At 39.3% G+C, this 72,089-nt stretch overlaps 1 protein-coding gene across 5 annotated transcripts; it reads right to left on the bottom strand.

The window, feature by feature from the left end:
• Positions 1 to 16,408: 16,408 nt before the first annotated feature.
• Positions 16,409 to 49,951, bottom strand: LOC138349563 (uncharacterized). Of its 5 annotated transcripts, none has more exons than XM_069321825.1 (3): positions 49,702 to 49,951; positions 48,666 to 48,820; positions 16,409 to 19,669 (listed from the first exon to the last, which is right to left on the bottom strand). In XM_069321825.1, the coding sequence occupies exon 3, from the start codon at positions 19,667 to 19,669 to the stop codon at positions 19,244 to 19,246; it is 426 nt and encodes a 141-aa protein (XP_069177926.1). In that variant the 5' UTR covers positions 48,666 to 48,820; positions 49,702 to 49,951; the 3' UTR covers positions 16,409 to 19,243. The 5 variants fall into 5 exon arrangements, with proteins under 5 accessions (XP_069177926.1, XP_069177927.1, XP_069177928.1 ...); XM_069321826.1 differs by lacking the exon at positions 49,702 to 49,951 and adding an exon at positions 48,963 to 49,182; XM_069321827.1 differs by lacking the exons at positions 48,666 to 48,820; positions 49,702 to 49,951 and adding an exon at positions 48,315 to 48,580.
• Between the last annotated feature and the right edge of the window lie 22,138 nt (positions 49,952 to 72,089).

Below are 72,089 nucleotides of genomic sequence, written 5' to 3'. Positions count from 1 at the left end.
GACCTGGGCCCCACCGGTTACCCCTTCTAGTTTCCTATCAGTTATTTTTCTGTTTTAACATTTTCAAATTGACCTTCCCCCTCCCCCCCCCCCCTGGTCGATCGAGACGGATGGCCTATGATAGTTCAAGCCTGTTGCCATGGTAGCTTAGGATAGGTGCCAGGGTAGCTCAAGTCTAGTGCCATGGTACCGCAAGACACGTGTCATGGTAGTCCGAGGCAGGTGCCATGGTAGCTCAAGTCTAGTGCCATGGTAGTCCCAGACAAATGTCATGGTAGCTCAAGTCTAGTACCATGGTAGTCCAAAACCGGTGCCGCAGAGGCTCAAGATTCGATACGTGATGGATATGAATGTAAACATACGGACACGAGTGGATACGTGTTGACACAGGGAACACAAGTGAACATGGTGGGGGACACCGACGAATATGGATGAAAGGTAAGGATTCATGGGGGGGGGGGTTGGTGGGAAGAGGATGGGGAGGATTAGGTGAGTGGTGTGCGATGATGGGTGGTGTGGTGTGGGGATGATGGGGGAAGATAGTGTGGGGGGATGAATACATGAGGCAAATAACCGGTTGTAAGGGCTAGAGGTTGGAGAGAGAGAATGGGGTAGGGGGTCCAGGAAAGACCACATTGATCCCATATAAAGGCAAATATGAGCAGATGTCTCCAGGAGTCAGTGTGACAATATCAGTTAAAGCTTTCAATCACATCGGGTTCAGACTACAAGAACAACACTACAGTATAAGACAAGGAAACACGCGGAGAGTACAGTTGCTACCTGTACACTTCCTGATTACTGGTGGTCTGACGCTCTGGACGAGGAATTCCTATTATATTTGTGACACGTTAGATTCTAGTACAGTTATACTTGTCTAGGCAGGTTTTGAGTTTATTATGTTATTTTTACGTTAGAGCAAATGAGTTATTGTGGTGTAAATCCAGAACCAGATTTACAAACGTTAAGTTTCTTCAAGTTAGATTCCACATTTGTTGAAAGGTTAAGGCTAGGTTAGGCCCGGTTAGATCAAGGCAATTTTAAGCTCTTCATAAACTATTGAACACAGAATTTACACGGCCAGGACCAGAACGAGCCAGACTTCTCCACAATACCGATTAACATACATACCTACAAACTACTTTGATTTTGCTATAAAAAGGGATCCACATACACAAAATATCACAATATTTACAACACTCGTATGTCACCATCGGACAAACAACTTTGCGAGCACTATTCAACACCTTGAGAAATGTGGCTTGGGAGGAAGCCTTCCTTGTGGTATGGTGTTACTTCCAGTGAAATTAAGAAATATATCTGGAAAATAATAATAATTCCTGAGGAAAACCATTAAATAAAAGCATGGCATATCGTCCTTGAAAGTTCAGTTCTCTTGAAGTGATATTTCTGAGCGCTTATCACAGCTGAGGGTGACGTGGCCTTTCTGACATCAACATCACAGCTCAGGGTGGCATGACCTTTACAACATCACATCACAGCTCAGGGTGACGACCTTTCTAACACTACATCACAGCTCAGGGTGACATGACTTTTCTAACACCACATCACAGATGAAGGTTTCCTCAGTGTATCATAGCGTGGTCTCTAACAAGACCAGGATTATCACGCCAAAGTGTCATAACATAGCAGTTGTGTCATAATGTAGCAGCTGTGTTATAACGTAGCAGCTGTGTCATAACATATGTGTCATAAGATAGCAGCTATATCATACCATAATATCTGAATCATATCCTAGCAGCTGTATCATAACCAAGCAGCTGTGTCATACCCTACCATCTGCATCATAACCTAGCAGCTGTGTCATACCCGTGGAGCTGTATCATACCTTACCATCTGTATCATAACCCCAAGCAATTGTATCATAACCCCAAGCAGTTGTATCATAACCTAACAGCTGTCCCATTGCCTTGCAAATGTGTAATAACCTAGCAACTGAGTCATAACTGAGTCATAACTGAGTCCTGGCAACGGTAAAGCAACGGCAAACAGCAATGTTTGATGCATATCAGCGAAGAAGGGCCAGAGAGCGTGGCACACGCACTGTGATGATAACTGTATTAAAGACAGTGAGTTAACTGTTGTCGAATTACTTCCCCCTTCTGTACTGATCAGAGGACCAAAAGGGCAGCTGTCACGAGAAAGCAATTAGCCTAGCACAGCATTGATAAGATCTTTGTAAGTGCGTGGTAGAGAGTGAGAGTAGCACTGTGTCCGCCGGGATCAGTGTCACGTACTCGTGGCCCTATGTGGGAGCGGCACTTTGGCCGCTGGTGTGGTTCGTGTCTTAATGTAGTATGGCATGAGAAGTGGAGAGGTAAACAGTGTGTGTGTGTGTGTGTGTGTATGTGTGTGTGTGTGTGTGTGTGTGTGTGTGTGTGTGTGTGTTTATTTCTTCACTGTTAGCAACTGAAAAGTTAGTAACCAAAATCCAAAGTTAGTTTGTAACCAAAAGCAAACTAAGAAATTAGTTTGCTTAGGTTGCTAACCAAAGTAAACTAATATATAAGATCATTTGCAATGAATTCAAATTTGATAGCGATAATTACATTACTCATCCTAGACTTGAAAATTAATTCATATTGCTTACGATTGAAATCAAAAGAATGCAAAGACAATTATATAAAATCATAAATCAAATCTCAGATATAAACTATAATAAAAATAAGGATTCTCACTGAAGATTTGATCACATTAAAGGAGCTTGAATTCCACGAGTCACCACACTGAATTAAGCTTGATTGAAATCTGAGCTGAATGCTGGAGTCTCCGTATTGAAGGGAAAGACGGAGGTCCGCGTGACGTCCGAGGGCGAGGCCTGAGGGTCCCCAGCTCTCCCCGGCAACACCTCCGGCTCGACGGTGAAGGGCGGGGAGATGATCAGCAGCCAGACGATGATGCCCACCATCACCGTGAAGGTGAAGACCGTAGCGTAGCAGGTGATGAAACGCATGGGTCCGGTGAGCTTCCCTTCTCCTAATCTAAGTACCACAGTTTCCTTCTTCGACGTCGCGGCCCCTTCGCCTTCCTCATCCTCTTCTTCTCCTCTTCTCGTCCTGTCTTCTCCGTCAGCGTCGTCGCCGCAGGAGGAGCGCCCGGCCTCTACGTCCAGGTCCACGGAGCCCACCAACACCGCTGTTTTTATCTCAGCATCCATCTGCGAAGGAGAGAGCGAATCACAGAAACAGTTTTGGGGTTGATTGTTGCACATATTTATATTTGAGCGAGATGTAATTAAAACAGGAATATACATTCAACAAACTTGGAAAATTTGCAGCAAAAAAGGACGTTTTTGGAACGGGACGCAGTGCCTCTGATGGAATGGAAACCATCATAAGGGATGGAGTTAACTAATTATAAAACTTAACATTAATTTTAAAGGACAAAGTTAAATAGCAAAACAACCCTAAACCAATTATGAAAGAGAGTTAACATAATTAAATCAAAAGCCAATTAAAAAGGTAGAGATAAATTATGATAATACCTAGAACCAATTACAGATATTAAAAATTTCCGATACAACATTAAACCAATTATATTGAAAAGAGTTCAATGATAAAGCCTCCAACCAATCATAAGAGATACAGTTAACTGTTCATGAACGAGGAGAGTTAACAATTAGAAACGTCTGTAGGTGATAAGTTACTACAACTTATCCTTTATACAAAGAGTTGTTACTTCAACAACTCTTCTCACATTTCAAAGAATCTTTGACAATACGAATTGACACATCTCAAACACAAAAGTTATCTTTAAGAGATTCATAAACACGAGCCAGTATCAACGACACAAAATGAAACTTTGAGGACAATTGTCATTTACTGGGTATGAAAAGAAATGTAAATTTATTAAAAAGTTAATAAAACACTATTAACAGCTTCACTGGAGGCACAAACATAGGGAATATTCCGGTATTTACATTAAGATAATTTGAATTATAACGACTAAATGCAGTAAAAATTATTGTTATTAAGCATGAGTAAAAAAACATAAATAAACCTATAATCTATTGACCTTCGCTAATTATTAAAAAAAAATCAAACATCTGCAGATATTTTACGTTTTTATAAGAGTTAAAACACGTGTTAAATCTTTAAAATATAAAGAATATAGATGAAACAAAAGATGAGTTTTGAATAGAAAATTTGTTCAAATATCAGGTACTAAAGTTAGTCAAATATCAAATATCTAAAGTTAAACATATATCAAATACTAAAGTTAAACAAATATCAGATACTAAAGTTAATCAAATATCAGATACTAAAGTTAAACAAATATCAGATACTAAACTTAAACAAATATCAGATACTAAAGTTAATCAAATATCAGATACTAAAGTTAAACAAATATCAGATACTAAACTTAAACAAATATCAGATACTAAAGTTAAACAAATATCAGATACTAAAGTTAAACAAATATCAGATACTAAAGTTAAACAAATATCAGATACTAAAGTTAAACAAATATCAGATACTAAAGTTAATCAAATATCAGATATTAAAGTTGATCAAATATAAGATACTAAAGTTAATGAAATATAAGATACTAAAGTTAAACAAATAACAGATACTAAAGTTAATGAAATGTAAGATACTAAAGTTAAACAAATATCAGATACTAAAGTTAAACAAATATCAGATACTAAAGTTAAACAATTATCAGATACTAAAGTTAAACAAATATCAGATACTAAAGTTAATCAAATAATATAAAAGCACTAGCTCCTGAGGTTGACAAAATGTGTGACGTTCTCAAACCAATCCTATATAGATAATTAAATCTGGAATGTTATTCTACCTTAAAAAACTAGAATGTAGTCTGAAAACCCAACATGTTTGGACTACAGCAAGCATATATATTCCCTAAACAGCAAAGAAATAAATTTAAACCAGGTAACCAATCCTCTTTTGAGAATTAGTTTAGATTTGTAGCGGATGAAAAAATAGTCTTTAATAGAAAAAACAAGACGACCAAGGCAGTTAAACAAGATTCTTTATGATAATTTGCTAAATCAAATTAGAACGAGTAGAAAAATTAGCTAAATGATGCTTCAAAAGAACGATATATAAATTCATTATCTTGTTTGTTAGTGGACTGTCCACTGTTAGTGGACAGTGTGTAATAGGACATGTAGAGCGCCATGTCACTAAATAGCCATAGTCCACAAACAAAAATTTGAGCAGGTGTACTTTTCAGAGGGGACCCCGCCTATTGCTAGCACCTTATTCCACCACGTCTACTATTACGTCTTCCACCATGTCTACCTCCACGTCAACCACTACGTTTACCAGCACGTCTACCACTACGTCTACCACCACGTCTACCACTACGTCAACCACCACGTCTACCATTACGTCTACCACCACGTCAACCACAACGTCTACCAGCACGTCTACCACTACCTCAATCACAACGTCTACCAGCACGTCAACCACAACGTCTACCAGCACGTCGGCCACTACGTCAACCACAACGTCTACCACCATGTCTACCACTACGTCAACCACAACGTCTACCAGCACTTCTACCACTACGTCAACCACAACGTCTACCACTACGTCAACCACAACGTCTACCACTACGTCAACCACAACGTCTACCAGAACGTCAACCCCAACGTCTACCACACGTCTACCACTACGTCAACCACAACGTCTAACAGCACATCTACCACAACGTCTACCAGCACGTCTACCACAACGTCTACCAGCACGTCTACCACTACATCAACCACAACGTCAACCACAACGTCTACCAGCACGTCTACCACAACGTCTACCACAACATCTACCAGCACCAGGCATATAAATCCTCTCACTCCACTTTCCTCATCACATTTTTAATACTCACATGCATATATATATATATATATATATATATATATATATATATATATATATATATATATATATATATATATATATATATATATATATATATATATATATATATATATACATCTCAAATGGATATGAAAACCAGCATTACCTCTTTGTTATGATTGAGGGCGTGGGTAAGCGGTCTTCTGTGGCGTCACACCATAACGATCACCACTGACTTCTCTTATTTATCACTGGCTGGCATCGCGAGCCTATTATATGAGTCCACCGCACAATACCCGGTTGTTGTGGCCTTCTCCAGGTCCTTGTCAGCCTCCTGAGGGGGAGATCACTGGAGAGGAGTGTCTGGAGGAGCCTGTGTGAGCTCGACGAGAGAGAGAGAGAGAGAAAGAGATGGTGGCGGGGAGGCTGGGAGCCGCAGTGTTGCCACTCGGGAGGGCTGGTATAGTCTGATCTGTTGGCGGAGGTGGCGCCGCTGGTGTGTGTGTGTGTGTGTGTGTGTGTGTGTGTGTGTGTGTGTGTGTGTGTGTGTGTGTGTGTGTGTGTGTGTCGCTCTTTGAGTATGTGTTTGTTTGAGAGTGTTTAAGTTTATGTGTGTGTGTATGTCTTTCTGTGAGTGTTTGTATGTAATTACCAAAAGAAGTGGCCAGGCTGGAAATATTAGGTAGCGTCTTTGTGTTTGTATGTTTTGTGTGTGTGTGTGTGTGTGTGTGTGTGTGTGTGTGTGTGTGTGTGTGTGTGTGTGTGTGTGTGTGTGTGTGTGTGTGTGTGTGTGACCCAACCAAGTCCATCTTGGTTTGGTAAACCTTTTCGCCGTGACCCATAGACGTTACAATTTACTGAGAAGTCCAATCGCAAGTGCGTTTTTTAAACGAATATCTCTTCACGCAAGATAGCACATACGTATATATGCACAGCGGAAAGCAACGCAATTTCACTTCAAACTTATTGCTCAATGCAACGACGCTATTTATTATTTATTAATGCCTTCAAGGTGGTATGAGCACTTCAAATACATCCCAAATGTATACGTACGGTATGTTTTAAATATTTTGTAATGGGAAATTGTGAAATTGGAAGATAAGTATTCAGGAATTCTTTCTAAACTTTTGTTTATAAACTTGTATTATCATACATAACTTGAATAAGAGAGGAAGATGGAAACGTCGATAATCAGCACCTGAGCACTCATGGGACGCCATCACAGAAAACGTTATCGATCTCACTTGAGAAAATGGGAAACTTCTTTATATTTCCTCCCTCGCCCCAACAACGCTTCCTCTGTCATAAGGACGGGCGTCGATATCTTCTTCTAAAAGTTCTTCTAGGTTTGTATGGTTATGGATAGATAAAATCACTTGAAATTAAAAGTCTGTCATGTCGTTATAATGTATTGAGTTATTTATTCCTGCACTTCTTTGTTCAGTTTGCACAAATAGTGAATTTAAATTATAAAAAATTTAATTTCACGCATACGTTATCCGTCTGTTTTTAAAAAGTTTGTTGTTGCTCTTTTGACTTCAAGTATATTGACGTTTATTTCGTTAATCTAATAAAATCAAACTTAAATATTTTATTCCTAAATTGATGTATATTTATAGTTGAATTAATTTATACTCATATATAGTAAATTACTTACACATAAGAAAGCCAAAATAACTTAATTTGTATTAATTATAATATTCTACTAAATAATAAGTGCATGAAGCCTTACTACTAACTCCCTGGCTTGACTACACTAAACAGTAAGGTAATGCAGCCAAAAAGAGACCTTCACCTTCCACAATTCTGGTTTATGTTGGATTAAAGGCCTATCTGAAGGATTATTAAACTCACCGCAATACCTTATTGACCATCCACCAAATATGGTGATGGCCTTGAGGTATATGTCAACTTCCGAATGGTTATTAAGCACATCACATTGGTTGACTAACAAAACAGTAAGTTTACATTGCTTTTGAACATAATACAAAACTAAAAAAGCTTTCGGTGTATATTCACACCGGCTGCACCTCTCGATGTAAATATACCTGTTTATCTGTTCACTTTAAAGCATATATAGTGCAGATTCGGATACTAGTCATAGAGTTCTTACGTTAGTATTAGCATGCAACCCATCCTCGATTCAAGTCCATTACATCCAGCGGTCGACCCCACAGACGCATTCATAAATTTTAATATGCTGTTCATTCAAAACGGGAATTTTCTCAAGTATAAATTAATATTATAATATATTAGCATATTGTGCATATATAGGCATAGGTTAGGTGTTTAGGTTCTGTTGGCGATTATTTGTATTTGTAGTACGTGGGTGAAGCATTTATAGCTTTGTGATTCGAACAAAATTCGTCAGTGAAACACTTGTTCCGGATACGTTCGAACGTCAGCAGTTGTGAGTCGTGTGTAAACCGCTTTTCATTCATAAACAGGGGGTTTGGCGGGTGCATGGAATCACTTTTGGATCTTTGTTTGGAGGACGGGCTGTAGCATGTGGACTATTGAAGCTTCGTGTTCAACCCGTCCTCGACTCAAGTCAATTCAGCCCGTCCTCCAAACAAAGACCCAAAAGTGATTCCAGGCACCCGCCTAACCCACTCTTTATGAATGAAAAGCGATTTACACACGACTCACAACTGTTTCGTTCGAACATTTCCCGAACAAGTGCTTCACGGACGAATTTAGTTCGAACCACAACGCTGTAAATGCTTCACTCCGGATTATTTCTTTCATTATTCTTTCTTCTTTTTTTATGTTAACTGTGCATAGTTGATTTGCAATACAATTTTATTGAAGGTGATGTAGTTTCTGTTCTAGGTTCAGGATTGTAAAATCGGTTCAGGTGTCTTCTTATAACAGTGTTTATTTCCGTGTTGCTATATCCATTGTTCACCAATACCTGAGTTATTCTTTCAAACTCTCTACTCACGTTGCTCCATTTTGAGCAGTGTGTAAGCGCTCGACGAATATAAGCATTGAGAACACTGGCTTTGTATCTTTGGGGGCACTCACTTCTACCGTTCAGGCATAATCCTATGCTCGTAGGTTTAGGATATACACTGGTGCTTAAAGAGGTTCCTGTTTTTATTATTAGTACGTCTAAGAATGGCCGACTGTTATTTTCACTATTTTCATGTGTAAATCGAAGTACTGACTCTCTCTCTCTAGATGGCTTTTTAGATTATTTAGTTCATCTGGGTCTTTTACTATGACGAATATGTCATCTACATAACGGCAGTATACAGTTGGCTTTTGTCTACTACTACTGAATACTCTATCTGCGATGGTTCCCATGTAAAAACTAGCGAATAACACTCCTAAGGGGGAGCCCATTGCTACTCCGTCTATTTGTAAATACATGTCCCCGTGCGGACTGATGAAAGGAGCTTCCTTTGTACATGCCTCGAGAAGACTCTTCAAGTGTGTGACTCGGGTATGTCTAATATGAGGGTATTCTCGTCTCTGTATACTCTGTCTAGTATCATTTCTATGGTTGTGTCAACTGGGACGTTGGTAAACAGGGATTCGACGTCCAGGGAAGCAATGATTCCATCGGGCTTTGTAGTTTTGACAGAATATGCGGTCCTATTCAATGAGACATGTATAAAAGGAAACCTGCTGCCAGTATTCACACACACACACACACACACACACACACACACATATATATATATATATATATATATATATATATATATATATATATATATATATATATATATATATATATATATATATATATATATATATATATATATATTATTAAATATGACCGAAAAAGTAAGATTAATAATTCTAACACGAATTTTCTCAATCTTTCGTACATTTCGTTTCACTGTTGGAGGTAAATAAAAAATCAATTCTCCAAAATTCATTTTTATTTTGGAGAATTGATTTTTGATTTACCTCCAACAGTGAAACGAAATGTACGAAAGATTGAGAAAATCGTGTTAGAATTATTAATCTTACTTTTTCGGTCATATTTAATAATATATGTCTACAGGAAAGACTGCTACCAAAATAAATATATATATATATATATATATATATATATATATATATATATTTATTTTGGTAGCAGTCTTTCCTGTAGACATATATTATTAAATATGACCGAAAAAGTAAGATTAATAATTCTAACACGATTTTCTCAATCTTTCGTACATTTCGTTTCACTGTTGGAGGTAAATCAAAAATCAATTCTCCAAAATAAAAATGAATTTTGGAGAATTGATTTTTTATTTACCTCCAACAGTGAAACGAAATGTACGAAAGATTGAGAAAATTCGTGTTAGAATTATTAATCTTACTTTTTCGGTCATATTTAATAATATATATATATATATATATATATATATATATATATATATATATATATTATATATATATATATATAACTGAAAACCCACACCCCCAGAAGTGACTCGAACCCATACTGCCAGCATCACTCTGCTGGCGTACAGGACACCTTAACCACTCGACCAACACGACCGGACATCAAGGAGGTGATAGCCGAAAGTATTTGAACCACCCCTCCCCCACCGGCACTCGGTTGGTAATCTTGGGCAAGGCATTTTATTAAATCACCTCATTCTTTGGGGCACACGTGAGGAACACAAATGTGAACAAGCCTGAATGGTCCCCAGGACAGGACGTGAGGGTTTTGAGATTTGAGTAGGATCACTGATACGCATTTATCTCATAAATGATATATATATATATATATATATATATATATATATATATATATATATATATATATATATATATATATATATATATATATATATATATATATATATATATATATATATATATATATATATATATATTACTCTTCTGCTTGGTCTTGAAGGAAGTCGGCCTCGTGTGCAAGGGGGCTGCGACAATCTCTGTCTGGAACCCGTAGGTGCGGGGCTTGGAAGTCTACCTCCTGGTGCTCGTGCTGCCCAAGCTCTCCTTCAGGAGGCTTGGGTCATTCTTGCCCTTGATGAACTGGTTCTTCTTCAGCAATACCAGATACCACGGAGACCGCCCATACCACGGCGGTCTCCGAGTTTGGAGTCCCTGTGCCTTCTTTTATCATCTACAAGGTTAACTCCTGAGCTGGAGCCCCTGGGGCAGTTCGATGTTACTTTCAACTTCGTTCTGACAGTTCCTGCGACGGCGCTGGAACCAATCGTATTGATGTTTGCCTTTCCATTGGTGACTTTCGGCGCTGTAGAGAGCGGGGACCTGCTGCATGGGTGATAGTTTCTCCCCCGTATCAACCTATCCTGGCTTTGCGGCCTGGAGAGGCCCCTCTAGTTCGACAACCAGATCGCAACCCCATAGTCTCCTGAGACTGATCGATGCCTACTACTATCTCCTGGAATGTCAAGCAACCAAGGACCCCAGAAAAGCTTTAAGATCCCCGAATCTTGCAGTAACCACCCTGATGTCATCAACACTGCCAATCTTCTGGTAATGAAAAGTGACCAGCAGCCGGACACCCTCATGAATACTGTCACGCAGTATCTTTCCCCGCGATACCAGCTACATAGTAAGGACTGACGATTTAAATGCGAGAACCGCACGCAGTATACCCTTTCACGACCAGAGATCACATTCACTCCAAAAAATTAACCACCTATGAGCTATTCATGCCCGTGCCACCTCTTGGGAGTTTAATCTTCATCAATCACTCACACACACATAAATAATCCTCATGACGTAACATTCAACACATCTGCTTTATTATTGAATAAATAAATAAATAATATAATTATTAGACACACACACACACACACACACACACACACACACACACACACACACACACACACACACACACACACACACACACACACACACACACACACACACACGCACACATATACACACACACACACACACATACACACACACACACACACACACACACACACACACACACACACACACACACACACACACACACACACACACACACACACACACACACACACACACACATATATATATATATATATATATATATATATATATATATATATATATATATATATATATATATATATATATATATATATATATATATATGTATATATATATATACCACAAACTTACAGAAACACGTAAGCAATAGATAACACAAGCAACTCTTCTCCTGTGGGGGATTAGGAGGTTGGGATTGGCGTCGTTGGGAGGTTGATCTGTTGGGTAAATATTCCCCAATGTTCAACCTATTTTAACAATATGCGCGGTGCAGTGGTCTAGAGTACTGGTTATGTCAATGGTGTGTGATGCTCCTGGCTCTCCATGGTTCGAATCCCTCGCAGGAGAAAAGTGTCTTGTATTATCTAATAGAAGGTATATCAAATATACCTAATAGAGGGTATATACCATCTAAGAGAAGGACTAGATAAACATTGTTTCAATCCAATTTTAATTTTTATTAATAATAATGAAAGATGCACTTCAATTACATATATTTTTACGTCTCAATGAATTAAATAAATCCTTCAAAACGCGACCCGAAGTCATATATGTGCGTGATTACAAGAGTTTGAAACTCTCAAATACAAAATTTGTATTGAAATATTTTTATTCAAAACTTAAAGAAAATATAAGAAAGTATATATATATATATATATATATAAATATATATATATATATATATATATATATATATATATATATATATATATATAAATATATATATATATATATATATATATATATATATATATATATATATATATATATATATATATATATATATATATATATATATATATATATATATATATATGTCGTACTTAGTAGCCAGAACGCACTTCTCAGCATACTATGCAAGGCCCGATTTGCCTAATAAGCCAAGTTTTCATGAATTAATGTTTTTTCGACTACCTAACCTACCTAACCTAACCTAACCTAACTTTTTCTGCTACCTAACCTAACCTAACCTATAAAGATAGGTTAGGTTAGGTTAGGTAAGGTTGGTTAGATTCGGTCATATATCTACGTTAATTTCAACTCCAATAAAAAAATTGACCTAATACATAATGAAATGAGAAGCTTTATCATTTCATAAGAAAAAAATTAGAGAAAATATATTAATTCAGGAAAACTTGGCTTATTAGGCAAATCTGGCCTTGCATAGTAGGCTGAGAAGTGCGTTCTGGCTAATAGGTACGACATATATATATATATATATATATATATATATATATATATATATATATATATATATATATATATATATATATATGTCGTACCTAGTAGCCAGAACTCACTTTTTGGCCTACTATTCAAGGCCCGATTTGCCTAATAAGCCAAGTTTTCCTGAATTAATATATTTTTTCAAATTTTTTTCTTATGAAATGATAAAGCTACCCATTTCATTATGTATGAGGTCAATTTTTTTTTTTGGAGTTAAAATTAACGTAGATATATGACCGAACCTAACCAACCCTACCTAACCTAACCTAACCTATCTTTATAGGTTAGGTTTGGTTAGGTAGCCGAAAAAGTTAGGTTAGGTTAGGTTAGGTAGGTTAGGTAGTCGAAAAACAATTAATTCATGAAAACTTGGCTTATTAGGCAAATCGGGCCTTGAATAGTAGGCCAAAAAGTGAGTTCTGGCTACTAGGTACGACATATATATATATATATATATATATATATATATATATATATATATATATATATATATATATATATATGTCGTACCTAGTAGCCAGAACGCACTTCTCAGCCTACTATGCAAGGCCCGATTTGCCTAATAAGCCAAGTTTTCATGAATTAATTGTTTTTCGACTACCTAACCTACCTAACCTAACCTAACCTAACTTTTTCGGCTACCTAACCAAACCTAACCTATGAAGATAGGTTAGGTTAGGTTAGGTAGGGTTGGTTAGGTTCGGTCATATATCTACGTTAATTTTAACTCCAATAAAAAAAAATTGACCTCATACATAATGAAATGGGTAGCTTTATCATTTCATAAGAAAAAAATTAGAAAAAATATATTAATTCAGGAAAACTTGGCTTATTAGGCAAATCGGGCCTTGAATAGTAGGCCAAAAAGTGAGTTCTGGCTACTAGGTACGACATATATATATATATATATATATATATATATATATATATATATATATATATATATATATATATATATATGTCGTACCTAGTAGCCAGAATGCACTTCTGGGCCTACTATGCAAGGCCCGATTTGCCTAATAAGCCAAGTTTTCCTGAATTAATATATTTTCTCTAATTTTTTTCTTATGAAATGATAAAGCTACCCATTTCATTATGTATGAGGTAATTTTTTTTTATTGGAGTTAAAATTAATGTAGATATATGACCGAACCTAACCAACCCTACCTAACCTAACCTATCTTTATAGGTTAGGTTGGGTTAGGTAGCCGAAAAAGTTTAGTTAGGTTAGGTTAGGTAGGTTAGGTAGTCGAATAACAACTAATTCATGAAAACTTGGCTTATTAGGCAAATTGGGCCTTGCATAGTAGGCTGAGAAGTGCGTTCTGGCTACTAGGTACGACATATATATATATATATATATATATATATATATATATATATATATATATATATATATATATATATATATATATATATATATATATATATATATATATATATATATGTCGTAACTAGTAGCCAGAACGCACTTTTCAGCCTACTATGCAAAGCCCGATTTGCCTAATAAGCCAAGTTTTCATGAATTAATGTTTTTTCGACTACCTAACCTACCAAACCTAACCTAACCTAACTTTTTCAGCTACCTAACCTAACCTAACCTATAAAGATAGGTTAGGTTAGGTAGGGTTGGTTAGGTTCGGTCATATATCTACGTTAATTTTAACTCCAATAAAAATAAATTGACCTCATACATAATGAAATGGGTAGCTTTATCATTTCATAAGAAAAAAAATAGAGAAAATATATTAATTCAGTAAAACTTGGCTTATTAGGCAAATCGGGTCTTGCATAGTAGGCTGAAAAGTGCGTTCTGGCTACTAGGTACGACATATATATATATATATATATATATATATATATATATATATATATATATATATATATATATATATATATATATATATATATATATATATATATATATAAAATTCAGTCTACTGCCTAATAAACGTTATATAATAGAAAAGGCTCTACCAGACCGCAGTTTTAATAAGTCTGGAATATTTAAACAACTGCTTTCTCCAGCATATGTACATAGGTTTAGTAAACAAAGTGCTTTAAAAACGGGTTCCCACTCGAAGCACTCTTTTGATCAGTCATATTTATTTCTCCGCATGCATTCGCTTTTAAATATGTTTCAGTACTCTGTCACCCAGGCTGGCACTGTGTCATCCAGGCTGTCACTGTGTCATCCAGGCTGTCACTGTGTCATCCAAGCTGGTACTGTGTCGTGCAGGCTAGCACTGTGTTATCAAGGCTGCCACTGGCTTATCCATGGTAGAACTGTATCATTCAGCCTGGTACAGAGTTATACAAGCTGGTACATTGTTATCCAGACTGGTACAGTGTCACCTAGGTTGGTACAGAGCTGCCGAGGCTGGTACACTGTCATCCAGGCTGGAACAATATCTCCCAGGCTTGTACAGTCTCACCCAGGTTGTTACTCTGTCACCTAAGGTGGCCCTGCCTTGTTCTAAATTATCCTGGCCACTTAAAATGGACCTACATCACTCAAACTTGTCCAGTGTTTTTTTTACAGAGGTAATTATATGTCAGTTGTTGAATCAAATTATCACTGTGTCAATGGCAATGTCAATGGCACTGAGTCTGTGAGGCTATCGGTGTCCGTGACATTGTGTCACTGAGACTATCACTGTATCAGTGGCTTTGTGACAATGAGATTATCAATGTGACAATGGCACTGTGTTAGTGAGACTGTGTCAGTGGCTTTGTTTTATTTAGACTGTCACCATGTCAGTCTGTCACTGTGTCATCCTGGCTGGCACAGTGTCACCCAGGCTGGCACTTTAATAATTAGGCTGCACGTTTGCCACATGGGAATTACACTGTTCAGATTATGTATTCCTCAATGAGTCGTTAAATAATGACGACTTGGTCTGTCACCTTGTTGCCTATTTGCCTTCAAACTATAGAACTTTGTCATCCAAGGTGGCACTCTGTTTCCAGGCTTTGCATTGTGTCATTGTGATGTTGAGCTGTGCTTAAATATGAGATCTCACCGATAAGTGCGAGCGTTTTCACTGGATTCTATGACCACACTAAAGAGTTTCTGAATCTGAAGAAACCTTGTCTTTATTTCAAGGTGAATATTTATTTCTAGAAGAATAATTATTTACACCTCTTTAATTATTTGCACCTCTTTGAAAACAGCAATGAAAGAGAAGGCCGAATATATGCTATATACTTGCCAATATATACTAAACTTGGTTAAGGAGCTCCAAGTTATTTATATGTATCGCAAGAGGAACTAAAATAATGCTAAGGATGGACTTGAAACACCATTACATATAAAAAAGGACGTATCTGGTACTTAGATAATATATACGTTTGTCGCAAATAGAAGAGAAGACGTCGTTTGCTTTCAGGGGAACCATTTAGGCTTTGACTGCTGGAGGAAAAGAATTTAATTGATTTCGTTGATGAAGGTAAATGGAAAATAACTCTCACCATTAAATTGCTAAGATAGCCCTAGAGGTGCTACACACCCAAGTGTGGTTAAAGAATGCAGTGGCAAGTATTAGAGGCAGGTGTGTGGAGCAACTGGTGTTACTGACGACGTCAACACAATAGTGCAAGATGATGCACGAATATTCTGAATAGCTTTCAGGATAAGCTTTATATCAAGGTGAAATTTAAAACACCCACATTTGAGCTGTTTAATAGGTGATATTTAATTCTTATCCTAGTTACTTCCAAGTAACCTTTCACCTTAGTTTTACTCTGACTTTATTCTCACCAATAAAAGAGAAACTTTGATCTTATATATAACATAGCAGTGATCTTTCATATTTCCCTTTAGTCACGTAAGGAAGAACTGTGCCAATCTTTTATATCCATCTTGAGGCTGTCCTGATCAAACCTAATAATAATTCACTCTCTTTTGTGGTTCTAAGGAACAACTATGGACTGGATGTATGCTGTATCACGTGACGAGTGACGTCAACACCACGAATGAACGAAGCCAATGACCATGGCCAGGGGCCCACAGATGTAAACATCATTCACAGGTTCAGCATGGCTACGCTCACATTACTTGCACGTCGTTGGCTGTGTTTTATCTGACGTGTTAAGGCTACTGTATTTTGACTGTCATTTTGGTTCGAGTGTAACATATTTGGACGAAATTTTTGTCTCTTTGCACGACTTTGAGTAAACATTTCAACATGATTTTATCAACTTAAAAAAGACATTTAACATTTTTGTAACAAACTAGTAACAACAATTTCCAAACAGATAAAATATAACAATAAACAATTTTGTACAGGAATATATTTTTAATTTACAAGTGATCAACCTTGTTTATTTGATTTGATATAACACTCATACATATATATTTGCTAAATGCACATAGATTTAGGATTTGCTGGTTTATTCGATGTAATGCGGCGCTAAGGCGTCTGATTGGCTCTTTCCCAGTGAGAGAAAGTTCGTGATTGGTACATTCGTTTGTTTACATGGTAGCCTCCACATTCTTTTCGAGGGATCTGAACCAGGCATAAAGTATCAATATAGAGCTACTAACCAACACTTTTGTTAAAAACTCTCACGTAAACAATGGACAAAACGTGATCTAGTCTCATTGAAACTGAGATTTAAGCCTTTGAGGCTGAGATGGATCGGGCGGTGGATGAGACAGGGATGCACTAAGCAGCAACGGCGGATGTGAATTAAAAATATATATACATATATATATCCTAAAGTAAGCATGGACATAAATAAATATATATATATATATATATATATATATATATATATATATATATATATATATATATATATATTTGAGTTATTTTTTGCTGTCATTCTTATAAATATGTAATAGGTTGTATATATGTTATTTTTGTTACATTTTGTTGCTTAACTGATAATAATTGTAAGAAAACTTCACATGAAGTGATCATTATTATTGGTTAGAGTTGCAGATAAGCGGATTAACTCACCAGTGAGCGATTGCATAGATTATTGAAAAAACATTGTACACGGCACAATATCACACATAACAATATTATAAAATCAACAGAAATGTAAGCATGATGGCATTGTAGTTAGAGAGACTATTACTGTATAATATTTTAGTGGCTGACAAACGAGTTTTTTGTTATGAAACTAGTTATGGGAGGACCTACAAACTACCTTGTTTCAATATCGGTATAAATATTTAGATTTCTATATGAAATGATAACTATTTTCCACACACACACACATACATATATATATATATATATATATATATATATATATATATATATATATATATATATATATATATATATATTATTTATATTTATATGTAATTACGTAATGTGTGTGTATGTGTGTGTGTGTGTGTATGTGTGTGTGTGTGTGTGTGTGTGTGTGTGTGTGTGTGTGTGTGTGTGTGTGTGTGTGTGTGTGTGTGTGTGTGTGTGTGTGTGTGTGTGTGTGAGTGTAGATGGACAATTCCCTTGAATCATAACAGAATGAGCAGCAATACAAATACTTTCATTAAGTGGGAAGTCTGTTCCCCCCCCCCCCCACACACACCTCAAGAACAAAGATATTCAACAAGCACTCACGAGGACAGTTAAGTGCCCCATTAAGTATTGGGGCACTTAACTGTCCGTATTGCAATGGGAGGAAAGAGAGATAACGTGAAGGGTGGAGCCCCCAAAGGCCATGAAAACATACCACCATAGTAACACCATACCAACACCATTCCATAAAACATAGAAAGATGAATGAATATAAAAAATAAAAAGACATAATTGCTGGAGATTTCTACATCAACAGACAAAATGCAACAAAAATATATTATTTTCAAGTGAAGGGCAGTAAACAACACACCAAACAACAGTGTATTGTTATAAACAGTAATTTCAGAAAAAAAAAATAATTACCGGAAATAATTGGGATAGCGAGCGATTTCTAAACAGAATGAATGAAAATACACCTCTAAGCCTTCAGAGTTTTAACCCACGATGAATATAGATCATAACATTATTTCTAGCAAACAAACTGGATGATAGGTGATAGAGGTGAATCAAGAGGGAAAACGATGATGCGAAATATTTTGAATAGATACACGTTCTCTAACAGGCAAGGGAAGAGCTGCTGGATAGCCATCACCGAGGAGGAGCCAACGATGGCAGAAGCAAGCGAAGAGGATACACAGGGGGTTATTGCGGGCTCGAGTCCGGCTGTGTGGTGAAGGCGGGCAAGGTGGTCATCTGATCACCGTCGAAAACCAGGTTTTCGGCTGTAACATTAGGCGGAGAGGAGTACATGAGCAGCGCTACGATGCCGATAGTCATGACGATGAAGGTGGCGATGGCGGAGTAGCAGCCGAGGGCCGTACACCCGGGCTCCACGTTATACAGGGGAGGGATGATGGTCTTGGGTTTGCTGTCCGGGGTGCCCCCTTCCTCCACTCCTTCACCCTCTTCCCCCTCTCCGCCCTCGTCGGTGTTCTCCTCCTCTTCGTCATCCTCGTCAGCGCAGGACCCCGCCTCCAGGTCGCGCTCTAGCTCCTGTTGGTGGTTCAGGAGCTGCTGCCGGTGGTTTTGGGCGTTGTTGCACAGCGCCTCTTCCTTCGTTTCACTCATCTGCAGCATGCAAGTTAATTATTAGTTGTGAGAGTGATGTGTGTCTTTTATCAAAGTTATTCTTTTTAAAATTTTTAAGATAAATACACACAATCACCCATTAAAGTTAATCCCAGGAATTGCATTAATATGAAGAATTATATTAATCCCAAGAATAAGAATAATCCAAAGAATTAGATGTATCTTAAGGAAATAGAAACATCTTGTCGAAAGGGACTTAATAAGCTTAATTTACATCTATAAAAGTTAAAAAATAAAGTGTTACAAGATTGACGAATAAAAATAGATGAAAGATATAGAAAGGAGAGAATTTACAAAATAAATATATCGATACAAAATTGAACACGAAAAAATGGATGTAAATTGATTAATTTTAGATTCAGAAAATACATGGGTAAATACAGGTTTGAATATAAGGTTGATGAGCATCGTTATTTGGTTCGCACTAGAATAATTACTACGCCTGCTACACGTACTACGCCTTCTTCTGTTTGTTCTTCTATAACTACTGCTACTAACTACCTCTTCTACGATGACCACATCAGAAGATGGAGAAAGGACGACGTTTCGGTCTGTCTTGAACCATTATCCAAGACGAACCAAGACGAAAGAACCTGATCGTTTCTTCATCTTCTGGTGGGTGGTCTGCTCATCATATCTTCAGCCGCGTTATTGTGACTCATTGTCTTTCTCTTCTATATTTACCTATTCTACTACAAGCGTTGATAACAATTCTACGCCCACATATGCTGCTCATGTAAGGTGCACAGTACATGAGCAAGATACGTGGCGGTACAATTGTTACCAACGCCGCGTTATGACAACATCTGTCAAAACTACTAAAAAAATGTCAACACTATTTATTCCACCACTGTTGCTACTATTGCTACAATTACTACTACTACTACTACCACTACTACTACTATTCTTACTACTACCACTACTACTACTATTCTTACTACTACCACTACTACTACTATTCTTACTACTACTACTACTACTGCTACAATTACTACTACTACTACTACTACTACCACTACTATTACTACTGTTACTACTACTACTACTACTAATAATAATAATAAAATTTCTGCTGCCACTATTTCCGACGACACTACTACATCTGGTACTACTATTTCTACCTATCTGCTACTACTACTACTACTACCATTACAAAAAAACTACTAACACAACTACAGTTACCACTATTGTTACTACAACTATTGCTACTATCGCAAGGAAGAGGCACACAGAATTAGAAAAGAGGCATACATTAAGGAGTCAATGAAGGTTAGATCCATTTTCTGTGATGACAGTTGGTTGAGAGAAAACGGAGATGGCGTGCTGTTGGGATGGGAGGAGAGTTGGGGGGGGGGAAGTTGGGGGGTTGCATATTGTATTGGTTGTGGAGGGGGATGGGAGGGGTGGGGGGATGGGGGAGACGGAGGAAGGGTCGCAGGTGAGTAATATCGAAGGGAAGGATATACTTGAACACTACACCTTAACTGTACTTCATTCCATCACCACAGTGGTATGTCTCAGTTCCTCACCACAATGTTCAACCCGTCCTCTTAAAAATAACGTCACTTTTCGCTCGTATGCGCGCTATGGCCAAATTTGGACGTAATTTGAAATGAAATCGACTCACAAAAGTGACGTACTGTTCCGTTTTCTGTTTGAGTCTTCCGGCTCACTCGGCAAGCTTAGAAAAGGATTCTTTCCATTAACGTTTTTCATACCGTTTTGAAACTTTATGAGATTTTCCTGCCCACCTAACCTATCAGAGGACCTTTAACATGCTGTTGTTGAAAAAACAAAATCCAAAATTTATATTCATTTTTTTTCATTTTCAAATTACGTCCATATTCGGCCATACGGGCAAACGGCCAAAAGCGACGTTCTATTCAAGAGAACAGGTTGATTGTGTTTTACACCTCAGTGCTACATCTCAGTGCACCTCAGTGCTACATCTCAGTGCACCTCAGTGCTACATCTCAGTACACCTCAGTGCTACATCTCAGTGCACCTCAGTGCGACATCTCAGTGCACCTCAGTGCTACATCTCAGTGTTATACCTTAGTGTTACACCTCAGTGTTATACCTCAGTGTTACACCTCAGTGCTACACGTCAGTGTTACACCTCAGTGCTACACCTCAGTGCTCCACCTCAGTGTTACACCTCAGTGCTACACGTCAGTGCTACACGTCAGTGCTCCACCTCAGTGTTACACCTCAGTGCTACACCTCAGTGCTACACCTCAGTGTTTCACCTCAGTGCTACACCTCAGTGTTACACCTCAGTGTTACACCTCAGTGCTACACCTCAGTGCTACACCTCAGTACTACACCTCAGTGCTACACCTCAGTGCTACACCTCAGTGTTACACCTCAGTGCTACACCTCAGTGCTACTCCTCAGTGCTACACCTCAGTGCTACACCTCAGTACTACACCTCAGTGCTACATCTCAGTGCTACACCTCAGAGCTACACCTCAGTGTTACACCTCAGTGATACTCCTCAGTGTTATGCCTCAGTGCTACACCTCAGTGTTCCACCTCAGTACTACACCTCAGTGCTATATCTCAGTACTATTCCTCAGTGCTACATCTTAGTGCTACACCTCAATACTACACCTCAGTGCTATGCCTCAGCGCTGCACCTTAGTGTTATGCCTCAGCGCTGTATCACATATCATGGGCACACTACAATACTAAAATGAATGTATATCTTATCACTACAATGATTATACACCTTTATACTACAGTTAGAGTACATCTTAATATCACACCTCAGTAACACAGCATGTTATATAGTGTATCACAGTGTATCAGTACACACCGGGACTCTTCAGAAAACACGTCAGCTTAGCCAACAATGCTGAAACACAATTCACAATATTGTAACATAACTCAAAATGTCGTAACGGAACCTACAATGTCGTAACAGAACCTACAATGTCGTAACAGAAACCACAATGTTGTAACAGAACCCACAATGTTGTAACACAGAGAAAAATATTTGTACACAAACCCTGTTATAATTGCAATAGTAGAGACTAAAATAACTGGAACGATCACTAATGCAGCATTTCCCCGGGAAAGTCAGATACTTCAAACATGAAGGAAACAAATGGGAGGATTGTCAAGGGAACGTGTGTTTTGTAGGGATAATTAATATTAAAGAGGCAAATAGCGTCTTGGAAACAGGAGCCAAACATTGAGGAATATTAAGGAGGCAAACAGCTACGAGCGAATCATTTCCATAGAAGGAGAATGTGTATGGTTTTGACTGTGTCCTACAATCACACAGAGGGATACACATAACCCGGAGAAGATACAAAAACATTAATAGAGAATGCATTTACAATTAATCAGGGTTGTAGAGAGACAACAGACTCATGTCAAATGTCTTAGTTTCGAAATATTTCAACCATGGCTAAATTTAGTTAGCAAGTAAGGAGCCCCTAAAGAAGTTCATTGTTTTCAAATTAGAGAACGGATCTTTTTTTTCCTAAAAGAGAAGAGATATGAAGAACTAAACTGAAAGTAGTTAATAAGGAGTTTCAGTAACAACATGTCAAGGAGGAAACAAGAAGCAGAGAGGGTGGTCAACCAGCAAGCATAGTTTTGGATTTTACGCATAATGACACTGAAGTTGAGACCATTGAGCACAAAATGTCAATTGAAGAACGTTAACCCCCGAGTTGTATTTGTTGTAATGTGTACTAACATTGAACAATAAACAAAGAGGGAGGGATAAAATATAGGAGCAGCATGTCAAGAATTCAAAGAATAAGGAGATATAATTTCTGGAGAGACATCAAGGAGAGCCTTTGCTAATGGTTTAATAAGCAAAATCTGTGGAATACGAGGAAAAGGAAGAGGTTGTAAAAGAATGAAAAAAGAAGCGTACAGAAAGAAATCACAATATGTATACATGATCAAGACATAATACTTAGGAACTAAGAGAGTAATGAAGACGCAGTATGAGACTCACAGCATCCAGGGCAATTGCTCAACCAAAGCTGCTTCAAAGCCACATATGGAGGAAATAACTGTGAGGTTGATCATAGATCTACCCAAATAAAATAGAATAGGTAAGGGATGGGGGTGGGGGGATGGGGGAGGGCACATGGCTTCAAGAAGTTTTAAATCTTGATCCTGACATGGTGCTAGGGTTGAGATTCTTTAAATGAGAGATACCCGAATATGAGGGACTTTCCGAAAGATAATTGAATATTATCAATCAACAATCCATGATATATCTTGTTACAAAAGAGACAGCCGAAACACTGTGTAGACACTTTGCTATAATATTAAACCACTTGAAAGGAGAGAACTGCCAGAATTTTAGAAAAATACATCATGAAATATACAAGAAATGTGAAAGACAACAACCTCTTAACTATTACCCAAAGATAATATTGGTCATTATTACCAACAAGAGCCACTTGCAAGTTGTTAGAGTAAAGGCACCGAAGGAGGCTTATAAGTGCACCTAGTACAAGCTAAACCTGTTCTTCACGTGAGGAAAAATCTATATGGGATACTTATTTGAATTTTATTAAAGATGATCGAAATCGAAAATTTGACAGAGAGAGAGAGAGAGAGAGAGAGAGAGAGAGAGAGAGAGAGAGAGAGAGAGAGAGAGAGAGAGAGAGAGAGAGAGAGAGAGAGAGAGAGAGAGAGAGAGAGAGAGAGAGAGAGAGAGAGTGTGAGAGAGAGAGAGAACTGTGCAGACTGCATCGATTGTTGTGAATTTCATCGATTGTCGTGAATAATTGACTACTGTCTCTACTCAGGCTGGAAAAGCAGGCTAGTGCAACTAGAACAGTACTTAGGGAATTCACTTCATGACAGAAACAAATGTAAAAGTTAGAGAGGAAATATTACTGTGAAGTAACGAGTAAATTACTGCAAGGGTTGGAGCAAGTGCTCTTTCCTTACATATGTGAAGGACCTGGCATTCATTCATATCCATATTTGCAGTTGCTTCTAAACTATTACGAATAATCACATCAGAATTTTTCTCTAACACTGATAAACAACAACTGGGCTTTAATCCATATATGTGTAAAGTTATGAAAATAAGGAAACATGCAAGAAGAACTGTGCAGAAGTATAGAATGAAAGGGTAGCATATTCTTGAATCAGAAAGGGAGAAAGGCCATAGAACATAAAATAATCTCAAATATAATATTGGCAAACATTTATAGAATAGCATTAGCAGTCTGCATCAAATTTGCTATTATCCAGACAGACTTCCTGATATTGACAAAACAGCTTTCTGAAAGCTACATACAACTCAAATGAGATCCACGTTTGAGTATAAAGCCACGGCATAGAAAGAAAATTACAACTTAAAAAAACACCTCCAATGCAATCCTACGCAGATCGTCACAGCTGAAGGAACTAAGCTTCGAATAAAGGCAGAGCGAGGTGGAGCTTACTACCAGAGGAGGAATAGGAGAGAAATTCGAAGGACGTACAAGATTCCAAGCAGAATTGAATAAGCAGAAAAAATAAACAATAGTTACAGATAGGATAAAACGAGGGGGGAGGGGGGCAAAGATAAGTAAGAGAGAGAAACCAAAATTTATTTTGTGCATTCATGATTAGATTTATAAATAAGTAAAAATAGATGGATGAAGAAGTATATGTAGATAATACAATACATGATTGTATGTATAAATTTTATGAGAACCCAAAGAACAATGCCACTGTATTAAAGTACAAAATGATGGGTCTGAGGGAAAGGGTGGGTCTCAGGAGATGACGCCCGACCCCTCATGTACATGTAGATTACAGCAGTAAATGAGCAAGGTACAGTAAAATCCCATAGCAAACACCATATTACATCCCGCTGCACCACACCACACCTCACCAAGCCATACCATTTGACACCCCACACTACACCACAATACACCACACCACAACAGACCACACCACTCCTCACCATGCGATATCATTTCACACACCACGCTACACCACGCCACACCACACCACAACACACCACACCGTACAATACCATACCACATCACTCCAGACCACATCACACCAGACCACATCACACGATCACGCGATATAATTTCACACACCACGCCACACCTCACTACACCACGCTACACCACATCACACCACGTCTCACCACACCACACTACGCATTGCCATATACAACAAGTGCTACTAAAAGGCCAAACAACTTCCCGTAAGTAACACACCACACTAACAGCACTAACACACACTCTTCCCTTATACATTCCAAATACCAAATTACCAAATCACCATTCACTAAACACTACAACCCTCTACAACACACACAAACAACACGCACTGACACACAGTCATAATGGCTAGGTGCTTTCTCCTGAAAATTACATTATATACAGAGCACGCAATTACAGAATACAAATAGAAATAGCCCTACCAACAACATTGTAACCAGACTACACACAGCGAAATAATGTGGCTACACAATATAGCAGAATCCCTACCAGAAAGCGCCACGATACATCATAAATTGTTAAATACTTACCTGCAGACATCAACACACTTCAGGGCCAGAAACACCACAACAGGCCACACCCCACTTCAGGGCCAGAAACACCACAATGGACCACAACCCACTTCAGGGCCAGAAACACCACAACAGGCCACACCCCACTTCAGGGCCAGAAACACCACAACAGGCCACACCCCACTTCAGGGCCAGAAACACCACAACAGGCCACACCCCACTTCAGGGCCAGAAACACCACAATGGACCACACCCCACTTCAGGGCCAGAAACACCACAACAGGCCACACCCCACTTCAGGGCCAGAAACACCACAACAGGCCACACCCCACTTCAGGGCCAGAAACACCACAATGGACCACAACACAGGTCATGGTAAATAGCCTCATCACAGCACAAAACAAAGGAACAACTAAAGCATGAAATAATTAATTTAATAAACAAAATACACAACAAAACCTAATAACACTGTACAGTGCAAACCAAACAACACACTTCAGCTTGCCAGGTACACCAGAAAACATTAAAACACATCGTAACATTACCATTCAACACATCACGAAACAACACCACAACATATAACACTCAATCGTAACACATTACGATGAACGCAACACAATACAATACAGTACAAGACTTCCATACACACTGTAACACACATAAAACATCCCAAACACTCATCGCAAAACAATTTTGCACACCAAACAATTGCTCCAAATACCACCGTGCACCACACCCTGCAACCCACAATATTGACCTCAGCGACTGCACAGAGCCAGGGCGACGCCTTGCTCAAGAGCACCTCCCTCCCTCACTGTGGCACTCACGTGACAAGTTCCGTCACTGGGTTGTATGAAGATTAGGACTTGGGTAATGTGTAACGCATGCAAGAAATAGTAGAAGAGCTTAATTACTGATAATACAAGCAATATAGATGGATAATTGTTGCCATATTAGCGCTGTCGGGAGAAGTACTAAGTTTTCCTAGAACAATATTTATCATAGTTCATACAATTTGGGCAATATTAGTGGATAACTCTGCGGACATGGCATTCCAGTTTTCATTTAGTCTCCTGAGGGCTATTGCACAGCATTATTTTTAAGGTATAAAGGAACTTTTTCATAAAACATGTTACTTTGATAACGCCACCAACATCCCTTACTTATGTGAACATTAGTTTTCGTTATTGGAGTTATCATTTGGTGGATAAAGTTGTTGGTGATAGTAAAGCTATTGATGAGAGTTGTTGATGATGGTTAACGATGGTAAAGGTGGTGGTGAGGGCGGAGGATAAGGTGTTGGAGATGTTTGGGGTAGTGGAAGTGGTAGATGAGTCGGTGGTAATGGTGGTTGTAGTGGTGGTGATTGTTTGATGCTGGAACTGGTAGTGATGGTCTGGGTGGTGGTTTCAGTGGTGATATTAGAACTGGTAGTAAAACTTGTGGTGTTGATAGTGACAACAGTGGAGGTTTCGGCGGCTTTGGTGATGGAATTGGTGGTGTTGGTTATGATGGTGGGAGTACTAGTGACAGGGGTAAAGGTGGTGATAGTGGTGACAATAGTGTGGCGGTCGCTGAGTTGGATGGATAGCGGAAGACGCGGTGATAGTGGTGTTGGTACAGACGGTGATATTAATCGCGGGTGATGATAATGATGGCACAGAAAACCTCAGTGATGATAGTGATGGCCATGCATATGGTGGTGGTTAATTTAGCGTCATTACTGTGGTTGTAATTTGAGATGATATTGACAATATTCTTAGTAGTAATTTGTAATAAAAGTTATAATACCAGTCAAAGACTATCATTGACGAAGTTACTGGTGGCGAATGTAATATTCGTGACAAGGTGACGAAATTATTTTTCGCACGTGAAAATGTGGCACGTGAATAGTGTGACAATAGGGGGCCAGAGAGAAAGTAGTAATAGAAACAATGAATTGAGGTGTGATGGTGGTAGTCGAGATAATCCCGAGAAGAACACCAGCAGTTAATACAACGTTATTAGCCGTTTAGGTGTAAGGCTCGTCCTCACCACACACTCAGACCTTGACAGAGCACTCAAGAGAGTGTGACAGACTTGGTGTAAATCTTTAATTGAAGTACACAGATACGTAAGTGTGGGTTTTTATCTTACAATAAATTCAGTACCATCAACAATGACAGCATCATCTTCAACAATTTTATTACCATCAGTTGCATCAATTATAACAGCAGTGGCACCATAATCATCAACAACAGCAGTGAGAGCATCATCAACTACAAAAAACATCAGCATAAATAGCATCAGTAACAACACCCGTGACAGCATCAACTTCAACAGCACCAGAAGCATCAATAGTATCATAACAACAACAGTGAGAGTATTATCAAGAACAGAATCAACAGTAACAACAGCTGATGCATGATCATAAACAACAACAACAGCGACATCAACAACAGCGGTATCAATCCCAATAGCAACAGCAGCAACATCAATCGCAACAGAAGCGCAGGGAATAACAACAGTACCACCAACGGGAAAAACAGTATAAAGTGGCAAAAAAGGTAACCCATTCGGAATAATTTGTCGCTGTTGATGCTGCTGCTGCAAGAGTAACCGCAGTAATAAGAGAGGCAGTAAGAACAGCAGCAGCAATACAGCAGCAACAACATTAATATTAGCAACATCAAGTCATAGATCTACAACTATATCATCAATATTAGCAACATCAAGACATGCATCTACAACTATATCATCAATATTAGCAACATCAAGACATGCATCTACAACGATATCATCAATACTAGCAACATCAAGACATGCATCTACAACTATATCATCAATATTAGCAACATCAAGACATGCATCTACAACAATGTTATCAATACTAGCAACATCAAGACATGCATCTACAACGATATCATCAATACTAGTAACATCACGAAATGCATCCGCAACGATATCATAAATATTAGCTACAGGAAGACACGTATCTGCAACAATATCATCAACCCTAACAACTACAGGATCAACAACTACATCAACAGTAACATCAACAGCTTTAGGACCAACATTACTAACACCAGTTACAGCAAACATCAACAAAGACAACAAGAACAAGAACAAAAATAACAAGTCTTTCAGACTTCTGGGGCTTTCCTAGAGCCACGTTTAACGAGACACTTGTGTCGTACACGTGTCTTAGAACATCTTGTAAAAGACTTAGTTCTTCTGCCATAAAATTTCAGACGATATGTAATAACCCATAAAAATACTGTAAAAAGTGTAACCCTATTTAGTCTTTCAGAGTGGGTGACTTGATGTGATAATTAAAGGTTATCTAAAACTTGGAGTCTTCAGAGGCATGTTCGCGCCATAGTCCATAAGAGAAGTTTCTGCTAAAAATTGAAAATGTTAAATTTATCTAGACAAAAGAATATCATGACACATTGCTGATGCACTTGAAAATATGTTATAATGGTGATGCCCTTGAAAATAAATTACGTGTTTGATGCACTTGAAAATATGTTACATTGTTGTTGCACTTGAAAATATGTTACATTGCTGTAACACTAGCAAATATGTTACATTACAATAAAATTCCACTTGAGTTAGGTTTAGACTTAACTAATTTAAAGGTTCTTGAAATAATGGTAAATAGCCTTTGGTGACGGAGTGTGTTTGGGTTTTATATTGACTGTGAAGCTTACAAGCTTCACTTACCTCGGTGCATACACTTATACTCCTCAAGTATATACAACTTTAAAGATATATTCCGTCTCATAACTACAACCTCACCATTTTCACACCCTCACACACACACACACACTCACACACACCCTAGCATTCTTACATTCTCAAACACACTATCACAGTGTTATTTACTCATATTCGTATATCCCCTCACATTCTTATACCCTCACATTCTTTCACCCTCACATTTTTGCACTTTCATATTCCTACACCCCTCACATTCCTACAACCTTATATTCTTAAGCCCCTGTATTCTTACACCCTCGCAACCATTTTATATTACACTCTTTGGCCGTCACACCGCAATGCCCTCATATATTTGCACTTTCACACACGCAACCTTGCTCTCTCACACTATTTCACTCTTACAAGGCACAATAACAACTTTTTAACCTCATCACTCTATGTATTTCTACATCATCGCACGCACATCTTCACAATTTTATAACCTCACATTCTATCCATTAACCCTCTGCATTCTGAGACACCACACTTTAACGTAACCTCACGCCCACGCACCCTATACCCTTTACACCCTACATCCCTACATCCAGTACCCTTTACACCACATTCTATTCGATTCTAGAATAGATTGTATTCTACATTCTGAGAAGTGTACAGCTAAACAGCCTGCAACTTTACATTCGATTGCGATACTCCCTACAAAGTACCTGTCATAGCAGTGCATTCTATAGTGAAACATTCGACAGAGGTACACCCGTACAGAGGTAAACACTTCAGCATTACAGTCTACACCAAACACCGTCAAACTTGCAACCTCTCATCCTGCATGGAATGGTGCCACACCCATACCTACCTCGTATATTGCAAGGGTGACAGCTGTCATGGCGGATCAGGAGTAAGTGTAATCCAAGTATGAGGGAGAATAAAGAAGGGAGAAGGGGAGAGTATATGGTAGCGAGACTCCACTGCCACCACTAATACCACCACCATCACCACCACCTGCTACACCACCACCACCACTACCACCACCACTACCAACACACCAACTCGCTGCCTTCTCGGCTCGTCATTTCGGTGGTGGTGGGGTTGGGAGGAGTTGGGGGAGGGGGAGAAGCGAAGTGGGGGGAGGGGGTATTGTTGCCCCTCCCTCTCCCTCTCGCTCCTCCTCCCCCTCTCCTTCATCCCTCCCTCCTACCTACCCCTTCCCTTCTATCCCCAATCTCGAGCCCCCTCCTCCCTTCCTTCTCCCCCTCTCTCACCTTTGAGGTATACCCCTCGTGTTAGTATACTGCGCCACCGGCCGTACTCTATGTTTGGCATACTCCCCACGCCCACACCGGCCTCTTTCCTTTCAACGCCCACACAAAGCAACGCCCAAATAAAAAACCCGCCCACACAACACCAATCAGCCGCCCGAATCGCTTCCACACCACGCCCACACTATGTTAACCCCAGGCTCCCACCACGCCCACATATCGTCCCGCAACACGCCCACATCACACACACACCGCAACCGCACAACGCTTGCTAGAATCTTAATTTACTATGCCTTCAAACACGATCTTAATACAAAAAATTGAAGCAAGTTCCAAAACACTTTTTAAAGCTCCTATCGTCTATCAATGTCATTCATTCTGGCGTCATTCATGAAAATACTATTAACACATTACAGTTCATTCTTCAACCATTAACTCCTTTACATTCATACCCACAACATTTGCACCAACACCATTAACACCTCCATTCATACCCACACCATTTATACCCAAGCCATATATACCCCACACCATTCATGCCCACACCAATAATACCCCACACCATTAATATCCAATCAAAACCCAGCATTCAGACGACGAAACAGTTAATGTGAGGCCCTAAAATATCTTAAAATCAATAGTTAGACACACAAAAGAGAAGGCAAATAAATCCTTAGGAGAGAGAGAGAGAGAGAGAGAGAGAGAGAGAGAGAGAGAGAGAGAGAGAGAGAGAGAGAGAGAGAGAGAGAGAGAGAGAGAGAGAGAGAGAGAGAGAGAGAGAGAGAGAGAGAGAGAGAGAGAGAGGGAAAGAAAGAAAGAAAGAAAGAAAGAAAGAAAGAAAGAAAGAAAGAAAGAAAGAAAGAAAGAAAGAAAGAAAGAAAGAAAGAAAGAAAGAGAGAGAGAAAGAGTGACATTACGATAGAATGAAAAAGAGAGAGGGAAAGATATAGGGAAATTCTGCTATATCAAGCATCATCAGATTAAAAAAATTAATGTTGTCAATAATAACGGAAATAGTCAGTTAATAATATTTATATACTATTAATGGTATAAAATGATGGCTGATTTTTCTGTTGGGAATTTGACTAATTAAACTAGATTCCAGGATGCCCAGTTGGATGCTTGTCAGGGTGCCCAGTTGGATCCTTACTAGGGTGCCTAGCATGATAGTTAGTAGGGTGACGAGCTGGATGGTTGTAGGGGTACCTAACTGGATGGTTGGTAGGGTGCCTAGCTGCATGACTGATAGGGTGCCTAGCTGCATGACTGACAGGGTGCCTAGCTCAGTGTCGATAAGGATCCTAACTGGATGATTAATAGGGTGACAGGCTAAATAGTTGGTAGGGTGCCTATCTGGTCGGCTTGTTGGTTGTTAGTCTGGATGATTGGTAGGATGCCTAACTGGCTAGATGTCTGGCTGGCCAGTTGGTTGGTTGGGTGGCAGGCTGGTTGACTGCATACTTTGCAGCCTAGCTGGCTCGCTGGCCGGCTGGCCGGGTGTTTGGTTCACATGCTGGCTGGCTACCTGGCTGGCTGTTTGGCTGGCTGGGTGGCTAGCTGGGTGGCTGCCTGGCTGGCTGCCTGGCTGAGTTGCTGGCTGAATTCCTGCCTGCCTGCCTGGCTAGCTGGCTGGCTAGCTGGCTGACTGGCTGGGTGACTGGCTGGGTGACTGGCTGGCTGGCTGGCTGAATTCCTGCCTGGCTGGCTGGCTGAATTCCTGCCTGGCTGGCTGGCTGGATGGTTGGATGGCTGGCTGGCTGGCTGGCTGGCTGGCTGGCTGGCTGGCTGGCTGGCTGGCTGGCTGGATGGATGGATGGATGGATGGCTGGCTGCCTGGCTGGCTGGCTGCCTGGCTGGCTGGCTGGATGGCTGGCTGGCTGCCTGGCTGGCTGCATTCATATTCACACCCAAACAATACATTTACTTTAATATAAACTGTGTTCAAGGCCACTTTGACTGTCGATTCACCCTCCACCTCCCTGGCCTGCCTCACAATACTCGACCTCTCTGGCCTGCCCCACAGTATTCGACCTCCCTGGCCTGCCTCACAATACTCGACCTCCCTGGCCTGCCTCACAATACTCGACCTCCCTGGCCTGCCTCACAATACTCAACCTCCCTGGCCTGCCTCACAATAGTTGCCCTCACTGGCCTGTCTCACAATGGTCGACTTCCCTGGCCTGTCTCACAATAGTCGACCTCCCTGGCCTGCCTCACAACAGTCGACCTCCGTGGTCTGCTTCACCATTATCGACGCCTAGCTCAGCTCTGCTTCATTATATTCAACCTACTCACTCGACTTCACTGTAGTCTTCCTCCCTGCCTTACCTCTCCACACACAACCTCTCACCAACCTCAATCATTGCTGCTCATTTATCTCGACCTGTTGCATTGAGACAGTCTATGCTGTAACTCGAGATTTTATTGCTGTAGTTAGAGGACTGTGCAGTAGTGAAAGTCCCATGTTTTAATGTGAGAGTCCTGTACTGTAGTGAGAGAGAATTCCTTACTGTAATACATATGACCCTTACCGTGTTCTAGAGAGGGATTACTGGGTTTTAATAAGGGTTCTATGCTGAAGTTAGAGAATTTTTTTCAGTGGTAGTGAGACTCATGGGCTCCAGTAAGGGTGTCCTCTAGTTTAGCAAGACTCCTTATGTGAGTGAGTGAAAAATAGTGAGAGTTTCATGCGGTGTAGTGAGTCCTGTGTAACAATGTGAGTCCTATGTAGCACTATGAGTCCTTTGTTGGAAGGAGAGTGTTTTGGGTTTTAATAAGACTCTTGAGTTGTTGTGAGAGTTCTATGTCATAATGAGAGAGTCCTGTGCTGCAGTTAGAGTCCTTTGGAATAGTATTTCTATTATTTTAGCAATAAACCTGAGCTGCATTTGTGTCCGGTTATGTAGCAAGAGTTCTTTACTGTAGAGAAAATCCTGTGATTCAGCGAGACACCTGTGATGCAGTGGGAGTCAAGGATTGTAAATCCTTGACTAAATCCAAAGGACTCAAAGAGTCCTTTGTTGCAACAAAAGAGTCATTAGATGTTGTAAAAGTTTTGTGCTGTAATGAGAATCTAATGATATACTGAGAGTCTTCTGCTGTAGTTTAAGGGTCGTGCGTTATAGTGAAAGTACGGTGTTGTAGTGAATCATGCTATGTAGTATTTTAAACTGTAGTTAAAGTCCTGTATGGCAGCAAAAGTGTCCTGTGCTGGAGTGAGAATCCCGTTCCGTGTTCGGAGTCACAAACTGTAATGAGAATCCTATGTTGTAATGATAGAGTCTAGTGTTGTAGTGAGAGTCATGTGCTTAAGTGAGAGAATCCAGTGTTGTTGTGAGATTCCTATACTGTATTTAGAGTCCTGTGCTGTAGTAATAAAGACCTGTTGTCCGTTAAGATGAGAGTATGTAAATTACTTTCAGTAATGAAAATATTTTCAGTAATTAAATTACTTTCAGTAATTAAATTACTTTTATTATTTATATTACTTCAGTAATTATATTACTGAAAGAGTCTGGTGCTCTAGTGAGAGAGTCATATTCTGTATCGAGTCTGACTCTGTAGTGAGAGGTCTGTGTTGTAATGTGAGTCCAATATTATAGTGAGCGTACGTTAGTGATAGCAGAGGATTCTGTGCTATAGTAAACGTCCAGTGCTACATTTGAAGACATGCGCTGTAGTGAAAGTCTGTATTTTATTGCGAATGCCATGGCTGTAGCATAAGAGATCTGTTCTAAAGTGTGAGAAACCTTTACTATTATGAGAACTGTTACTGTAGTGAGAGAGCCCAGTTCATTATTAAGAGTCCTGAATTGTAGCGAGACTCCTGTGTTTTAATGGGTCGCATGTCGTGATGATAGAGACCTGTGCTGTACTGAGAGAGACGACTACTGGTATTGCAGAGTTCTGAAGCCAATAAGTGCAAAAGCAAATTACAACATATGATACATCTAAATTGGAGAATACAGCTGCAGCATGGTGTTCAAGCATAAACTGAAAATTACATTTATAGTTTGGTGCTCACATCCAGATTAGATAATCTAGATATTATATGGTGCTAGCTCTTGTACTAAAATATACAGTCCTTAAATGGTTTAATGCGAACCTTAAGAAACAATTCTGTAGAGTAAATCTCCCCAACCTCACAAGATCAGATTTCCCCCTTACAGAAATATGAAACATGAAACACGAAGAAAATTAAACATCTGAAATATGAAATGAAAATTCGTGAGACAGATTGGAGTCACAATTCTCTACAACATAAATATGACACGATGAAATGAACAGAGGAATTGCATGATAATTTGCATATGCAAGACAAGAAAACAAAATTATCTGAAGTGCTGTTATAGACTTCAATGAGAAACAGTATCTTTCAAAGTCAAACTAGGTAAACACAATTAGAAAAGCACCGTAACAGCTGCTGTGAAGGCCTGAGGTCCTCTAAAAATTTACCAAACCTCAATATATTAGCTAATAAGCACAAATTGATGCCATCCACTGTACTGTTTTAATTGTATTCTATTTACAAAACGAAGCCTGAAGAAGAAATATCTGCGGTGACCGCGCGCCACATTTCACTAGTACTCTCTTGCAGATTCTTATGGCACTGCCAGGCTTACTCAGATGCATATTCCCGAATAAACAATTATAAATAATAACGTATCTATTCGCATACATGCGTTACGCATACAATTTATACAACATATATATATATATATATATATATATATATATATATATATATATATATATATATATATATATATATATATATATATATATATATATATATATATATATATATATATATATATATATATATATATATCCACACTAGCTGTACCCGGCCACGTGTTGCTGTGGCTACCTTCCCTTGTCTCCCAGTCCACCCAACCATTCCCCTCTCCTCCCGTCCCCTCATCCTCGCAACCATTCCTCACTCCCCTGTCCTGCCATCCTCTCAATCATTCCCCACTCCCCCATTCCCTCGTCCTTTCCACCATTCCTCCCCATCCCCCGTCACTTTGTCTTCCCCACAATTCCTCTCTCCAACATCCCCTCATCCTCCTAACCATTCCCCACTCCCCCCGTTCCCTAGTCCTCTCTTCCATCCACCCCCTCCATCCCCCATTCCCTGTCTCCTTGTCCTCCCCACCATTAACCATTCTCCTGTTCCCTCGTCCCCACCATCCCCCACTCCCGTCCCCTCGTCCTCCCCATCATTCCACACTCCTTCGTCCAATGCATTCCCAAGTGATCTGATGTTCCCATCAGAAAACTGGGAACATCAAATGATCTGTGGTCAGATTCAGGAAGCAGTTACGCAGGCACTTACGAACTTGTACATGTTTTATCAATCCTTGGCGGCTTTGTTTACAATTATTTAACAGTTAATGAGCTCCGAAGCACCAGGAGGTTGTTTAAAACAATAACAACAGTTGATTTGCAGATTTTTGTGCTTGTAGACTGTTTAATAAATGTAACCAAAAACGTCAAAGACTGAGGAAAGATGTACACGTTCGTAAGTAATTGCGTAACTGTTTGTGAATCTGGTTGCTGATGTTCCCATCACTAAAATATAAGAAAAACAGTTAAAAAAACGAAATGAAATAAACAAAATAAAAAAATAAACTATACTCATGAAATGAAAGGTATGGTAGACAATGCAGCTCAATTCCAATGCAATGTCATACAAAATAATTAAATCAAAATTACAATAAATCGAAATCTATGAAAATTCAATAAATCAATGAGATTGGAAAAATTGAAATGGAATCGTAACATATTTAGTATAATGTTTGTTGCTCTTACGTGCAACAGATGGCTCTGTTTAAAAAAAAAAAACATTTTTTTTCCTGTCGCAGGTGTGGCATCTATACTTATATTCACGAAATGAACGGTATGGTAAACAACACAGCACCATTCTAATGCAATGTCACTCATAATAGTTAAATCCAAATGAAAATAAATCAAAATCTATGTAAATTCCATATGTCAATGCAATCGGAAACATTGAAATAAAATCGTAACATATTTAGTATAGTGTGTGTTGCTCTTAGGTGCAATAGATGGCGCTGTTTCTTAAATTTTTTTTTTTAACTGTCACAGGTGTTGCATTTATACTTATACTTAAGAAATGAACAGTAGGTAAACAACACAGTTTAATTCCAATGCAATGTCACTCAAAATAATTAAATCAAAATGAAAATAAATCAAAATCTATGAAAAACCAATTTATCAATGCAATCGAAAACATTTAAATGGAATTGTAACATAATTAGAATAGCATGTGTGTTGCTATTACATACAACAAAATGCGTTGTTTGAAAAAACCATGTTTTTACCTGTCACAGGTGTGGCATCTATATAGTAGTTATATGAAAACATGCTCGTATTCGAATGGAAAGTTATGTCAAAATTTCAAAGCAGTCGGTGAAGAACTTTTGGAGATTACAGCGTGTGTTGCTCTTACGTCCAACAGATGGAGCTATTTTTCAAAAAAGCATGTTTTTTCTTGTCACAGGTGAAGCATATATATAATAGGTATATAAAAACACGCGTCTATTCGAATGCAACGTTGTGTCAAAATTTCAAAGCAATCGGTAAAGAGGTTTCGAAGATTTCCCTGACATGAAAAACACTTGAAAAACTCAGTTTTCCAAAAGGCTTGTATTTTGTCGCGTTACGAACCCGACTACATCGATGGAGAGTGGAGTAGCGACGTCAGCGCCATCTGTGGGTCTGCTCCCTAAACCCCCAATAATGGACGACGCCATCTGGCGTTGGGAGTATGATACCTGCAAGAGACTCTAGATTTCTGCCTTGGTCAGCCCGATGAGTCGCTGTAGCTGACCTCTGGTGAGGTGGCGCCTAGAAATCAACGCCATCTATTGTGATATGAGGTGTATGTCAATGTCAGAGTACGTAACTGGTATTTCCTATTTTCACAATGTACTGACCAGTTTACTGATGACGTGTCTGTATCTACAGAGGCGACGTAGGGCTGCGGTGGTACGAAGACTGGCAGTCTACCCAGGGCACCCTATTATCTCTCTACTCTATTCTGCTTTACTTGAGCAGTGAGCCGCCGCCGAAGAGGAACTGAGTAGTATCTGCTGTCTGCCTGTGAAATGACAGTGACAGAATTCTGCATATCCCGGGACTGGCTAGAGGAAGAGACGACCGACAGTGAGGTGCTACGGAGGAGTGTAACTAGCTAGTTGCAAGAAGCTCCTGCCAGGGGTTTGCTACCCTTGTATTTGTTGGTGTAGAGGCCCAGCAGCGCGAGGCTGATGTTCTCTGCCAGCACCAGGCTGGAGAGTGATGGTGGGCGTTCACAAGGAGCACCTAGTGAGACTGTAGATAGGCTGGCCCATGGCTAGGGTAGGCTCGTTGGTGTTTCCCAGTACTGGTTGAGGACGGTACTTTGTGTTGAGGAAACACGGAAGTTGATAAGGCTGCATTGCGTTAGCATCGAGGAGCGTTTAGTGTCCTATGAGAGCGTCACATGTGTATATATCAGTGTAGTAATACTTCGATTATGATTTTCTATTTTCTATATAAGGTGATTGGAAAGTGATAATAAGTGAATATATTGATAAAGGATGAAGTGTCGTATTACTTTCAACTCCCCCCATTGTTTTTTTTTTACTTGCATTACCAAGCCTATTCCTTAAAAGCCACTACCGACTTGGGGTCGGATACTAGTACTCTGGTTCCTCCAGCTAAGAACCTGGTTGCGACCCATAGTGGCCGTAACATCCGTCACAGACGTGACAGCTATATTGTATGTAAATAAAATCGCGCTCGGATGCTAATGGAATGTTGTGTGAAAATTTCAAAGCAGTCGATGAATAACTTACGGAGATTAGCGATTTTGAACAAACGAACATTTCCATTTTTATTTATATAGATATATAGGGCGCAACCTTCTTCGGTTTGTTAACATATGTCTAGCTGTCCCTGCAAGGAGAGACAAATCACTAGCTTCCTCAGTCATTATGGCTATAGTTTTCCTAGAGAGGACAACTAGGCACTCCTCCCCACCAGTGGCAAAAACACCCACCGCAAGAGAGGTATTGTCAACAGAACCGAGGCATTCAAAATCAGAGCAACAACAACAGCAAGAAAATAGGAGAAGGCAACACATTAGGGGCGATCCGAGTTATCACCAGCGAGAACACATTTGCCACCATAGATGCCGATACAGCACAAGCCCTGAGATGGAAACACCCACCCAGAGCTTAATGTGATGACAGTGTTCCACTAGTAGGTGTCACTAGAGCAGAAACCCCCTGTGTGTGCTCGAATCCAAGGTGCACAAAGCAGCTTTATCCTTCCCGCCAGGATCAGCAGGCGGGTTCACAGGTTTAAAACCCATCCACATCAAACAAATGCTCAACCCTGTACTGGGAGACATTGCACAGGACCTCCTGGTGGAACTAACTATATATTCTCCAACACATGTCTAGCTGGCAACACACCAGAGACCATACGGCCTCTTTTTTGGAGCTACCCTCTGTGCCATGAGGAAAAGGGATAGAGGAATCAGACCGATAACTGTGGGCAATTCACTTCAGCGCCTCGTCGCTAAGGCTGCTGCTAGAACAGTTAGCCAGGCAGCAGCAGACATGCTGAAGCCAAAACAGCTTGGGTTTAATATTCCCCAAGGGTGTGAGGCAGCGGCTAATACAGTTAAAGCCTACATTGCCAACATTACAGACGGAAAAAACCTGATAAAATTGGATTTTAAAAATGCTTTCAATCTGGTAAGAAGGGATGCAGTACTACGTGTGGTTCATCTTTTCTTTCTTCCCTATACCCGTTTGTAAACTCGTGCTACAGCAAGAAACCTACACACACATGAGTAGGTTGGCCTTATGAAAAACTCCCCAGACACAAAGCAGAATCCTTGAAGGAAACTAACGTCGTCAATGTCTTCAAATGCCCACTTGAGGAGTGTAAGCCCCAAAGAACTCAATATATAGGTAAGACAACAACGTCTCTTTAAAAAGAGATTAATAATGCATAAACAACAGGGCTCCATAAAGGAACATATAATCTCCTCTCACAATCAGACCATCACCAGAGAAATCTTAACAAACAACACAGAAATCATCGATAGATACAGCGATAGCAGGCGGCTCGACATCTGCGAGGCACTACATATCAAAATGTCAACTCCAGCAATCCACAGCCAAATAATGCACAACTATATTCTACCCACGTCAAGACTCCGAACCAATATAGAAGCATCAAGAGGAACTATGGGCCAATAGGCCCATACTTTCTCTAGATTTACATACTTCAGTAGATTTGATTAATTCAAATCTACTCAGCCCGATGGAATCATTGCTTCCCTGGACGTCGAATTCCTATTTACCAACGTCCCAGTCGACACAACCATAGGAATGATACTGGACAGAGTATACAGAGACGAGAGCACCCCCAAATTAGACATACCCGAGCCACACTTGAAGAGTCTTATCGAAGCATGTACAAAGGAAGCCCTTTTCATCAGTCCACAAGGAGACATGTATCTACAAATAGACGGAGTAGCAATGGGCTCTCCATTAGGAGTTTTATTTGCTAATTTTTATATGGGAACTATCGAAGACAAAGTCTTCAGTAGCAGACAAAAGCCAACCGTATATTGCCATTATGTCGATGACATATTCATCATAGTAAAAGACTCAGACGAACTAATTGATCTAAAAAGTCATCTAGAGAGAGAGTCAGTACTCCGATTTACACATGAAAATAGTGAAAAATAACAGTCTACCATTCTTGGATGTACTAATAACAAAAACAGGAACCTCTTTAAGCACCTACGTATATACCAAGCCCACCAACATAGGATTATGCCTGAACGGTAGAAGTGAGTGCCCCCAAAGATACAAAGCCAGTGTTCTCAATGTTTATATTCGCCGAGCGCTTACCCACTGCTCCGAATGGAGCAACGTGAGTAGAGAGTTTGAAAGAATAACACAGGTATTGGTGAGCAACGGATATAGCAACACGGAAATAAACGCTGCTATAAGAAGACACTTGGACCGTTGGTATAATTCAGAACCTAGAACAGAAACCACAACACCTCCAATAAAATTATATTACAAATCAACCATGCACAGAGAACATAAAAAAGAGGAAAGAATAATGAAAGAAATAATCCGTAAAGGAGTAAAAAGCATTACTCCTAACCAAAACATAAACCTGATAATATTCTACAAAACCAAGAAGACTTCCGAACTCCTTATCAAAAACAGCCCGAAGCCGACGGAGAACCCTCTACAGCAGTCAAGCGTTGTATACATGTACACTTGCCCCCACGAAGGATGTAACCTTCAATCTAAGTACATAGATATGATGTCGACCAAGCAGACGAGGCGTTTGACATGTCATCTTCAATCCGGTGCCCCCAGGAATCACATGAGACAAGCCCATGACATCACTCTAACAAGAGAAATGTTGAACAAAAATACCTATATAAAAGACAAAACCCAAGATGCAAGAAGATTACAAATTCTTGAGGCAATTCACATAAGAATAGAACAACCTACGATGAACACCCAAATCACGGAACTATTTACTCTACCCACCATGAGAGTAAGGACAAGACCAGAACATAACGATGCCAACACAGAAGACAATGTTCAACATAACAGGTTAATTACACCTGATTAATCTTTGTATAATAGGAACTGCCTCGTATGGGCCAATGGGCCTTATATAATAAATATATATATATATATATATATATATATATATATATATATATATATATATATATATATATATATATATATGTATATATATATATATATATATATATATGTATATATATATATATATATATATGTATATATATATATATATATATATATATATATATATGTATGTATATATATATATATATATATATATGTATATATATATATATATATATGTATATATATATATATGTATATATATATATATATATATATATATATGTATATATATATATATATATATATATATATATATATATATATATATATATATATATATATATATATATATATATATATATATATATATACATGACTCGAACCACGGACCCCACGAGTAGGGGACAGAAACACACACACACACATCTGGTAGGGGGCCTGGTAGCCTGGTGGATAGCGTGCAAGACTCGTAATTCTGTGGCGCGGGTTCGATTCCCGCACGAGGCAGAAACAAATGGGCAAAGTTTCTTTCACCCTTAATGCCCCTGTTACCTAGCAGTAAATAGGTACCTGGGAGTTAGTCAGCTGTCACGGGCTGCTTCCTGGTGTGTGTGTGTGTGTGTGTGTGTGTGTGTGTGTGTGTGTGTGTGTGTGTGTGTGTGTGTGTGTGTGTGTGTGTGTGTGTGTGTGTATGGTGTGGGAAAAAAGTAGTTAGTAAACAGTTGATTGACAGTTGAGAGGCGGGCTGAAAGAGCAAAACTCAACCCCCGCAAACACAACTAGGTGAACAACTAGGTGAACACACACACACATACATGTATGGAATGTTCTATATATGGAAAATATATATATGTTAGTAAATGGAATGCACTAGGAAGTGATGTAGTGGAGGCTGACTCCATTCACAGTTTCAAATGTAGATATGATAGAGCCCAGTAGGCTCAGGAATCTGAACACCAGTAGATTGACTGTTGAGAGGCGGGAACAAAGAGCCAGAGCTCAACCCCCGTAAGCGCAACTAGGTGAGTACACACACACACACACACACACACACACACACACACACACACACACACACACACAAGAAGGGGGCCTGGTGGCTGAGTGGACAGCGCTCGGGAGTTTTTTATCCTGATGCACTTTTTCACCTAGCACTAAATAGGTACCTGAGAATTAGTTATTACGGGCTGCTTCCTGGGGGTATGTGTGAAACAAATTGATCGATTGGCAGTTGAGAGTCGGGCCAAAAGAGCCAGAGCTCAACCCCTGCAAGCACAACTAGGTGAATAAAACTAGGTGAATACACACACAAACAAACATTCACACCCTAACCTGCATACAATGCAAGCTGATGGAGAAGATTGTGCGAAAAAAAAGTAGTGGAGCATCTGGAGCGAAGGAACTTTGTAACACAGCATCAACATGGGTTCAGGGATGGCAGGTCCTGCCTCACAGGGTTACTTGAATTCTACGACCAGGTAACAAAAATAAGGCAAGAAAGATAAGGGTGGGCAGACTGCAAATTTTTGGATTGTCAGAAAGCCTTTGATACAATGCCACACAAGAGGGTAGTGCGAAAGTTGGAGATGCAGGCTGGAGTGAAAGGGAAGGTACTCCGGTGGATAGAGGAGTACCTAAGCAACAGGAGACAACGAGTCTGTGTGAGGGGTGAGGTCTCAGATTGGCGAGACGTCACAAGTGGAGTCCCGCAGGGGTCAGTCCTTGGACCTATACTGTTTCAGGTATATGTAAATGATCTCCCAGAAGGTATAGATTCGTTCCACTCAATGTTTGCCGACGATGCAAAAATTATGAGGAGGATTGAAACAGAGGATGATAGTAGGAGGCTACAAGATGACCTGGATAGACTGAGTGAATGGTCCAACAAATGGCTGTTGAAGTTCAACCCGAGTAAATGCAAAGTAATGAAACTAGGAAGTGGAAACAGGAGGCCAGGCACAGGATACAGAATAGGAGATGAAGTACTTAATGAAACAGACAGAGAGAAAGATCTAGGAGTTGATACCACACCAAACCTGTCTCCTGAAGCCCACATAAAGAGAATAACGTCTGCGGCATATGCGAGGCTGGCTAACATCAGAACGGCGTTCAGGAACCTGTGTAAGGAATCATTCAGAATCTTGTACACCACATATGTAAGACAAATCCTGGAGTATGCGGCCCCAGCATGGAGCCCGTACCTTGTCAAGCACAAGACGAATCTGGAAAAAGTCCAAAAGTATGCTACTAGACTAGTCCCAGAACTAAGAGGCATGAGTTATGAGGAAAGGCTGCGGAAAATGCACCTTACGACACTGGAAGACAGAAGAGTAAGGGGGACATGATCACAACCTACAAAATCCTCAGGGGAATCGACAGGGTTTAACAAGGATGAACTATTCGACATTGGTGGGACGCGAACAAGGGGACACAGGTGGAAGCTGAGTACCCAAATGAGCCACAGGGACGTTAGAAAGAACTTTTTCAGTGTCAGAGTAGTTAGTAAATGGAATGCACTAGGAAGTGATGTGGTGGAGGCTGACTCCATACACAGTTTCAAATGTAGATATGATAGAGCCCAGTAGGCTCAGGAATCTGTACACCAGTTGATTGAGGGTTGAGAGGCGGGACCAAAGAGCCAAAGCTCAACCCCCGCAAGCACAATTAGGTGAGTACAATTAGGTGAGTACAATTAGGTGAGTACACACACACGTGCACAGACACTCACATCCAGTGTGAGGAGATAAGCAGAGAAACAGTATAAAAATGATATAGCAAATAAACCCTAAGACGAACCAAAACTGCTCCACAACAATGTTAGGAAGATAACAACAAAGAAATAACAGGTTGTGAAACTTAAAACGGGTGAGGACAGGTACACAGAGATGACAAAGAGGTATATGAAGAACTCAAAAAGAGATTCCAGGAGGTCTTCACAACAGAACGAGATGAAGTCCTTGAGCTAGGAGAGGTTGCAGTAAACCAGGAGGCCATTGAAGGGTTCCAAATTATCAGAGATGGGGTAAAAAGGCATCTGTAGGACCTGTACGTGAGAAAGGCTGTTGGTTCGGACGGAATCTCACCATGGGCACTGAAAGAGTGCACAGACGTACTTTGCTTGCCACTCTCCACGGTGTATAGTAGATCACAGGGAGACAGGAGACTTGCCAGAAATGTGGAAGATGGCTAATGTGGTCCCAATATACAAAAAGGGTGACAGGCAAGAGGTACTGAACTACAGGGCAGTGTCTTTTACGTGTATACCATGCAAGATGATGGAGAAGAGAGTGAGAAAAAACTTAGTAGCACATCTGGAGAGAAGGGACTGCGTGACACACCACCAGCATGGATTCAGGAATGGTAAATCTTTCCTAACAGGCTTAATAGAATTCTACGATCAGGTGACAAAGACCAAGCAAGAAACAAAAGGTTGGGCAGACTGCATTTTCTTGGGCTGTTGGAAAGCCTTTGACACAGCACCCCATAAGAGGCTGATCCATAAGTTGGAGAAACAGGCACGATTAACTGGTAGGGTGCTCCAGTGGATAAGGGTGCTCCAGTGGCTCCTAATTAAGCAATTGAAAGCAGAGAGTTACTGTGAGGGGTGAGATCTCAGATTGGCGTGAAGTCACAAGCGGAGTTCTACAGGGTTCTGTACTAGGACCTATCGTTTTTCTGATATACGTAAATTATCTCCCAGAGGGTATAGACTCATTCCTCTCAATGTTTGCTGATGATGCCAAAATTATGAGAAGGATTAAGACTGAGGACAGCTTGAGGCTTCGAGAAGACCTAGAAGCCTAGTAGTGAATGCTGATGAGTGACGACCGTAGAGTTGTTTACGTAACTATTTTTTTGTTGAACAGGTGACGTATCTCCCAATCCTGAGCACTCTAGGTGCAAACTCTGTGAGCGGGAACTGCGGCATGATCTTCCACACTACATCACTGAATGCCCAGTTATTAGACCATTCAGACCCGTTGGCATGAGGTACTCAGAGCTTTGCAATTACTTTATTCATTCTCGTGTTCTTGAAGATATCCTCATATTGCACCTAAAATTTGCCAGTGCAGGCCACTGAGTATATGGCCCTGTATGACTAACCATCCTGCGAGATGGGGACTTTTAGTATCACTGCTCCCTTATTCACTCCTATGTTGATGATAATATCCTCATAATGCCCCCAGAGTTTGCCAGTGCAAACTACTTAACACACATGCCTTTTTATGACTAACCATCCTGTGTGATGGGGATTTTATAGCACCACGTAGCTAGCTTTTGACACTGTACTTCCCTTCATATAGTCTAGAGAAGCTGCACAAATGTAGATGTACCTAATGTGTTAATAAAAAATGTACTGTTTGAAAATATATTTGATATTCTGTTTAAAGCTATGCTGTGTACACATTGAACGATTATATTAATACAGGAAATAGTTAAACAATAAATTGGTAACAATCCTCAGTAATGGGTTATTTAAAAAAAAAAAAAACTATCAATTATCTACAAAATTATGAAAAAAGCTTGAAAAAAAACCATTCTCTTGGAAGTACGAACAATATTTCACAATCGTTTCTACTACTTCTACTAGTAATACTTCTACTAGTAATATTTCTAATGCTACTATTACTATTACTGTTATTACTACTTCTATCACTTTTCTTGTTCTTCTTCTCTTACTGATCCTCCTCTTATTATTGCGTTCCTCTGCTGTTGTAATTTTATTGTATTCATCTAATCCTTTCTACTGCTACTACTACAATTATTCTTGCTACAAATATTATTACTACAGCATTTCTTATCTAACTATTATTATCTATTTGTATAACTTTGAAATTTCTGATAATTCTACTACTAAATTAGTGGAAATAGCAATGTTAATTTTAATGATGCAAGTATTACTAGTATTACTAATACTAAACTTTGAGTACAATGTAGCTGCTGACAAGTGTTGAAAGTAACCTTCATCACTATGAACATAATGTAGTGAACATTATATATATATATATATATATATATATATATATATATATATATATATATATATATATATATATATATATATATATATATAAATATATATATATATATATATATATATATATAAATTGTCATGACACAAAAAGACTGCTGCAGACCAGCACTGGAATTGTGAATTTAACTACTATTTATATAGTGTAGTTAAATGGATGGATGATGGATAAATGAGACTGATGGATGCCAAACTACCAGTGGTAGATCACTATACAGTGTGACCTTCCAGACGATGAATACAGTGCATTATACCACCTATGTAAAGTGTGACCAATATGAGTACAGTATACTAACAGATCAGTGTAGAGTGTAACCTTCAGAGCTATGAGCACATTGTAGTAGCAGATTAGTGTACAGTTTGACCTTTATCACTGTGGTCTACCAGGGTACAGTGTGATCTTCAGGTATATAAATACAATATAGTAGCTGAATAGTGTGCAGTGTGTCCTTTAAGAATATAAATAAAGTGTAGTTTCTGACCCTTGCAGTGAGCATTATGATCTTGAATACTATGAATACAGTAGTGATTGATCAGTATACAGTGTGACCTTTAGTACTGTGAAAATCGTAGTGATTAACCAGTATACAGTGTGACCTTCTGTACTGTGAATACAATGAAGTGATTGACCAGAATACAGTGTGACCTTTCAAGAGTATGAATATAGTTTAAGTAGCTGACTAGTGTACAACGTAACGTCAACAGTCTGCAATTTATCTTTTGTCACACTGGGAAGAAAATCTGTCATTATGTCATGATTGATTAAAATTGTCCAGCTCAAAAGTATCATTAAGGCGTTAAACAAATCCAGAATTAACGTACACAAAAGTTACTCTGCAGAGTGAAATGTGAATGTCACATAAAAGTTACGTTTGGTGTTGAGGAATGTTGCACGTTCTGGCTCTCGTTTGTTCGGAACTGACAGTCCCAGTGAACAGATCCCAGTGGGGACAATATCCATGGGTAATGGTAATTTAATTCTGAATCACGGTTTTCAACACTGAACGTTGAAGTAACGCTGATAAAGTTGAGCCAACGTTTCTGTTTGATATTGTTCCCATTGGGCTAATCAATCTCACATTATGGGTCTCAATACGTTGACATTCCTGGTTTAATTAATGGTATATACTCAATTCTGCAACGTGTCAAACCCATTAAAATAAATTCAAAGTGTACTTGACTACGTGCAACCTTTTGTGACCACCCGAAAAAATGCATAAGTTATCACTTTTCAAATGTTTTAACTCCCTAATACGAAACATTGGTCAAAATTACGAAAACAGTTTTTATTATATTTTGAGACATTTTGTGCGACACGAACAACAAACTGGTCCTCATGGACTGTCACAATGGAACTTCCTTGCGCACTGCAAGTGAATACTAAGCTAAAATGAAAAACAAAAAATATGTACAAAAATAAAACACTTACCGTCAGTGCCAACAGTAGATTAACATTGCAATGTTAAGTCAATAACACCTGATTAGTTGATTGATCCAGCGAGCGACCAATCTGTGCACGTCCCATCACCGCCAGGGGCTCCACCCATTACCTCATGGCCACACCATCACCGCCACTAATCAAAGCAATACCTCATACCATTTCCTTATTTCTTAATCACACGCTTAACTTTCCCCCTCTTATTAAATAATTTTCTTGCTTTCTTTCCATATATTTCGTTTCCTTTCTTTGAAATGATATCGGAATGATGGCCTTAACGGGGCCACCCCAGTAACCGGGAGGTGTGTGGTGGTGGGTGTAGGAAGAGGGTTGAGGACTCACTTGGAAGGATAGGCGTCAGATGGCACGATAGAGGCGAGTCACCACAGGCAGCAGATTCTTGCTGGGAGCAGGTTGCATGCTGTGGCACTGGGTGGCGCCTTCCGTTCGACGGGGGGCGGGGGAGGGTAACGCCCTATCTTCTCTTGTTGCTGGTGCTGCTGGTGTCCCTCCCGTCCGTCATAGTCGTCGCCAGGTCATCGGCAGCATGGAAAAAAAGATGGAAATAAAGCTCAGATGTCAAACGTCAGGAAGAGGGCCTCACACACCCACACGCAGCAGCAACAACAAACTTCTCACCAGAGGCTAAGCAAAGAGAAAACGTGGATCTGAGAATGAAAGAAAACGATGCGACACGCTGCAGTAATATCCATGGCAACGCTAGTAAACAACCCGGTGGGGGCCAGACCAGGCCATCGAGCGCGGCCACACACCAAGAGAGAGAGAGGGCCACACCGGGAGTGCCATGCTGGGCGCGGGCCACACACACACACACACTGCAGGGGCGTGATCGATCCATACTGGAGCGTCTCACCGCCCAGCTGGTCGGTCTGGCCACTTCGGCACCACTACACACTCACAACCTGTCTTGCTCACACCCGTTAATTTGTTATATCATTCTGAATGGCTGTCTCCAATACCTTCTGGAGATAGGGTGCCTGTTTACTTAGTATATATTAGAACTGTAATCTGTGTGTGTTGTAGAGAAATTAATTGAGAGAGAAAGAGAGAGAGAGAGAGAGAGAGAGAGAGAGAGAGAGAGAGAGAGAGAGAGAGAGAGAGAGAGAGAGAGAGAGAGAGAGAGAGAGAGAGAGAGAGAGAGAGAGAGAGAGAGAGAGAGAGAGAGAGAGAGAGAGAGAGAGAGAGAGTGTGGCAGTCAGACGTAAAAAAAGAAAGACAGAAAGAGAGTAATAGACAGAAAGAGAGATATAAACAACAAGAGAGAAATAAACAACGAGAGAGAAATAGACAGAAAAAGAGGCAGTGAACGTAAGAGAGAGAGAGAGAGAGAGAGAGAGAGCCACTAAACAAGACTCACATAAGCAAGGCTGCACCACTATAGGAGGTGAAGACTGTGAGTGCAGGACCCTTCAGGTTGCAACACAATCTCGCACGGTCACCAGGCAACACCATACCCTGGCACACGGGGGGTATCCTCGGGCACCAGGCTGAGGTCCGAGGCAAGGAGTCACTAGCAGGATCTGGTGAGCGAGCTGGCTGGAGTCACCAGGGAGACTGTGGGCGCTCCCGCTCCTCCACTCCCGCTTACCAGACCTTGCCTCCTACAGCGCCGCCCTCACTCTGGCCGGGCGCCTCGCCTCTACCTGCTGGGGCTGCTGCTGGTTGGTGGTGGACGGGTTATGATGGTGTGGTATGGTGTGGTGGTGTGGTATGGTAGTGTAGAGGTTGTAATGGTGTGTTATGGTTGTGTGGTGGTGTGGTATGGTTGTGCTGTCGGCGGAAGGGGGGGGGGTGATAGTATTATTTTATGGTGTTGGTTTAAGATAGTGTGGTATGGTGGTATTGTGGGTGATAATGTTGTTGGAATGACGATGGTATTGTGGCGGTGATGACGAAGGTGTTGTTGGGGGTGGGTGGGCTGGGAGTAGTGATGGTGTTGTTGGGGGTGATGGTGATGGTGGTATGATACCATTTTGTTTACCCTCCAAACTATTATCGTCCTATGCTGGGTGCGATTTTCGTCTCCAGGGAGCGTGAGTGACAATGAGTAACGGCGTATATAGAGTGAGGGAGCGTTGCAATGAGTCGGTGAGTGAAGTGTGGATGAAGAGTCGCGGAGGACGGAAGCTCTCCGCCTCACCTACGGAAATACTCGGAAATACTACGGAAAGTTCTTGTCAACGTCATTGGTGTAAATTTGCTCCAAATGACAAAAGCGACTTTATTTTAGTTATCAATGTCTCTATGCACGTTAATTAACCACCAGTCCTGTCTATTGGGAATACCAAGAGATGAATTCATAACGCCAGTTTCTAGTTCAGTTAATAGTGACTCAACTCTAGCTAACATTCCAATAATCCAATTATAGTTCAGTTGCCAACGGTTCCATTCTAGCTCAACTACCAGTAATATTACTCAGTTTCAAGTTCCAACAATACGACTGTAGTTATAAGTAACATGTGTTACAATGTTTAACATGTGTTTAGGGTGAATATTTAGACTAGGATGTTTAATATTTAATGAAGTAATATTTAAGTGGTTCTACAGAGTTTTTCACGTAACGTCAAGATAGTCTTCGATAATGGTCTGATGTTGTTTCTGTGGTCATCTCGTCAGCATCACCTTGTGACTTGAGTTAGCCAATATGAGACATCTTGGAATATTAGGTAGCAAAGCTTTCACGCGTGATTTGCCTTTCAGCGAACACTGTTGGTTTTGAGGTAACTGATCGAGCACATTTACCTATGAACTCTGCATTCAACCTTGACCCCATCGTCTTCAGTGAGTCGTGTTAAGAACCAGGCAAATTAGTTTTGAGAAGGAACAATTACCAGTGCTGAACGGTCACTTGTGAGTAGTACTTGACAGGTACAGGACTATCTGTGGCATGACTAAGGACAGACGAAAAGAGGCTTTGCAGCATATAAATGTAGTGTTAAGACATTGATAGTTGAGTAAATTATGATAGTCACTCGGTAAAGCAGTTTTATGTAATTGAACGACCATTCCATGTCGATATCACGAGAACACCAGGAGGACTAGTAGTAGCCATATACTCCTATATATACCAGGAGTATATATATATATATATATATATATATATATATATATATATATATATATATATATATATATATATATATATATATATATATATATATATATATATATATATATATATATATATATTACGTTGATTACCTAGAACGTTGTTACAGGTTCGTGCCAATAGGCTCGGAGACTCTGGGCGCCTGGGGTAAATGTGCACTTAAGTTCCTGAAGCAGCTGGGCGAGGGACTCATTGGGAAGACTAGAGACCCAAGAGCGGCCAGTTGTATGTTCCAGCGCCTCAGTGTCGCTGTTCAGAGGGGAAATGCGTGCTGTATCTTGGGTACGCACCCGACCCCCGAGGAGCTGGACGAGGTCTTCGAACACTGACTGGTATATTGTTATATTGTTATAAAAGTGTGTGTTTTCTGTGAACTGTAGCATTGCAATAAAATCAAATAAAAAATAATAATAGGGGTGGTAGGAGAGGAAAAGATTAAAGTATTCAGTGAGAATCCACAAGGTCTTCTCTGAACACTATTTATTTTCTTCTTCGAGGATGTGGGTCCCTTTAATCAAACCAGTGGTGGTACCCCTATATATATATATATATATATATATATATATATATATATATATATATATATATATATATATATATATATATATATATATATATATATATATATATATATATATATATATATATATATATATATATATATATATATATATATGTCGTACCTAGTAGCCAGAACGCACTTCTCTGCCTACTATGCAAGGCCCGATTTGCCTAATAAGCCAAATTTTCCTGAATTAATATATTTTCTCTAATTTTTTTCTTATGAAATGATAAAGCTACCCATTTCATTATGTATGAGGTCAATTTTTTTTTATTGGAGTTAAAATTAACGTAGCTATATGACCGAACCTAACCAACCCTACCTAACCTATCTTTATAGGTTAGGTTTGGTTAGGTAGCCGAAAAAGTTAGGTTAGGTTAGGTTAGGTAGGTTAGGTAGTCGAAAAACAATTAATTCATGAAAACTTGGCTTATTAGGCAAATCGGGCCTTGCATAGTAGGCTGAGAAGTGCGTTCTGGCTACTAGGTACGACATATATATATATATATATATATATATATATATATATATATATATATATATATATATATATATATATATATATATATATATATATATATATATATATATATATATATATATATATATATATATATATATATATATTTTTTTTTTTTTTTTTTAATATAATAGGGAAGGGAGTACCACCTCTGGCTGGAAGAAGGGGGACCCATAGCCTCGGAGGAAACCACACATAACGCATTGGAGGGAATGTAGGTCCCCTCCAATACAGTTTCTGTGTGCTTTTCTCCTACCACCCCCTTCCTTTTTTTTTTTCCTTTATTGTGTATTTAAAGGTTACAAAACATACAAGACAAATGCCTAAAGGTTATGGATCTCTTGAAGCTCCTCCGCTTCTGGACAGGAACCGAGGACGCAGCAAGCATTTCCCCTCTGGATCGCCACACTGAGACGCTGAAACAAAAAACTGGAAGCCCTTGGGTCTCTGGTGACGTCAATGAGCTTGGAACCCAATTCCTTGAGAAATCCCAAGGCACTCTTGCCCCATGGGCCATGCGTCTCAGATGCTATGGGAACAAATATATATATATAATATATATATATATATATATATATATATATATATATATATATATATATATATATATATATATATATATATATATATATGTCGTACCTAGTAGCCAGAACGCACTTCTCAGCCTACTATGCAAGGCCCGATTTGCCTAATAAGCCAAGTTTTCATGAATTAATTGTTCTTCGACTACCTAACCTACCTAACCTAACCTAACCTAACTTTTTCGGTTACCTAACCGAACCTAACCTATAAAGATAGGTTAGGTTAGGTTAGGTAGGGTTGGTTAGGTTTGGTCATATATCTACGTTAATTTTAACTCCAATAAAAAAAGTTGACCTCATACATAATGAAATGGGTAGCTTTATCATTTCATAAGAAAAAAAATAGAGAAAATATATTAATTCAGGAAAACTTGGCTTATTAGGCAAATCGGGCCATGCATAGTAGGCTGAGAAATGCGTTCTGGCTACTAGGTACGACATATATATATATATATATATATATATATATATATATATATATATATATATATATATATATATATATATATATATATATATAGCTAAGTCTCTCCAAGTCTTCTCCTCTCCCACTAATTCTCAAGACTCTACCGTAAAGAAGTAGTTTCCTTTAAGGGTATCTCCCATTAATTCACAACACTCCACCGTAAAGAAGTAGTTTCATATGAAGAAAAGTTCAAATTCAAGACTTGTGTCATCAAAGAATTCATGTATTTCTTTTTAAGGGCGCTAAATCGCTTACTTAATATTCATGACTTGAAATTTACAAAGCAGTAAATCCCCACTATTGCGTTTTAAGCAGTCCCATATCTCTTCGTAACCCGAGCACCTTTCTTCATTGTACTACACACTGGAGAGAATAAAGTATCTTATATCAACAACACATGCTCAATACAAGTTTAATCATGTTACCCATGCACTACAAACCAAAGAAAATGTAAACGTCTGACCATAAAGCACCTTCACAGAGTTTCCTGCCTAACTGGATTAAATGTTCTACGTTCTTCCAAAGACCATGCATAACACTGTACTATTTTTTGTCCTGTATAGTGTAAATAACTTATAGGATCATATATATTGTAAATATTTATTGCAATTTTAACCTTTAGCCTAAAAGATTTGATTATAATTAATTTTTATTTTTACGCAATATCCATTGAATTTAATATTAGCATGCTAATATTAACTCAAAGCAATTTAGGGTAAAACAACTATAATAGTCATGGGCAAGGGAGGGATATATATATATATATACCCTGAAAGGTGTATACCTCTGTCTTGATCATAACTCCGGACAAACAGAAAACTATCGTTGAATATACACAGAGAAAAGAGCAATTTCTCTTGATATATCTGGCGTCCTTGTGTCTGGGACAGGAAACTTACTCATCAAGGTGTCCTCTGGCCAATAATAGACCTTCCCCAGGATGCATATCACAACAGTTCTCTAACTCTCGGTGTCTTATTTACTGCTAGATATGATATGGGGATCAGGGGGGATCAAATGAAAGGAAAAGTGCCCAAAAGTCTCGACCTGTCTGGGAATCGAACATTGTATTCAGGAGTAGACATCCTACGTAACCAAATTTCAAGAATCAATGATAATAGATGTTAATCTAACAGCATAAGCGTTCAAGCATTGTGTCAGACTAGAAAGAAAAATTAATTTTGGAGAATTAATTTTTCAATTACCATCGACAGCAAAAAGAAACATAAGAAATATTTAGAAAATTCGTGTTATAATTATTAATCTCACTTTTTCGGTCATATTTAACAACATATGTTTACAAGAAAGACTGCCACCAATATATATATACATATACATATATATATATATATATATATATATATATATATATATATATATATATATATATATATATATATATATATATATGGAAGTATGTACACTGTTATATATAAAAATAAGATAGAGAATGCCTGTTTGTTTGTTTGTCTTTGGATGCAGGTCAGATGCTCAAGGATAGCCTCACACAACTTTGAAGGGGTGAATTGTGATTGTATTGCGAGAGTCATAGAATGGTTGGGGTCGACCTCACAATGCAACTCATTAAGAAGAAATGGCTCTTATTCGGAATCCCAGCGACTCCCACGAGGTCTGAAATAGTGGGTACGAGTGCACATAGAGTGCTTACGTCAGATTTTTCAGCTGTGATCAATGTTGAATCAACGATATCCGTGCATGGCTTCCCACTGAGAGAGGGAGAGAGAACGGAGGGGGGAGGGACAAAGGGAGAGCGAAGGGCAGGGATGGAGAGAGAACGGGAGAGAGAAAGTGAGGGAAATAACAGAATGGGGAACGAGAAGGGAGAGAGAACAGGAGGGTAAGGACACAAATATCAACATACAGTATAATAAAAGGAACATCAAGGGGACGAGGAAGATATTCCTTAACATTTTCATCGTGAGAGAGTTGAGATTATAAATTATTTTGTGGAAATGCGCACGTAGAATTGTTTTTATAGTTTTATATCCTCACTGTCAGGAACAGGGAGCATGCTTGGCTACGCGAGTTTCCCCTTCAACCCAGGATGCAACACACAACAGCTCTTTAACTCCCTGGTAACTATTTACTGTTATGTGAACAGATGCATCAGGTGAAACGTACTCAGACGTCTGAGTCATGCTACGGGAATTAATCCCGTTGCCCTTTCGGTTGAGAACAAACACCTCAAACCGCTAATCAACTACCTACTACTGAGTCTTTACGTTGAACAGCAACTGGTGATGTCGCGTTTCATCTTCTGTAGATCCCAGGGGCATTTTCATGTAAATTTACGAGTTAAAGTGAACAATGGTCTCTCATATTTCATGACAAGGACTAATTGGTTAACATTTCGTTAATAATAATTCATAATTCATCATTAATGGTTATAATAAATAATAAACTAATCATTAATAAACGTATTCCAGCGAGCATGAGATCTCCGAGTGACTCCTGCTTCAGAAGTTGTGTGTCATTTCCCCTGATGACTCTGTTCACCAAGCAGGAAATAGGTACTGGAAAGTTAGGCAACTGTTGTGGTTTGCATCCTAGTGAACGTCTTAGATTTTCTTAGCCCTATGGAGACTGCTTGTAAGTCTACAGCACTACCTTCCTGTCAGTGTGTCTGCCTGTCAGTCCATCTCTCTGTCTGTCTGTTAGTCAATCTCTCATTCTGCCTCTGAGTTTATTTCTCTGGCTGTCAGTTCATTTATCTATTTGCCTATCAATATATATATATATATATATATATATATATATATATATATATATATATATATATATATATATATATATATATATATATATATATATATATATATAAATATATATCTGTTTGACAATCCGTCTTTCTATCTACCTGTCAGTTTAAATCTCTCTCTGACTTTCAATCTCTGTCTGTCTGTCTGTCTGCCTGTCTGTCTGTCTGTCTGTCTGTCTGTCTGTCTGTCGACTGTCTGCATGTCCGTCCATCCGTCTACATGCCTGTCTGTCTATCACTACTATTTGCTTGTCAATCTATCTCCTGTCACTCTTTTTCCCTGTCAATTTATCTCTAACATTCCGATCTCACCAATTTAACATCAGTTCGAAAAAAATATTCGATGGGTTCTCGTGACGCAAAACCGAATAATGTGTGAACATTTTATCTATTTGGCTCGTCCAATATACGATCTTTCCTCTGTTGAAATGAACTTAAGTGGTGTTTTAAGTGTATTTTATTTCCAGTCCACCAGTAGACGTCGTGTGTTTACGATCTTATACGATCTACGATCGTATAAGATAATATACGATCTTTCCTCTGTTGAAATGAACTTAAGTGGTGTTTTAAGTGTATTTTATTTCTAGTCCACCAGTAGACGTCGTGTGTTTGATTCATTATTAGCAGATCAAAATAAACTCGTCATACAGTCTCTGAGAATCTTACTGTGGGAGGAGGAAGTGGTATGACAGGTGAGCACCAACCGTTACAATCTAACTCAATAGTGACTGTATAACTGTGATTTACAAGTGACTAATGTGAAATGACGCATATGACTGGTGATAACAAACCTGATTTGTCTTGGAGGTACTTTATAAGCGACTGGCAAGAAAGCCTTTGAGATAACACTGGAAGTTAGTAATGATAAACTGGTGTCAACTGACTGGAAGGTGATTGATGAAGAGTGTCATGCATTAACTGGCAGGAAATAGTTAAAGGGATGACTTCTGAAAGTAGATTGGGAGATAAATTATGGAAAGTGACCACTAAAAGCTTGTGGGGAAGTGCCTAGTAGAAATTGAGTGAGAACTTAACTGAGGAAATTCAATGGAATTCGACACTTTAGAAATGAATAGGACTGCATAGGCGGTAATTGGCATGGGGGGGGGGGTGAGTCTTGGAAAAATAGGAGTGGCGAGAAATGACTTGTCCTAAACCATTGCTGGGAGGAACAATAAGGCAATTATAGAAGGTATAGTTTGCGGCGCTCATATGACACCAAAATCTACATGAGTTTTCATGATACCATCCCACCAGGACAAACCAATGACTTCACCAGACATTCATAGAGAGAATTACCCGTGACTTCACCAGATCAGCACACCTGGAACTTCCAGTAACTTCACTAGACCATCTCACCAGCACTTACCAGGGAATTCAATACACCGTCACCCCAAGAACTTTCAGTGACTTCACCAGACCATCACCCCAAGAACTACCAGTGACTTCACCAGACTATCACCCCAAGAACTACCAGTGACTTCGCCAGACCATCACCTCAAAAGCTACCAGTGACTTCACCATACCATCTGTGGGAACCGACCTGTGAGATTTATATTTATTTAATTTATGTGAAATAATATAGAATTTATATTTACATTAATATATATATTTCGATAGCAATTTGTATGATGTTAAGTGGACTGTATTTCTGCAATAATCTCACAAATCGATCCTTACACATTAGGGGGGGGGGGTTTATATTAAATTTATATATATGCAGCAAATCAAACTAGAGCATTAAACTACAGGAGTGTTGTTAACGCTTAGGAGTGTTGTTAACGCTTATGTCGACCGTGCTTTCAGCCACAGCTCAGGATGGAAGCAAGTCGATGAAGAACTCTGTAGGGTAAGGCAGGTCCTAGTCAACAACGGCTTCTCCAATGGTTTCGTTGAAGACTTCATAAGAAGGAAAGTGAAACGCCATGCAACCTCTGAAGAGACAACTAACACAAAACCTTTGCCCCCTATTAGACTATTTTAGAGGAACTTCTTTTCCACAGCTCATAAAACGGAGGAAAGGGTCCTGAAAGATATTGTTGATAGGAACGTTATCCCTACAGACAAAAATCAGAAGACACAATTGACGATTTACTATAAAACCAAAAAAACGGCCAACCTAATCATGAGAAACTCTCCAGACACAAAGCAGAACGCTTTAAAAGAGACCAACGTCGTCTATGCCTTCAAATGCCCACTTGGGGACAGTTATCCTCAAAGAACTCAGTATATAGGCAAGACAACAACATCTCTTTCCAGGCGATTAACGATGCATAAGCAACAGGGCTCCATTAAGGAACATATAATCTCTTCCCACAACCAGACCATCACCAGAGAAATCTTAACAAACAACACAGAAATCATCGATAGATACAGCGATAGCAGGCGGCTTGACATCTGCGAGGCACTACACATCAAGAAGTCAACACCAGCAATCAACAGCCAATTAATGCACAACTATATTCTACCCACTTCAAGACTCCGCACCAATATAGAAGCATCAAGAAATATGGGCCAATAGGCCCTTTGCAGTTACTTCCATTCTTCCCTTTAATTTACCCAATTTGTACCCATTGTTTCGTGTTCTGTCTTGTGTTGAAAGTTTGCTCTATCTTGTGTTGAAAGTTTTGTTCACCTCATCCAAACTGTTGTAACATATCACCTCACCCAAATGCGGGTATATATGATGAAAGCTGTTTAAATGATAGCATAGTAGAACTCTGTTTAGTGTTTGCAGGTTATAGTTGTGTGTGTGTAAACTAAAGTCTTTGAAAATGTAATAAGTTATTACGAAACGCGTTCAAGTGTCGTGTCAAACTATAAATAAAAATGAATTTTGGAGAATTGATTTTTCAATTACCATCGACAGTGAAAAGAAACATAAGAAATATTGAGAAAATTTGAATTATTAATGTTAGAATTATATATATATATATATATATATATATATATATATATATATATATATATATATATATATATATATATATATATATATATATATTTAGTCAGATTATTTTCCTCTAATATAAAGGATTATTTTGAGATAGAGTTTATTTATTGGATTAAGCTCACTGTTATTTGATGATGGTTAAGTATTATTTTGATATGATTAGATGTTCCTTTTTGAAGCGGAAGTGACGTCACGAGATGTCATTTTTGGATGATGTGGAAATCTATTGTGGGGGGCGACCTACTGGCTGGCTTTGTTTAGAAGAATCCATGTGGTTCGGCTTCTTAGAGCCCTGTTAAGGACATACGTGGTCTATTGTCCATGTGGTCTATGTGATGTACCTACCAACATACATACATATAATATAAGATATATATATATCTCAATGTTGTGGATTTTTCCATCTCTCTGTATCTCTCTCTCTCTACTCTTTCTATCACAGCAACGTTCCTCTACTTATCTTTAGTAAATTTTATATTATTTAATTCAGTGTTTAAAATCTCCCACAGTTGACGTGACTGTGTGACGCTGCTCCTACAACGCATTAACCACATTTCACGAAGCAGGGTTTATGAAACAAGTTTAAGCAGTTTTATGGATAATATATTTTTCAATAAAGTTCAAAGGCATTCATAAAACCTTTATTATTAAAATTGTTTGCAAAAATGCGCAGAGGAACGCTCATGAGATTATGTAATTTTATTTTTTAAATAATTTGCCTAAATGGTCTAGAACGATTTTTAATGGATTTCGTGGTTGAATAATGGGCTGAGATGGACTGGAATATGGAGTTAGTGTGATGCGGAAGGAGGTGGTTATATCAGTGAATGCAAATTAGATAGTTTCGGTTCAGAAAAGACCTGGGGTAACTATTAGTGTGGGAATAAGGTTGTAGCTCTATTGAACACATTATCGTGTAACATAATAGCCGTAGGATCGTTGGATTGTTTCAGCGTAGGTTACATATCTACAGGAATGAATTTTAGGGGGATATAAATATGTAGAGTTTCCTTTAGGCCAAGAGACCCTCTGCGGCTTATTTACTCTTGTACTCACCTAGTTGTGCTTGCGGAGATTGAGCTTTGGCTCTTGGGTTCCGCCTCTCAACTGTTAATCAACTGGTACACAGAGTCATGTATGTACAGATACATAGTTGGCTCTATCATATCTATATTTGAAGCTTAAAAAATCAACGTAATGTGTAGCGTTGTGATTAAAAAATCACAACGCTACACAATAAATCCCTACACCTCAAAATAAATCACCAAAAATTCGAGCATTACACAATAAATCACCACGAAACAAAATCAATATGAAAACACAGTAAATAAAAAATAATGATCACAATAAAACACAGCAAATCACCCAAAAACAATAAATTCCCACCAAAATACAGTAAAACACATTAAAACTAAATAAATCACCTAAAAACACAAACGATCAGCACAAAACATAACGAGTCACACTAAAACAAAGTAAATCACAACAAAGTGCAATAAATCACAGTAAGACACAATAAATCAACACAAACGACAATATATAACCAAGTTATATAATAACGACATTGAACTCTTGTAAAGATTCAATAAATCACTTAATAAATCACGAGACCATCATAACAAACCACGAAACAATACAAATTAAAAGTCAAAGAAGTTTTATAATGAATTAAATCACTTCAAAATATATATTTTATTATAATAATTAAAATATTAATACAAATAATAATAATAATAACAGTAATAATAATAATAATAAAAATAATATAATAATATTAATAATAATAATAATGATAATAATAATAATAATAATAATAATAATAATAATAATAATAATAATAATAATAATAATAATAATAATAATAATAAAAGGGTTAACAATATTTTTGGTTTTATTCACTGTCCTACATAGATTAAAGAGGATATATTTTTGTGTCATTAATTATACTATTAGAAGGTCCTTAATTGCCTCCAGTGTTATGAGCAAGGATATAAATTATAATTATGCTAATTAGGAGCAATTGGAATTAAATTGGATTTTGTAATTAGTTTTGCACATAGATACGTAAGGTAAGGTAAGGTAAGGAAAGGTAAGGTAAGGTAATTACAAGAGAAAGAGGTAAGCTTGGAGGGCTATATAGCACTTGCAACGGTGAAAGGACAAGGAGCTGAGATAGGAGAGAAGTAAGGGTAACCAGCCACATGAACCATCAAGAATCGAACTCGGACCGGCAAGAAGCGAGACCGTCGCTCGACCGTCCAGCCCAACTTCAGTATAAGAATGAATCTGATAATCATATGAAGAAGTTGATTTATTACAGAAGAAAATCTTCACAAGGTACAATAAATTACTCGAGAATTACAATCCATCATCACAACATAAAATTTTAAAGTTTTTTTCATGAAATGTTAATTTTTTTTTACGCAACTTGTAGATTCCATTCCCCAACTCACCATTTTTTGTTTAACAAATATCAAAAGCAGAATATTATGGTATATCCCAGAGTTGTAACTCACTCAAGTATATATTTTGTATATTTTCGTATATTTTATATATATCTCCTTGTGTCTCTTTCTATCTCTTCCTGTCTCAATATCTTTCTGTATTGCATACTTCACAATTATTAATATCATGATGTTAAGGATAATAATGATGATGAACATTATCAATACTTTTTTTCCACATTTATGGAATGATAGAAAATTTGCAGGTCAAATTTATATATATATATATATATATATATATATATATATATATATATATATATATATATATATATATATATATATATATATATATATATATATATATATGTCGTACCTAGTAGCCAGAACGCACTTCTCAGCCTACTATGCAAGGCCCGATTTGCCTAATAAGCCAAGTTTTCATGAATTAATTGTTTTTCGACTGCCTAACCTACCTAACCTAACCTAACCTAACTTTTTCGGCTACCTAACCAAACCTAGCCTATAAAGATAGGTTAGGTTAGGTTAGGTAGGGTTGGTTAGGTTCGGTCATATATCTACGTTAATTTTAACTCCAATAAAAAAAAATTGACCTCATACAAAATGAAATGGGTAGCTTTATCATTTCATAAGAAAAAATTTAGAAAAAATATATTAATTCAGGAAAACTTGGCTTATTAGGCAAATCGGGTCTTGAATAGTAGGCCAAAAAGTGAGTTCTGGCTACTAGGTACGACATATATATATATATATATATATATATATATATATATATATATATATATATATATATATATTTATATATATATATATATATATTTATATATATATATATATATATATATATATATATATATATATATATATATATATATAAATATATATATATATATATATATATATATATATAAATATATATATAAATATATATATATATATATATATATATATATATATATATATATATATATATATATATATATATATATATATATATATATATATATATATATATATATATATATATATATATATATATATTATATTATTAAATATGACCGAAAAAGTAAGATTAATAATTCTAACACGAATTTTCTCAATATTTCTTATATTTCTTTTCACTGTTGATGGTAACTGAAAAATCAATTCTTCAAAATTCATTTTTATTTCTAGTCTGACGCGACACTTGAACGCCTTTCGTAATAACTTTTTACATTTTCAAAGACTTTACTTAACACACACACAACTATAACTAAACAGAGTTTAAACAGCTTCGATTTTATACCTGCATTTGGGTGAGGTGATATGTTACAACAGTTGGTAACTGTTGTAACATCACCTCACCCAAATGCAGGTATAAAATCGATGCTGTTTAAACTTTGTTTAGTTATAGTTGTGTGTGTGTGTAAACTAAAGTCTTTGTAAATGTAATAAGTTATTACGAAACGCGTTCAAGTGCCGCGTCAGACTAGAAATAAAAATGAATTTTGGTGAATTGATTTTTCATTTACCATCAACAGTGAAAAGAAATATAAGAAATATTGAGAAAATTCGTGTTAGAATTATTAATCTTACTTTTTCGGTCATATTTAATAATATATGTCTACAGGAAAGACTGCTACTAATATATATATATATATATATATATATATATATATATATATATATATATATATATATATATATATATATATATATATATATATATATATATATATATATGACTGAAAACTCATACCCCAGAAGTGACTCGAACCCATACTCCCAGGAGAAACGCAACTGGTTACTACAGGGTGCCTTAATCCGCTTGACCATCACGACCAGACAAAAGGAAGTGATAGCCGAAGCTATATGAATCACTTCCCCGCCGGCAATCGGATGATAATCTTGGGCATAGCATTTGTCCGGTCGTGATGGTCAAGCGGATTAAGGCACCCTGTAATTACCAGTTGCGTTGCTCCTGGGAGTATGGGTTCGAGTCACTTCTGGGGTGTGAGTTTTCAGTCGTATATAGTCCTGGGGACCATTCAGGCTTGTTCGCACACACATACATATATATATATATATATATATATATATATATATATATATATATATATATATATATATATATATATATATATATATATATATATATATATATATATATATATATATATATGTCGTACCTAGTAGCCAGAACGCACTTCTCAGCCTACTATGCAAGGCCCGATTGCATAGTAGCCGTTAGCCGTTATTGACTAGGACAAGGCTAGGGTAAGGCAGGTCCTAGTCAATAACGGCTTCTCCAATGGTTTCGTCGAAGACATCATAAGAAGGAAAGTGAAAAGCCATGCAACCTCTGAAGAGACAACTAACACAACACCTATACCCCCTATTAGACTATTTTAAAGGAACTTCTTTTCCACAGCTCATAAAACGGAGGAAAGGGTCCTGAAAGATATTGTTAATAGAAACGTTATCCCTACAGACAAAAATCAGAGGATACAACTGACGATTTACTATAAAACCAGAAAAACGGCCAGCCTACTCATGAGAAACTCTCCAGACACAAAACAGAACGCTTTAAAAGAGACTAACGTCGTCTATGCCTTCAAATGCCCACTTGGGGACTGTAAGCTCCAAAAAAACCAGTATATAGGCAAGACAACAACGTCTCTTTCTAGGCGTTTAACGATGCATAAGCAACAGGGCTCCATTAAGGAACATATAATCTCTTCCCACAACCAAACCATCGCCAGAGAAATCCTAGTAAACAACACAGAAATCATCGATAGATACAGCGATAGCAGGCGGCTTGACGTTTGCGAGGCACTACACATCAAGAAGTCAACACCAGCAATCAACAGCCAATTATTGCACAACTATATTCTACCCACCTCAAGACTCCGCTCCAATATAGAAGCATCAAGAAATATGGACCAATAGGCTTTCTACAAACACTTCTATTCAATATCCATTGCTTCGTGTTCTGTCTTGTGTTGATGAAATTAATACCCTATTAATACTCTTGTTCTGTCTTGTGTTGATGAAATTAATACCCTATTAATACCACATTTTGTTCTGTCTTGTGTTAATGCCACATCACCCCTTCCACCTCACTCAAATGTAGATATAAAATCGGAGATACGTAAGTTCTATTCAGTTGTGTATTTGTGAACTAAAGTCTTTGAAAATGTAATAAGTTTTACGAAACGCGCCCGTGTCGCGTCAGACTAGAAATAAAATGAATTTTGGAGAATTGATTTTTGATTTACCTCGAACAGTGAAGCGTAATGTACGAAAGATTGAGAAAATTCGTGTTAGAATTATTAATCTTACTTTTTCGGTCATATTTAATAATATATATATATATATATATATATATATATATATATATATATATATATATATATATATATATATATATATATATATATATATATATATATATATATATATATATATATATATATATATATATATATAAACACAAGTCATTAGCACATTAGAACATGTGGATTCATTAGCACATTAGAACATGTGGATTCATTAGCACATTTGCACATTAACACAAGTCATTAGCAACCTCAGTAATCAGGGCTATTAATGAATTCCCCAGAGCAGACAACCTGGTCCGCCTCCCCCTCGTGCCAAGAACTCCAGCCGAAGGTCGACCAACAATAACTCACCAGAGAATTATAAAATGAGAGCACAGATCACCAGGAAAATAGAAGAGGGCAATACTACAGGTGCCATCATAATCATAATCAGCGATGACAATATTACCCCCAGGAACGCCACGACAGCACAGGCTCTACAAGACAAACACCCACCCAGAGCCCCAGACAGCAGCAGGGATCCTCAGGAAAATAATACTGGCATGGAACCCTTGACCGTTAGAGAATCTGAGGTGTACAGAGCAGCCATATCTTTCCCAACAGGTTCAGCGGGGGCTTTACAGGCCTATGACCCCAGCACATCCAACAAATGCTGAACCCTGTGCTTGGAGATGCTGCAAAGACCTTCTAGTGGAACTTACCAGATTCTCCAACATGTGTTTGGCAGGTGGCATCCCTGAGGACATCAGGCCTGTCTTTCATGGAACAAAACTCTGTGCTCTAAAGAAGAAGGATAGGGGTATCAGGCCCATTGCCGTTAGCAACACCCTCCGACGCCTTGTAGCTAAGGCTGCAGTGAGATCTATGAGCCAGGAAGCAGCCACGTTGCTGAGACTGAATCAGCTAGGGTTTGGTATCCCCCTAGGCTGTGAAGCTGCAGCACATGCAACACGGGCTTACTTTGCTGATCTCCCGGACCAGTAGGCACTAGTAAAGCTTGACGTTAAAATGCCTTCAATCAAGTCAGAAGAGACGCTGTCCTCAGAGCTGTACACAACCATTTCCGTCCGCTTTACCCATTCATCCGATCGTGTTATAGTGGGGACTCTAAGTTTCTTTTTGGGGAGCATGAAATAGACTCTTGTGAAGGTGTCCAACAAGGTGACCCCTTAGCCTTCTTTTTTTCTGCTTAGCTATCAAAGAGGTCACTGATAGTCTGACAAGCGAGCTAAACATCTGGTACCTGGATGATGACACTCTCGCTGGAACCCCCGAAAACCATTTTGAAGGATATAAGGAAAATCCAGGAGCAATTAGCAGCCTTGGGCCTCATTCTCAGTGCATCCAAATGTGAAATAATCTCCCGCAACCCAGACATCATTGGTTAAATAAAAAAAAATTCCAGACATTCTTGTTGTAGAGTCACCGCACTGCACCCTCCTGGGTGCCTCCATTGGCTAACAAGCAATCGAGGAGGTCCTGGATGCAAAAATCACTGATTTAAAAAGAATGATTGACAGGACTGACAAGATTGATGCCCATGATACTCTCTTCCTCCTCACAAGATGCCTATCTCTCCCTAAGTTGACCTACTTTCTGAGATGTTCTCCATCCTACAGCAGCCCTAAATTAAATGTGTATGACACCCTTCTGAGGTCCATGCTGGTGAAAGTCCTGAACCTGCCATTGGACGACTCTCAGTGGGAGCAAGTAACCCTCCCCGTAAGACTCGGCGGCCTTGGTGTCCGCAAAGCCTCCCAGATTGCACTACGTCCATCCTTCCTTTCCTCCTCCCATGCATCGCACGATCTTGTAAGAGATATCCTACTTGAATTCCTGAGTGATTCAGCAGGAATACACGATCCGGCTTTCACTGAATGTTCAAATCATCAGTTGCACATAATAGCAACATGCACGCTATACTAAATATGTCCCGAATTCCGATTCGTGATAAATTCGTGATTCGTGATAAATTTTATTTTCATAGATTTCGATTTCTTTGATTTTTGTTTAAATATTTTGTGTAACATTGTGTTGAAATTGAGCTGTGCTGTTTTCCATATTGTTCATTTCGTAAGTATAAGTATAGATGCCACACCTGTGACAGGTAAAAATATTATTGTCTTGAAAAACAGCGCCATCTATTATATGTAAAAGCAACACACAAGCTATACTAAATAAGTTACAATTCCATTTCAATGTTTCTGATTGCATTGATAAATTGAATTTTCATAGATTTTGATTTATTTTCATTTTGATTTAATTATTTTGTGTGAATTGCATTGGTATTGAGCTGTGTTGTTTACCATAGCGTTCATTTCTAGAGTATAGTTTATTTTTTAATTTTTCATATTTTCATTTAATTGTTTAACTGTTTTTCTTATATTTCAGTGACGGAAACATCAGATCACTTGATGCATCGGACGAGGGAGTGGGGAATGGTGGGGATGACGAGGGGATGGAAATGAGAGATGGTGGAGACGACGAGGGGACAAGGGAGGGGATAATGGTGGGGAAGGACGAGGGGACGCGGGAGTTTGGGATGGTGGGGACTAGGGGATGGGGGAATGGAGAATGGTAGTGAGGACAAAGGGATAGGGGAGTGGGGCATGGTGGGAAGGAAGAGGGGATGGTGGAGTGGGGAGGACGAGGGGACGGTGGAGTAAGGAATGGTTGGGAGGCCGAGGAGACGGGTGAGGGGGAAATGGTGGGGAGGACTGGGGGACAGGGAAGGTTGCTGTGGCCGGGTACTGCTAGTATATAATAAAGGAAAAACACAAAGGAAGGGGTGGTAGGAGAAAAGCACACAGAAACTGTATTAGAGGGGACCTAAACATTCCCTCTAATGCGTTATGTGTGGTTTCTTCCGAGGCTAAGGGTCCCCTTCTTCCAGCTAAAGGTGGTACTACCTTCCCTATTTTAAATAATTTGTTTAATAGAAAAACTATAGTAGAAATGAATGAAACTCCACCGCTCGACCCCCCTCAATCCAAAAAAGGCAGTTTTCTGTGGTTCAACTGAGAGACAAAATTCCCTAGTGGACCCAGATAATGTTTACGAATTGAGGAAAGGAATGTGATCGGATATTCATGATGTCTCAAAGAAGTGAACAATTCAAGGAATATTGTGGCAGCCTTACCCCAATTCTACGCAGCGTTACCCCTTTGTCATATTCAATAGGTCGCCTCAAAGGCTTGGTTGACCACTCTGCATTCCATTATCGGAATAAGAAAGATGCTTATTCACAAATTTCTTGGAAGGGAGGTTAGAAAAATTATGAAATGTTCAGGAGGAACTGAGAGAGAGAGAGAGAGAGAGAGAGAGAGAGAGAGAGAGAGAGAGAGAGAGAGAGAGAGAGAGAGAGAGAGAGAGAGAGAGAGAGAGAGAGAGAGAGAGATACAGAAAGAGAGAGAGAGAGAGAGACAGACAGACAGACAGATAGACAGACAGACAGATAGATGAAACATAGTAAAGAGGTACGTAATTGCTGCGTGTTGAAATTTTAATTTAAAGCAGAGTAATTATCATGACCAGCTCCACCACCATCACCAGCACCAGCACCAGCATCAACACCACCACCATCAACACCACCACCATCACCAGCACCAGCATCAACACCACCACCACCACCACCATCAACACCACCACCATCAACACCACCACCATCAACACCACCACCATCAACACCACCACCATCAACACCACCACCATCATAACTACACTACTATCACTACCCACCACCATCACCACAACCATCACCACTACAACCACCACCACCACCACCACTTTAACCATCACCAGCATCAGCACCATTACTATCACCACAACCACCAGCAGCATCAGCACTACTACTATCACTGCCACTATCACCAGTATCTACCATCAGCATCATCACCACCACAACTACCACAACCACCACCACCATTATCAGCAACACCACCACCACCATAACTATCACCACGATAACCATCACCACAACCATCACCACTACAATCTTCACTACCACCAACACCACCACCACCACTTCCACCACCACCAGCATCAGCACCATTACTATCACCAGCAGCTGCAGCAGCACCATCAGCACCACCACCACCAGCATCAGCACCACCACGACCATCTCCACCATCGCCATCATTATAAACACCACCAGCACGACAACGCACATCTCCACCACCACCATCACCACCACCAGCACCAGCACGACAAGGGACACCACCACTACCAGCACGACAAGGGACACCACCACCACCACCAGCACGACAAGGGACACCACCACCACCACCAGCACGACAAGGGACACCACCACCACCAGCACGACAAGGGACACCACCACCACCAGCACGACAAGGGACACCACCACTACCAGCACGACAAGGGACACCACCACTACCAGCACGACAAGGGACACCACCACTACCAGCACGACAAGGGACACCACCACTACCAGCACGACAAGGGACACCACCACCAGCACGACAAGGGACACCACCACTACCAGCACGACAAGGGACACCACCACCACCACCAGCACGACAAGGGACACCACCACCACCAGCAGCACGACAAGGGACACCACCACCACCAGCACGACAAGGGACACCACCACCACCAGCACGACAAGGGACACCACCACTACCAGCACGACAAGGGACACCACCACTACCAGCACGACAAGGGACACCACCACTACCAGCACGACAAGGGACACCACCACCACTACCAGCACGACAAGGGACACCACCACCACCAGCACGACAAAGGACACCACCACTACCAGCACGACAAGGGACACCACCACCACCAGCACGACAAGGGACACCACCACTACCAGCACGACAAGGGACACCACCACCACCAGCACGACAAGGGACACCACCACTACCAGCACGACAAGGGACACCACCACCACTACCAGCACGACAAGGGACACCACCACTACCAGCACGACAAAGGACACCACCACTACCAGCACGACAAGGGACACCACCACTACCAGCACGACAAGGGACACCACCACCACTACCAGCACGACAAGGGACACCACCACTACCAGCACGACAAGGGACACCACCACTACCAGCACGACAAGGGACACCACCACCACCACTACCAGCACGACAAGGGACACCACCACCACCAGCACGACAAGGGACACCACCACTACCAGCACGACAAGGGACACCACCACCACTACCAGCACGACAAGGGACACCACCACTACCAGCACGACAAGGGACACCACCACCACCAGCACGACAAGGGACACCACCACTACCAGCACGACAAGGGACACCACCACCACTACCAGCACGACAAGGGACACCACCACCACTACCAGCACGACAAGGGACACCACCACTACCAGCACGACAAGGGACACCACCACCACCACCAGCACGATAACGAACACCTCCACTACCACCAACCACCAAACACGACAATCCAGCGATTTCTACTGTCAGGGCCGGAAATAGTATCGAAATTTACGTACATCTTTCCTTCTCCCATTCGACTTCTTAAGGATCTCGGTGGAGTTTTGTCTGCCAAACTTTGGACAACTCAATTTTTTGTTTCTAGGATAAAGATTTTTTTAATTTCCATAGCAAGCAGAGCTCGCTCCTCCTCCTCCTTCCTCTCACAACCTGGCTCTGGTTGGTGCCACGCATCCCCCAAGACTATCTAGAGGTACTTGCATTGTAATTTTTTTTATGTACTGGGCATACGCGTGTTTACTCGTCACTATAAGCCTTGGTTACTGAGTCAGGTCCCTCTTCCACTAAGCCAAGTCTCTCAACTACTAAGCCAGCTCTGTCAACTACCAAACCAGCTCTGCCAACTATTAAGCCAGCTCTCTCAACTACTAAGCCAGCTCTCTCAACTACTAAGCCAGCTCTCTCAACTACTAAGCCAGCTCTCTCAACTACTAAGCCAGCTCTCTCAACTACTAAGCCAGCTCTCTTAACTACTAAGCCAGTTCTCTCAACTACTAAGTCAGCTCTCTCAACTACTAAGCCAGCTCTCTCAACTACTAAGCCATCTCTTTCCACTACTAAGCTAATTCCCTCCGCTACTAAGCTCCCTCAAATACTAAGCCAACGTCATGCACAATACATTTTGCTCTCTCCACTTTTAAACCAGCTCTATCCACTACTCAGTTAGTTCCTTCCACTACTATTCCAGTTCCCTCCACTTCTAAACCAGCTCCATCCACTTCTATGCCAGCTCACTGCAAAACAAAGCCAGCTTGACACTACGTCAAGCACTTAGAGAGTGCTTGACACTACGTCCATTAATAAGCTAGATACCTACACTAACAAGCCAGCTACCTCCAATAAAAAACCAGCTACCTCCACTACTAAGCCAGCTACATCCACTAGTAAGCCATGCAGCTACCTCCACTACTAAGCCAGCTACCTCCACTAATAAGTCAGCTACCTCCACTACTAAACCAGCTACCTCCACTAATAAGCCAGCTGCCTCCACTATTAAGCCAGCTTCCTCCACTATTTATTTAGCGCTATCCACAATAGAACCACTTTGGTTGGACGGTAGAGCGACCGTCTCGCTTCATGCAGGTCGGCGTTCAATCCCCAACAGTACAAGTGGTTGCGGGTACCATTCCTTTCCCCCGTCCCATCCCAAATCCTTATCCTGATCCCTTCTCTGTGCAATATAGTCGTAATGGCTGGGCGCTTTCCCATGAAAATTCCCTTCCCTTCCCTACAACAGAACCACATCACACCATAACTAAGCTAGTTTATCCTGGACCAAATAGGAAAAAAATGAAAAGCAAAAGAGGAAGTCATGGTTAAATCGTGCGAGCAGGTAGCAAGGCAATTAAATACAAGGACGTGAAAGAACTATACAAATGACAGAATACTAGAGATCAGAGTTAGATACCAGAGGGCCAGGAATGAGTTCCTCAGTATGAGACGAGAAGCAGAGACAGTATAAAAATGCATAGCAACAAACACCAAGACCGAACCA

Source organism: Procambarus clarkii, chromosome 10 (assembly GCF_040958095.1).
Source record: "Procambarus clarkii isolate CNS0578487 chromosome 10, FALCON_Pclarkii_2.0, whole genome shotgun sequence".
NCBI lineage: Eukaryota > Metazoa > Arthropoda > Malacostraca > Decapoda > Cambaridae > Procambarus > Procambarus clarkii.
The sequence above is the reverse complement of the archived record's forward strand: the minus strand, read 5'-3'. Positions and strand labels throughout refer to the sequence as shown.

Coding starts and splice junctions, on each gene's coding strand:
- LOC138349563 (XM_069321824.1), bottom strand. CDS start 30,768: ATGACAGCTGTCACCCTTGCAATATACGAG. Junction 19,670..30,738: donor TCACCCTTGCAATATACGAG/GTAGGTATGGGT, acceptor TGCATGCTGCAG/ATGAGTGAAACGAAGGAAGA.